The sequence below is a fragment of the Apus apus genome, chromosome 21 (assembly GCF_020740795.1).
Source record: "Apus apus isolate bApuApu2 chromosome 21, bApuApu2.pri.cur, whole genome shotgun sequence".
Lineage (NCBI taxonomy): Eukaryota > Metazoa > Chordata > Aves > Apodiformes > Apodidae > Apus > Apus apus.
Genome location: NC_067302.1, coordinates 3,745,114 through 3,810,548, shown reverse-complemented (window position 1 = coordinate 3,810,548; position 65,435 = coordinate 3,745,114). Strand labels below are relative to the sequence as shown.

Here is a 65,435-nt window from a genome sequence, read left to right as displayed (position 1 = left end):
TGGCCCTGTTTCCAGGCTGGTCACTGAGGGAACTCTTGATGTTTTGGCCCTGCCAGTGAGCAAGACATTTTGCAGCAAGGCCACAGCTTAGAATGACTCTCCTTTTAATGGGGAAGAAAAAAACATGCAGCATTTTGTGACTTCCATCATGAGATGCTGGCTGGCAGGGCTAGAGCTGGAAGATTTGGGAACCTTGGCTCTCCAGGATCATGTCCTGTCTGGAGGAGACCAAAAGGCAAGAGGAAAGTGTGTGAATCACTGTGGATCACACCCTTCCCAGGGGGAGTTTTGAGCTGGTGCTGGTCTCTGGTGGCCTCACCTTGTGCTCTCTGGGTGTCTGGCCAGCAGATGAGGGCAGGACTGTCCCCAGCTCCTCAGGAACCATTCCCATCAGCCTGGGCTCACCCGTGAGCATTGCTCCAGGCCTGCAGAGCCACAGGAGAGCCAAGCTGGGTCCTCACTGACACTGGAGCACGTGCAGGGGAGTCACAGACCTTGGTAGCAATACTTGAATCGTCTCCTTAAAAAGCTGCTGGATATTTTTGCACAATTTGTAGATTTGTTGTTGTGTCTTTTCTTCTCCGTAGGACTGTTTCTCTTCAGTGCAGGTAGAGTTTGGGAGCAGCAGGGCAGAGGGTGGCAGGGCTGTGTCCCAGCCTGCCTGCTGAGCTGTCCCTGCCCCAGACACACGTTCTCCAACCTTGGAGCAGCACGTTCCTGGGGACAGCCTGTCTGTCCCCACCGAGCTGTGCACAGTGAGTGGCCACCCCAGCCCACACCCAGCTCCAGGGCATGGCAGAGACACAGGTTTCCCCCCAGCCCTGCATTTCTGGCTGGTTGCACAGAGATCTCAGTGTTTGTTTGCTGTGGCCACCAGCTCTACCTTCTCCTCCACGAGGAGCCAAGGTGAGAACGTGGTGGTGCCAGCTCAGTCTCTACCAGGTGGGGCTTCACCATCCTGGGAAGCTCCTGGTGCTGCTCTGTGGCCACCAAGGCCCCACAGCTTCAGGGACCAGGTGCTTTAGCATGTGTTGCAGCCAGAGAGGTCACCCTGCCCTTCCCTCCCTGCTTCTCCTGCAGGGATGTCCCCAGTGGGACTTGTCCCTGCCATGGAGGAGCCTAAAGCTGTGCAGAGAGGTGCTGGGGGGCAGGGAGCAGTGTTGGGGGTGTTATCAGGGGCCAAACTCCTTCCTGTTTTTATTTAAACTGGTTTCCTTTGTTACTCAACATAATAAAATTATATTTTTAAAGAGTTAATTGCTTGGATTATTATTTTATTCCTTGAAGACAGAAGAAGGCAGGTGTCTCAGAGTTTAACAGGTGGCAGTTGGGCTCTTTTATGAACTCCTACACCCTCCTGCAGGGTGGGGCTGTGAGGGGTGCTGGGCAGCACTGGTGCTGCTGTGGCTCTTGCTGGAGCAAAGGGATTTTCTGTCCCATGTCTCCAGGCTGGGCAGGATCTCACCCACTCCCTGGTCCCCTTCCCACAGGAGCCATCACCTTTCATCCATCACCTGAGCATCCTTTCCCCACCCACCTCCCGTGGTCCAGGGCTGGACCTGGGCTAAGTTTGTGGTTTCTCTGATGGGCAGGGAGCTCAGTTATCCATGAGCTCCCATCTCTGCTGAGTCTTCATGTCCTTAACTCTGCTCCCCTTGCACCTGGAACCCGTGGTTCCCTCTGTCCAACCCAGCCCTCTCCAGCAGATGTTGAGGTGTGTAACCTCTGGTGTCTTCTCCAGGAGGATGCCTGCCAGGACTTTGCCATTTCCTGCACAGCCTGATGGGATTTGTCCCCTCCTTGGACCTTAGCCCTGCTCTCTGAGGGGAAGCTGGTAAGGAAGCACTTTCTTCTCCCTCTCATCCACTTGAGCAACCCATCTCACCTCCACTGCATGAGCAGCTCTGCCCATGGAGCCCATCATCACCCTCCAGTTGTCTGGACATCCATGTGTCCCGTCCATCCCACGGGGGCAGCCAGCCCTGGGATGTGGCAGAGGGGTTGCCCACAGCCTTGCTGAGAAGAAAAGGATGGTTTCCTCCAGTTTTTTTACTGGAGTCTGGTCCAAAGTGGAGCCACCTGGGCTGTGTGTGCCTGATGATGCTTGGAAAAGAGCGTGGCTGAGGGTTCATGAAAACTGGATGTGACACTTCGTGCCACGGTCTGGCAGATGTGGTGGTGTTGGCTCATAAGCTGGACCTGATGATCTCAGAGGTCTTTTCCAGCCTCAGTAATTCTGTGATTCTCTGTGATTCTGGGAGGCACATCAGGGTGGGTTGTGCTCAGTGGAGCTGCCATCAGGCTTGGGGGAAGCCCCCAAGAGATGCAGATTCAGTGTTTGGAGCAGCAGAGTAGGAGCCTGGAATAGATTTCTAATCCAAACCCAAACAGATTTCTCATCTGACCTACTCTGTGGTTTGGGCAATCCCTCCCCTTCCTCCCTCTCTGCCTGTTTTCCTCTTGGTCACACCAGATTCCTTCTCCAACCTGTCTAAAGTTTCTTGCAAAGCCCATTGCACCCAGGGGGGCTGTGGAGCTGCCCCTCACCCTCCCTGCAACACCCCACAAGCTCCTGCTTCCTCCAGCCGTGGTGACAGAGATGGAGGAAGGTTCCCAGCACTTTTCCCCCATCCGGAACCATCTCCCCACCAAACCTGGGTGCTCGGCTGTGCTCCCTGCTTCTCACTCCTGGATTCCTGGCAATAACCTTCTCTCTCTCTCTCTCTTTCCTCCCTCTCCTCTCCCTCCCACCGGGTGGATCCAGTGTCGGGAGCCCTGGCAGCCCCTGCTGGGGCACCCTGGGGGGATCCAAGCCCCCCGAGGGCACCACCCACGGCTCCAGCCATCACCACCACCAGTGCCTCCTCTCCCAGGACCAGCTCCTGCTCCTCCCTCCCAGCCGGAGAGAGGGAGAGAAGCAGCCGTGCCAGCAGGAAAAGCTTTTCCCGGCCGCTGCGGGAGGCGGGATGTTGATCCCGCGGGTTCCCAGCCCAAAGCCATAGCTCCATCCCCCCCGGGGGCAATAACCGGGGCTCCTGCTGCCTCGTCCCGGTCCGCAGCAGCCCCATCCCGGGGAGGTGTCCCCCCATCCCGGGGGAGGTGTCCCCCCATCCCAGGGGAGGTGTCCCCATCCCGGGGGCGGTGTCCCCATCCCGGGGAGGTGTCCCCCCATCCCGGGGGAGGTGTCCCCCCATCCCGGAGGAGGTGTCCCCCCATCCCGGGGAGGTGTCCCCATCCCGGGGGCGGTGTCCCCATCCCGGGGAGGTGTCCCCCCATCCCGGGGGAGGTGTCCCCCCATCCCGGGGGAGGTGTCCCCATCCCGGGGGAGGTGTCCCCATCCCGGGGGAGGTGTCCCCATCCCGGGGAGGTGTCTCCCCATCCCGGGGGAGGTGTCCCCATCCCGGGGGCGGTGTCCCCATCCCGGGGGCGGTGTCCCCATCCCGGGGAGGTGTCCCCCCATCCCAGGGGAGGTGTCCCCCATCCCGGGGGAGGTGTCCCCATCCCGGGGGACGTGTCTCCCCTCCCGCCGGTGCCCCGCTCCAGCGGCTTGTGCAACGGGCAGGTTCCCAGCCCAGCCCCTGCCGTCCCGCACCAGCCCCGCAACCAGCCCCGCTCCCCGCCCCTCCCTGCGGCGCAGGACCCTGCGGAGGGGAGTGGGTGCTGCTCAGAGCTGAGCCTTGCACACCCACCCCCCCCAGCTCCCCCTTTTCCTCCCCAGTCTCAGCGTGGCTCTGGTTTCAGGGGCCCCGCAGCACCTGGAGGCTCCAGCGCCGGGTCCTGCCAGCCGGGTCTGTGCCCCCCCCCCCCCCTCCAGCCCAGTAGGTTTCACCATCTATTTATGCCTTTGACTTTTGTAACGAATTAAAAGTTTCTCCTATTTACTCTACGCCAGCGTCTGGCTGCTCTGCCCGTGGAGGGAGCTCGTGCCCGGGCACGCCGGAGCTGCGGGAGCTGCGCTGGGAGCTCCCCAAAACCCCAGCCCTGGCACTGGCCGTGGCTTGGAGGGGAATTTCAGCCTCCCGTGGCTCTGCCCCCCTCCCTGTACAGTGTTGGGGGGAGAACACACGAGCCTTGGTGCTGGGGAAGGAGCCACGAGCAGTGCCCGTGGGACCCCTGGTAACAGTCACACCCCCCCCCGAAAGCCCCCAGAGCTCCGGGCAATGTCTCAGGAACCCCAGAGACAGCTGGGCTGGAGGGGTGAGGGTGGGGGGGCTGGGACCATCCTTCCAGGGCTGCAGCGTGCCAGGGCTCCAGCATTCCCATTCACAGGAAGGGCCTCCTGCTCCTCTGCCTCCTGCCTGCCAGGATGGAGCCCACGCCTGCCTGCACCATCCCAGCCCAGCTTGTGGGGACAGGCAGCAACCCCCAGGACTGGTAATTCTCTTTCTTGGGGCTGGTCTCCCTCTCTCCGGGGCTGGTCTCTGTCTCTCTCCAGGCCCCGTGCACCTTCTGGGGCTCCTCTTCATCACCCAGGACACCCCCCCCCAGGTGCTCCACAGGGCGATGCTGCAGCTGAGCTCGCTCACAGGGATCTGAGACTCTTCACCAATTTTTCACTAAACCGGTAGAACGGAATGTTTCCTCAGCCTCCCCTCAGCCCATTGCAGCCAGAATTTGGCAGCAGCTCGGCCCCCCTTTGGCAGGAGCTGCTGGCAGATCCCTCAGCTGAGCCTGAGCCCTGGCACAGCCCAGCTGAGCTTCCCATGGGGGTCTAGGGGGTCCCATGGGGGTCTTGGGGGTCCCATGAGGGTCTGGGGGGTCCCATCGGGGTCTAGGGGGTCCCATGGGGGCCGAGGTTCCCCCCTTGGGGTCACTCTGAGAGCAGAGCTGACAAGGAGGGATCAAACAGCCCCAAAGCAGCTGGGCTGGCCCAGGTTTTGAAGCCAGGCTGGTGACAAGAGCTTCACCAGGGCTGGGGGGCTGCAGACCCCCCCGTGCTGACCCCCCCCGGAGAACTTTTGTGAACTGCAGCCTGATTCCCACTGGGAATTGGTCCCTTCTATTTTTTGCAAAGGCAGGAGGTGGGTTTGAGAGTGCTGGGGACATGGGGCTCCCAGCCCCTCTGTGGGGGCTTCTGTGCCTGGTTGAAGCTTGTAGAAGCCCCCTCAGGGGTCTCTGTCCCCTCCCTGCACCGTTTCTGCTGGGCAGAGGGTGGGAGATGGGCGGTGGTGTCCCCGGTTCCTTTGGGAAGTGCCTTTTCCCGACTCAGCAGGGTGTGATCTGGATCCTGCCCCTCCAGGGAAGGAGCTTGAACCGTCAGCAGGTGCAGCACGTGGTGAGGTTGGTGCTGAGGGGGGGGGGGACATGGAGGGGCTGGATGTGAACCCCTCACCGGGCAGGGGGACCCCAGACCCACCAGCAGCTTGGCTGGGAGGGGGTGAAGAAGCCCCCCCTGCCCCATCCCAGCAGGGTGGGGAGGGAGAGGTGTGGCGAGGGGGGAGTTGTTTCTTGGGCTGCACGTGGTTGGGAAAAACATCATCAAATCCTAGAAGACCAGGTTGGAAGGGACCTCAAGGATCAGCTGCTCCAACCATCCCGGGTGACAGCAGAGATTCAACGAGGGGACCCAGCTTTAAACCGCGACACACAGCCCCCCTGTTCCCCCCCCCCCCCATTTCCCTTGGGAGGCTGCACATTATCCAAGGGGTCTTCCTCCCCCCCCCAGCACCCTCCATCTCCCCATTCCCGGGGTGGGGATGGACACACCAGCTGATCCCAAAGTTGCTGGCACCTGGAGCTGGGGTGAGTAAAGCAACGAGTCACCACGATACGTAGTTTAAAAATCCAAAACCCCCCCCCCAAAAGAAAAAAAAAGAACCTAAACCCCCCCACAACCCCTCTCAGCCTTGGCCGGGTGCCCGCCCCGCCCCGCACGGCTCCCGCACGGCAGATAAGGCCGTTCCGGGCCGGGCCAGGGACTCGCCAACCCGACGTGTGGGGACAAGTCGGAGCAGATCGAGAGTGAAACTGTTTCTGCAACACCAAGCGCTGATCCTAATCGGGGCGGCGCGGCCCCCCCCGCGGCCCCGCAGCCCGGGTTCGGTCCTTACACACACAAACCCGACGTGAAACCGGCCCCGAATCCTTCTTGTGACTTTGGGGGGGATGAGTCAAGTCCCCAGGGAGCTGCTGGGATGGGGGGGAGGGGGAAGAGAGATGGGGGGACCCTGAGGTCAGCAGGGTGGACTGGGGGGGGGGTGTCCCGGTACCGGAGGGGGGTTTTTTTTGGGGGGTGGTTCCCGGTACTGGAGGTGCTGGTTGTTTTTTTTTTTGGGGGGTGTTCCCGTTTCGGGGGGGTTCAGGCTGGTCCCATCACGCGGCAGCTCAAAGGCTTTGGGGCGGTGTCCCCCGTCCCCCCCCCCCGGGCTGCTGAGCCTCTCGCTGCCTCAGTTTCCCCACCTGTGGGAATAAATACCTGCCCGTCAAGCCCTCGCAATTAAGAGCGGAGTTAATCACCATATAAAAACGACAGTGATATGATTTTTTTTTTTTTTCTGGGGGGGGAAACCACTTTTACAACCAGACACACCCCGTGCCCCATTTCTCTCCGGGGGGGGGGATGAATGACGGTCGGGAAGACCCAAATCCTGCTGTGTGCCTGTGTCCCCCCCACCCCAAGAAATGCTGACCCACTGGTTCTAGCAGTGGGGTGGGGGGTCCCCTAAATCCCCGGGATGGGTGGTGGCTTCGGGGACCCCCCCCCCGGGGTACCCGTGGGTGCTGCAGCGAGCACCAAACCCCCCCGCCCTGGGGGGGCTCTGGGATGGGGTTGGGGGGTGGTTCGTGGGGCAGGGCGTTGGCTGCCCCCCCATACACACACCCCCCCCCTTCACCCCTTCCCCAGCACCCATGGGTGAGGATGATTCACGGCAATTTTCCTTTTAAGGCTGGGCTGGGCAGGGGAGGAAGCAGAGGAGGAGGAGGAGGGTGAGGAGGACACTCCTTCGGCCTCGCTGGCTCCTCCCGCTCTCGCTCGAGGCTCCGACGCTCCAGCCAAAAACGAATCCCGGCGGCGGGACCGGCAGAGGCTCCGACGGCTCCGAAGGCTCCTCTCCCGAGCTCTGCCCTGCGCCCCGCGCTCCCGACCATGGCAAGAAACCACCAAGTGCAGAAGGCCAAGCTGGCCGAGCAGGCCGAGCGCTACGAGGACATGGCAGACTTCATGAAGGCGGTGGTGGAGCACGGGGAGGAGTTGTCCAACGAGGAGCGCAACCTCCTCTCGGTGGCCTACAAGAACGTGGTGGGTTGCCAGCGCTCGGCCTGGAGGGTCATCTCCAGCATCGAGCACAAAACTGAAGAGGGGGATGACAAGGCCCAGCTGGTGAACGAGTATCGGGAGAAGGTGGAAAAGGAGCTGAACAGCGTCTGCAACAACGTCCTGAACCTGCTGGAAACGCACCTCATCCACAGGGCGAGTGACCCTGAGAGCAAGGTCTTCTACCTGAAGATGCAAGGCGACTATTTCCGATACCTGGCCGAGGTGGCCACTGGGGACAGTCGCAAGACGGCGATCGAAAGTGCCCAGAAAGCCTACCAAGAGGCCATGGACATCAGCAAAAAGGAGATGCAGCCCACGAACCCCATCCGCCTGGGGCTGGCCCTCAACTTCTCCGTCTTCCACTACGAGATCGCCAACGCCCCCGAGCAGGCCATCTCCCTGGCCAAGACCACCTTCGACGAGGCCATGGGGGACCTGCACACGCTCAGCGAAGACTCCTACAAGGACAGCACCCTCATCATGCAGCTGCTCAGGGACAACCTGACGCTATGGACAGCCGAGTGCGCCGGAGAAGATGGTGGAGAGGCCGGTGAAGAGCCCAAGAACTGAGTGGCCTCCCCGGCGGAGACGGGGACTCCCCACCCCCCCCCCTCCAGTCCCTTCAGCATCTCTTCACGGTTTAATTTTTTTGGGGTTGTTGTTTGTTGGTTTTTTTGGGGGGTTGTTTGTTTTTTTTTTTTGGGGGGGGGTTGGAAAATGTCTTGGCTCCCCCCCCCCCGTGGCTCCCCCAGCCTGGATGGCAGCAGCAGGGCTGGGTGGGGGGCTTGTGTGTTGAGGTGTTTGCTGGGCAGCTTTGGCTTGGCCCCCCCAGTTCCCTCTCCCCGTCCTCTGCTCTGGGGACGGGGAAAGCAGGGAGGGAAGGGGTGTGTGTGGGGGGGGTGGCTCCATCCCAGAGGGCTGCCAGCCCCCCACTATTTAACATTTGGGGGCAGGGGAGCACGTCCCAGCTCCAACCCCCCCTGGGGCTGTGACGGGAGGAAGTGACGGGCTGGGATGAAGGGTTTGGGGGTGGGGGATCTGGGCAGACCCCCCCATCCCGAGGAGGGGGTGTCACCTGTTGCCAAAGCCTCTGTGCTCTCCAATAAACCATCTCCTGCACTCCTGCCTCTGCTCTGCCTCGTCTCTCCCCCGCGCACGTGTCCGGGCAGCTCCTGCTGCCGCCGGGCACCCTCTTCCCCTCCCGCCCCAGAATCTGCTGCACCGGTTCGGCTGCTCCCAATCCCACCCCCCCCCCCCGATCCGTCATGGGAGGGGAGGGAAGGGGGGTGTGGGGAGGGGTCTCAGGGTGCTCAGGGAGCCCCGGGGAAGGGTTTGCTGGGTGGCTTCTGGCTCGGATTTTGGCAGCTGTGGTGGGGATGTGGTGACTTCCAGCTCCCTGGGGTCCCCACGCCAGCAGCGGGGTGTCCCCTTTGCTGCAAACCCACAGTGCCCCCCAAAACCCCCTCCCCAGGGGACCCTAGGTCAACCCCCCCCCCCCCACCTTCCCAAGCTGTCCTCCGTGTCCAAGGTGGGGCTGGTTCCCCTCCAGCAGCTTTGGAGCGACATGGGGACCAACCCTGGGATGTCACCGGGGTGGGGATGTCCCCAGGGGAGGTCCTGGACGTGTTGGGATGGGAGAAAAGCTCAGCACTTCTGGCCCTGGCTCCTGGCCACAGCAAAGGGTGCAGCTCACCCAGCACGGGTTTCCCTCCCCACCCTCCTCACCAACACCCCCCCCCCCCCCCCCACCACCACCTCCCGCCACCAGCACGAGTTTCGACATGAAAAAAATAATTACAATAAAATACAGTCATGGCACCCTGGGCTATGAGCTCATCAGATCAAGCAGGGCTGGGCAGGAGCCTTTGATGGGAACGCCGGGATGCCGGGAGGAAACGCGCCGTGACTCAGGCCGCGCCGCCCCGGCTCGGCGGGGTCCCCACTGGGGGACACTGGGGACACGCCAACCCCTGAGCCTCCCAGCCCCCGGGTTGGGGGGGTGCCAGGAGCTCCCTGGGCTCTGGGGAATACATGAGGCACGGCTGGGAAAGCAACACCCCTTGACGCAGGGAGCAGCGGGTGCCCGGGCTGGCCTGGGGTGTGAGGAGGTTTGTGAGGTCTCGGCCGTGGGAAACTCGGGGTTGGCTTGTTGGGGGGGGGGGGGGTTTGGGCTGCACCACCCGGGACCTGTTCCCTTGGGGTGGGACAGCAGCAGAGCTGGGCGCAGAGCCCAGGGGATCAACCCACCCTGCCAGCCCCCTCTCCAGCCCCAGCACAGCACCTTCTTGGAGCCAAGAGGCAACCGAGGTGGGGGGGGGCTGGTCCTCTCCGTGGCCCCGGCAGGTTGTAATTTGCTCAGCAGGTCCCAGCTGAGCTGGGGGGGGCCCCCGGCAGTGTCGGGGAGCCCCAGTCAGTCCCTGGGGGGAGGCCAGTGAGGGGGCCCTGACGCTCGGTCTCCACCCGGCCCCGGGTGCCTCCAGCCTGGGAACCTGCCCCAGACCCTGTAATTAACCAAACCAGGTCTGGGCAACGTGAAAAACGAGCCCAGGGCTTTCACTGGCCCTTGACCCCATGGGCTGGGGACACCAGCAGCCCGGGCTGGTTAAACTGGGATGTGTGTGTTGAGGGGGGGGAGGGGGGCAGTGAGCAGGTGGGGTGTTCTGGTGACCAGGGAAAGGGTAACCAGGAGTGGGTGTCCTCTCCTGTCAGTTTTTAGGGTGGGGTGACTAAAGGATGAGGGGGCTCCTACCAACTTTCCCAGGAGTTACTGATTTGCCCACCCCTCAAATGGCCGGGCTGGGCAGGAGGACTTTGCTCCCCAGCATCCCAGCTGGTCCAGCAGCTTTTGGGGGATGGAAGCCCCTGTCACACACACACACACACACCCCTCCATAGGGTTTAGGCTACTAAAACAGGTCTGTGGGGCAAGCAGGGGCTACTGCCCGTGGCCACGCTGCCTGCAAAAGGCTCAGCCAGCCCTGAGTGGGGCTGGGGGGGGAGCTGCAGGACCCACAGCCTGGTTTGTCCCTTGTCCCCAGCTCTCATGGCCTCTGTGCTGGGGGAGCTGGCCACCTGCAGGGCCAGCTGAGGCTGTGGTGACACCCAAGGGAGACAGCACTGGGTGGGTGTCACCCCAGGCAGGCACCGAGGTGAGCCAGGCTTGCCCTGGGTGGCTCTTTTTAGGTTTTTTTTTTTTGGATTTTAGGAGAGGATTTTCATTCCAAACCCCCCCGCCCACATGGAGCAACTCACAGCCCTGTCCTGGAGCCAGCAGCCCCCAGCCTGTCCTGGGACAGACACCGGGGGGGGGGGTCACACTGGCCCCACCCTCTGGATTTGATCCCATCTCTTCCATCCCGCAGCCCTGGTGAAGGAGGGGACACAGCAAACCCCAGCTTGGTGGATGCACCCAAACCCCTCCAAGCTCAAAAACCCAAGGTCTCACAGGAGGTCAGGGTGGGCTCAGCCTCTCCCAGCACCAGTTTTGGAGGGGCTGGGGCAGGTAGGACCAGCTCAGCAGAAAGCCTGCCCCCTCTCCCCAGGGACGTGCCTCATTTGGGGTGACTAATCCTGGCCCCTGGCCCTGGCTGATTGCTCAACGGGAGTGACAGGAGCCAAAGTGTCACCTCCCTCAGCCCCAGGAGCCTTGGAGGGGCCGTCCCCTCCCAGCGTGGGGACAAGTGGCTGCAGGAGCAGGATGGATTTCACACCCAGGCTCCCCGGTCATCCCTGCTCACTGCAGAGCCCTTTCCTGCTTCCCCCCTTGACCAGGAGCAGGGAATATCATCCCCACTGAGCTGCAGGTCCCAGTTCAGCCCCTGCTTCCCAAGTCCCAGCTGGGAAGAGCTCCCTGGGGTGAAAAGGTGGCACTTTTCAGGCTGTGGCTCTTTCAGCAGCTCTATTGCTTGGACACAGCAGAGGTTCCCTCAGCTCAGAGGTTTCCATCTTCTCCAGCAAGGCTGGGGCTGCAGATCCTGCCTGGATATTAAAATAAAAATTAAAAAACCCCAAACAGCCACAAGAGCTTTGATGGCTCTTGCATAACTCCAGCTTGACCTGACAAAATCCTTTAAAGCCACCAAATCTCTCAAAGCCATGAAAAAAACCCACCATAAAAGTCACTCTTTCATTTTCTTTCTTCCTGTGACCAGGTCTGCCCCCTCTTCACAGCAACCACAGGGCTCGAAGACAAGCCCACAAGGCCAGGATGGAGCTCCAGTTATGGGTCCATCAGCTTCCAGCCCCAGAGAACACTGGACTGTGTGGTCACCAGGTTCCAGCCAGGAATACCCAGGGGAAGTCCTTGGGGTCTGGGGAAAAGAACTTGGGCCTTGGGAGCAGAGAGGAATTTTGACTCTGAAGTGTCAGGAGAGTCTTTTTCATGGCAAACTGAGCTGCTCAAAGCCCAAGAGTGTGTCTGTGTGTGTGTGTGTGTGTCTGTCTGTGTGTCTGTCTGTGTGTCCATGTCTCCTCACCCTCCTTTCTCACCCCCCCAGCTCCTCCTTGTCTCCAAATCCCAGCCACAAAACCAGGAGATGCAGGAAAACTCAGTTTTGATCCCCCCTGCAAGACCCTCCCCACCCTCTCACCCAGCTGCCCCCCCCGGGCTGGTGGTCAGGAACTGCTCAGGAGCAGCCCCAGAGCTGGCTGGTTTTGTGCAAGGTCTTGGGCAAGAGGAGCTGCTGAGTCTGCAGTCGGGGCTGGGAGCCAGGATCCGAGCTGAGCCACCTGCCCGAGGGTGCTCAGGGTGGACTCTGTGCTTTCACCACCCTGATGTCCCCAAGCTGCTGTGGTGGCACCTGAGGCTGGGAGCTGCTGACGACGCCACCAGGAGCCGCGGCGGGTGAGCGGGAACGATGGAATCCCAGAATCCCAGACTGGTTTGGGTTGGAAGGGACCTCAAAGCCCATCCAGTCCCAACCCCCTGCATGGGCAGGGACACCTCCCACCAGCCCAGGTTGCTCCAAGCCCCATCCAACCTGCCCTTCAACACTGCCAGGGCTGGGGCAGCCACAGCTTCCCTGGGCAACCCGTTCCCAGGTCTCCTTCCCCTCACACATTCCTTCCCCACCCATGGAGCATGCAGGGATCCTGGGTGCTGGGCTGTGTGGAGGCTGCCAGAGGTGCTGAGCTCCACCAGTCTGGACAGACACCAAATCCTAGAACTTCTCCCCCTTTTCTCAGGACTCCTCTTTTTTTGCAGGTGACATCTCCACCCTGGTCTGACCTGTGCAGGATTTTTGCGGGTGGGAGCCAGAAAGGAGGGGAAACCCCCGAGATCTGGGTTCTGGAGAAACCACTGGGAGTGAGCAAACCTGGAAAAGGAAGGAGACTGAGGGCAGGGAGCTGCTGGGAAAGGCAGGACACGCCGAGAACGTGCTCCAGCTGAGTCACACCGGCCCTTTCTGCAGCCAATGCCGCCAAAAAAGCCGAGCTTGCAAGTTTGCTGTCAGCGTCCGGCCCCCGGAGAGGGGCAGGGGGAGTGACCTGCTCCCCCTCTCCCTCCCTCTCCTTCCTTTCCTCCCTCCAGCCAAGGCTTTGTCTGCTCAGGAAGATCAGAGAGGACCGGGATCTCGGCGCTTTCCTGCCAAGCACCCAGCTGGGACGCTCCCACCAGAGGCTCTTCACCCCGGGGCTCTGCAGCTCTCTCGGGTTTTATTTATTCAGGCTCAGCAAACGCCCAAGATGAAAGGCAGCCAGGGCAGCGTTTTATTAAGAAAGAGGCCATCATTATTTAAAAAAAAAAAAAAAAAATAACCAACCCCCAAAAAAAACACACAACACAAAACCAAAACAAAACCAACCACCTTTCTGTCCTCCCCGGGACAGAGGAGAAACTGCTCAGCCTGGATGGAGCACGAGGTCCAGGAGGACTCATCCTCAAGCAGTAAATCCAGACCTTGTGGCTCAACTCTGGCTGCACCAGCAGCTCCAGCTGATTTTTTTTGTCTGGCCCAGGCTTGGTCATGATGGGGAGGAGGAGACTTGGCAAAGCTCAGTGTTCCCTTCTCTTGACTCCCCCTTTGTGCCTCCACCTGGCAAAATCTCGGTCATTCCTAAGGGAAGAGCTGGCTCAGCCTGTACCCAACCATCACCTTCCTGCTCAAAGGGTCAAATCCTTCTGGAAAGGGAGCCCAGCACCCAGCCCTGGGAAGGCTTTCACTTGGGTCTGAGTCACGGGAATGCAGAGGTCCCTTCAGCTCCTGGCAGGAAAAGCAGAGGTGTGAAACCAGGGAGCAGCTGTGCCGGGATGGGTGTGTCACAGATCCATGGCTTCTTCTTCCAGGGCTTTGTCCTGGGATTGCACATACTTCTCCTGCACTGCCAGGGTGCTGATAAGGCAGTAATTAAGGAAAACAAGGGGCTGGGCTCCCAACACTCCCTTCTGCAAGGAGCTGGTAACCTTCTCAGTGAGGAACCTGCCCCACATTAGCCCTGAGGTGGGCAGAAGAGGCAGTGCTGGCAGCAGCACAGACCAGCCCAGTTATTCCTGGCTCGGGCTGATCCCAGACCTGACAAGAACAGGAGAATCCATTGTATGGTTGGGATGAGGTGGAAGGAACCAGCCCAAGGAAGTGTGAGAGAGAGGGAAAAGATCTCCAGAGATTCCTCCCACCCTTCACAGGATCCATTAGCAACCAAAGGTGGTGGCTTCTGGTGTGGCCAAGTGGTTGCTGAGGCCAGGGCTGAGCCCCAGCAACTCGGGACACGTGTGGCACCTGCACACTGCCAGCCCCTCCTCCAGGGCAGGAGAGACCAGAACTCCAGAGGAGTGGAGAAGGATACGAAGTGAAGTGGAAATCAGCTCCCACTGCTGCAGACATCAGAGCTTCCAGGCTCCTGTGCTCCTGGTCTCCAAAGGAGTAACCGTTGGCTTTGTCCACTGCTTGCACCACCTGCCTCATGCTCTGCTTATCCTGGGGGGAGGAAGGTGACACACTGGGAATCTGGGCCTCTAGTCTCATTATTTTATGCTCCTGAATTTAACAAGGTTTTTTAGGTAGGACTTTACCCAGAATCTGAAATGCAGGCACAGAAGAGCTGGATGAAGGGAGAGTCTTAATCCTCCACCCCAGGAGAGGAGGCCCAGGTGGCCCCAAGCTCATCTTTGGCTGCCACAGATCATTGACAAGTCTGGGTGTGTCCCACCACCCTCCTCCATCCCCAGCCTCTTCCCAGCTCAGGTTTCCAGCCCTCATGGCTCTGAGCAGACACAACCCAGCTGCTGCCAAGGGTGCTGACCACAAAGCCAGCACCCCCTGCTCCTCACCTGGACGTTGAGGGGGACGAAGGACACCAAGCTGTAATCCTGGATCACCTCCACCAGCTTCTCATTGAGGCGGCGGAAGTTCCTGAAGAAGGGATCTGAAGCCAGATGGTCGACCAAGTAGGAGAGGTCCAGGACCTCTGTGTAATAATCCAGGTTGAAAGCTGCAGGGAAACACCAAGAAACTCTGAAGGCAACAGTGAAGAACCCTCCTCATAGAATTCCAGACTGGTTTGGGTTGGAAGGGACCTTAGAGACCATCCAGTCCCACCCCCTGCATGGGCAGGGACACCTCCCACCAGCCCAGGCTGCTCCAAGCCCCATCCAACCTGCCCTTCAACACTGCCAGGGATGGGGCAGCCACAGCTTCCCTGGGCAACCTGGGCCAGGCTCTCACCACCCTCACAACCAAGAGTTTCCTCCTCATGTCCAACCTCCATCTCCCCTCTGCCAGTTTTAATCCATCCCCCTTGTCCTCTCCCTCCCTGCCCTTGTCCCAAGCCCCTCCCCAGCTTTCCTGGAGCCCCTTCAGGCCCTGGAAGGTGCTCTAAGGTCTCCCTGGAGCCTTCTCTTTTCCAGGCTGAAAAGCTCCCCAACCATCTCCCAGCAACACCAAGCCCAACTCCTGGTGTCTCTCCCCAAGGGCTCTCACCCAGTTTGCCATATTGCTCGATCAGGTCCATCTTGGAGAGGACATTGACATGAGGCAGCTCCACGTGCAGCATGGTGGACAGGGAGGTGCAGAGGACAGAGATGAACTTGCCCGGGTCGGTGCAATAGTGAGAATCCACCAGGTGCACAGCAGCCAGCTGGGAGCAGAGGGACAAGGGACAGCAGGAGGTCAGGCCTGCCAGGAGTCCACCCACTTCCTTTTAAGACAGTCTGAGAAGTGGCTGTAGGACAATCTGCACAGACCTGAGTGCCACCACAGGGACTACCAGGTGGGGAAAGTGACCCCCTACCTCCTGCATCTAAAAAAGCCTTTTATACTAGTAGGCACATATATATAAGTCATGGACTGGTTTGGGTTGGAAGGACCTTAAAGATCATCCAGTCCCACCCCCTGCATGGGCAGGGACACCTCCCACCAGCCCAGGTTGCTCCAAGCCCCATCCAACCTGCCCTTCAACACTGCCAGGGATGGGGCAGCCACAGCTTCCCTGGGCAACCTGGGCCAGGCTCTCACCACCCTCACACCCAAGAATTTCCTCCTCATATCCAACCTCAATCTCCTTCTCTTCTCCAGGCTGAACACCCCAACTCTCCCAGCCTGTCTCCAGAGCAGAGCTGCTCCAGCCCTTGGATCATCTCTGTGGCTCCTCTGGACTCTCTCCAGCAGCTCCATGTCCTTCCTGTGTTGGGGGCTCCAGAGCTGGACACAGCTCTCCAGGGGGTCTCCCCAGAGCAGAGCAGAGGGGACAATCCCCTCCCTGGCCCTGCTGCCCACGCTGCTGGGGATGCAGCCCAGGACACGGGTGGGTTCTGGTTCCAGCACTTGGTGCTGGGTCATGTTGAGCCTCTAACCCCACTGCACTAAATTCCTTGAAGAAGCCAAACCCTCCAAGCATAAAAAGGAGGCAAAAATTCTCCTCCTTCCCTGCCAAAGCCACTTCACACAAAAGCCCCAACAGGTCAGTGAAGAAGACAATCACTAGTGCCACAATCCAAAGCTCTGGTGCTGCTTCTGAGCCCCTTGCACAAGCAGGTGGGGCAGCCAGGGGGTGGTCCCAGCTCCTTCAAACCTACCCTGAAATTCCACTTGGCCAACTGAGCAAAGACATTCTTCAGGGCATCGTGGTGGGTGTAGAGTTCCACCTGCCCCGGGCAGTCAAACAAGTAGTAGTGACCCCGGGAGGTGGCCAGCTTCTCCTGCAGCCAGTCAAAGTTGGCCTCCAGGTACTCCATGCAGTAGATCAACCCCCCGTTGGGCCCCAATTTCAAGTCCTCCATCACATCTGGGAGGGTGATGAGCTCAGCAATGTCCAGGGAGCACTGGTAGGGCAGGGAATCATTGGCAGGGTCCAGGTTCACCACTGTCACCTTGCGCCCAATCCTGCCCAGGAATTCCTGCATCCCGTGGCAATAGGTGGTCTTCCCAGATCCTGGAGGTCCAATGACCACCTGGCCAAAGGCCAGTGAGCTCCCCTTGCTGCTCTCAGACATGGTGGCTCATTTCCTTCTCCTTCTGTCAACAGAGGAAGGAAAAGCTCCCACTGAGCATTTTGTTGGCATTTATAGGATTTCCATCAGCTGGAATTCACACCCAGGGAGAGGGGGGAGAAGGGCAAGTGCTGCTTCCCATCACTCCATGCAGAGGTGAGCCCTGTCCCAGGCTGGATGTTCACCACTCACCCCCCAGCTGGTGATGCCATGGCTGAAACCAGGATCTGTGAGAACCAGCTCCCTGCTCCTGCCAAGTTCTACCCCAGCTGGGTCCTTCCCAACATGGCAGTCCCCACACATTCCCTCTCTCACCCCAGCACACCCCCATGTCCTCCCCTCCATTTCTCCACACCCCCATGTCCCTCTTCTCCTCCACACCCCCTCTCCATCCCACCTTCCCCCAACCCCTCCCTTCCCCCCAGACCAGCCCCCTCTCCCACACCCTCCTTCCCTCACCCCATATCCCTTCTCCCCCAAGTCCTGCACCTCCTGTGCCTCCTCATCCTCCTGCACCCCCCCTTCCCATGTCCCCTCTTCTTCTATCCCCCCTCTTCGCCACACCCCCCCTTAACCCCACGCCCCCTCTGCTCCCCCACATCCTCCTGTGTCCCCCTTTCCCCCACGTCCCCCTTTCCTCTCCCGTGCCTGCTCTTTCCCTAAATCACCTTCTCCCTACATCCCCCCTTCCCCCATTCCCTCCATGTCCCCCCCCCCCCTCAAAGCCCCTCCCTCTTCCCCCCCCCCCCCCCCGCACCCCCACACTCCCCCTTGCCCCCCATGTCCCTTATTCCCCCCATGACCCTTTCCCTGCACCCCCCCTTCCCGCCCCCACACCTCCCGTTCCCCCACGCCCCCCTACACCCCCTCCTGCCCCCCCAGCCCCCCTCAGAGCCCCCTCCCCGCCCCCGTTCAGGCCTCCCCCCGTTACCGGCGTCCGCAGCCTCCGGGCTCCGGTGGAGGCCGCAGGCCCCAAACAGCGAGTTCTGGGCTAGAGGAACCAGCCGCCGCCACAGCGCCCCCTAGCGGCTCGGAGGATCCCACCGCTCCTTCCGAGCCGGGACCCGGACTCGGGGTCAGGGTCGCGGGTTCGAGTCCCGGCCCCGGCCCTTGTGCCCCCAGCAAAGCCCAGTGTGGGGTGGTGGGTCAGGAGAGAGACGTTACCAGGGCAGGGACCCAAAAACTGGAGCCAGGGCCCCAAACTGGACTCAGTTTTCCAGACGTGGCCTCACCACAGCCTGGGTCCTGCCTCTACTTGTCCTTCCCTGGGTCTCAGGCAGCTTTTTTTTGTTTCAGACTTGGTGGAAGTATCAGCTTCAAACCACCAGTCACAAATGCAACACCCTTCACCATTCCCTGAGTGGTTGTGGTTGGAAGGAACCTCTGGAGATCATCCAGTCCTGCTAGAGCAGGATCCCCTAGAGCAGATCCCACAGGAACGTGTCCAGGTGGGTTTGGAACATCCCCAGGGATTGAGGCTCCACAGCCTCCCTGGGCAGCCTGTCCCAGGGCTCTGGTACCCTCAAAATAAATTCCTTGTGTTCAGCTTGACCCTCCTGTGCTCCAGTTTGTCTCACTGCCCCTTGTCCTGTCACTGGGCACCCCTGAGAAGAGACTGGTCCCATCCTCCTGACACCCCCTGTAGATATTGATCAGCACTGACAGAAAGGAGAAGGGGTGATGGGCACAAGTTGCTCCTGAGGAGATTCCAATTGGACACAAGAGGTACATTTTTCACCATGAGGACAGTCAAACAGTGGAATCATCTCCCAAGGGCAGGGGTGGATTCCCCCACATCAGACAGTTTTAAGTCTCAGCTGGACAGGGTGCTGGGCCACCTCAGATCAACTAGAGTAGTACCTAGAGAGGCTGGACATGATCCTTGAGGTCCCTTCCAACCTGCCATTCTAGGATTGAGATCCCCCCTAAGTCTTCTCCTCTCCAGGCTGAACAGCCCCTGTTCTCCCAGCCTCTCCTCACAGATGCTCCAGTTCCCTCAGCACCTCTGGACTCTCTCCAGTAGTTCCTTGTCCTTCATGAACCAGTGAGCCCAAAACTGGACTGTTTTCCAGACGTGGCCTCACCAGGACCTATTTCCCCCCATTTCAATCTCTCGATCACGGATAAAAACACACCCCACAGAGGCTTTTTGTTACAAATCTCTTTTCCTTCCAAAAATAAATATCTGCACCTTGCTCCAAACCTGAAACCAGGAGCCAGCCTGTGTTTTCCAGGAGCAGAACCCCCTTGGGGACAAGTTTCAGTGTGACTGGGCACTGGAGCTCTGCAGAGCTCCCCGGGAGGCCCGGACAAAGGCCACATCCTGCCTGTGCTTGATGGCCGTGGGTGGCTGGCGTCTGAGCAGCTGGTCCCCACTGTCCTTGGGGTCAGGGTCATCATAGATGGTGGAGATGAGGATGGGACCATCCCGACGGGGCTTCTTCACCTTGCTGAAAGTTGGGAGTTTCTCCCCGTGGTACCTGGAGGGAAGGAGGGAACGTTTGGTTTGACTCCGGTGAAGGCGTCAGGTTTCCAGGTGCTTCCCAGCTCGTTTCCTTCACATGCCATCAGGATTCTTGTCCCATTCCTGGCTGAGAAATGGCTCTAGAAAAGAAGGTGAGAGCCTGGCCCAGGTTGCCCAGGGAAGCTGTGGCTGCCCCATCCCTGGCAGTGTTGAAGGGCAGGTTGGATGGGGCTTGGAGCAGCCTGGGCTGGTGGGAGGTGTCCCTGCCCATGCAGGGGGTGGGACTGGATGATCTTTAAGGTCCCTTCCAATCCAAACCACTCCATGATTCCCAGTCCTCAGACTGAACCACAGCACTACAAAAAGCCTTCTGAAATCCCACAGAGAAAGTTGGGGTGAGGTGCACAGCTCCTTGGGCTTTCCCCAGCAGAATTCCATAGCAGAGGAGACCCTCAATGCTCCAGCTCTCCTTGTTTGTGTGCTGGGTGAACCTGCAAGTGTCCAACTCTACCACCACAACCTTCCTTAAGGAGAGCTGGAGGGTTGGGAAGAGCAGTGTGTCCAGCTCTGGACTGCTGTAGCCATGTCACCCACTGCACAGAGAAAGGCAGATCCCTGGGACACCTTGACTGCTTCCCACTCTGCTCCTTTTGTGGCCACTCCACCACCCCAGAGAGCCCAGGCAGGAGCTTTCAACCAGGGCTGGCAGGGCAGGGATGGTTACTCACCCCAGGCCCCTCTTGCATCTGGGGTTCTGTCCCTCATTGTCCAGAGCTTCAGTCATTCCAGAGTTGCTGCTCCCCAGTCCCAGCCCCTCCATCCAGCCCTGCTGCTCCAGCACCTTCCTGCCAAAACCCTGGGAGAGTGGGGGGGGGAAAAACCATCACAGAGCTGGAAAAAGACCATCCTCATCTTCCCAGAGCCTTCCTCCCCCCAACCCACACCCTCTGAGTATCACCACAGCCTTCCCCTTCACCCAGATGTGTACAGCTCTGGAGCCCCCAGGAGAGGAAAGACATGGAGCTGTTGGAAAGGATCCAGAGGCTACGGAGATGATGGGAGGGCTGGAGCAGCTCTGCTCTGGAGACAGGCTGGGAGAGTTGGGGTGTTCAGCCTGGAGAAGGCTCCAGGGAGACCTTAGAGCACCTTCCAGTGCCTGAAGGGGCTCCAGGAAAGCTGGGGAGGGACTTGGGACAAGGCCAGGGAGGGAGAGGACAAGGGGGATGGATTAAAACTGGCAGAGGGGAGATGGAGGTTGGACATGAGGAGGAAATTCTTGGGTGTGAGGGTGGTGAGAGCCTGGCCCAGGTTGCCCAGGGAAGCTGTGGCTGCCCCATCCCTGGCAGTGTTGAAGGGCAGGTTGGATGGGGCTTGGAGCAGCCTGGGCTGGTGGGAGGTGTCCCTGCCCATGCAGGGGGTTGGGACTGGATGATCCTTAAGGTCCCTTCCAACATAAGCCACCCCATGATTCCCTGATCCCTCCCAGCTCTCACCTTGGTGTGTCTCTCAAAGCCTCCGACCTGCGGCCCCGGAGCGGATCCGTCCTCCAGCCCGTCCCGGAGCCTCCGTTCCAGCCACATCTGGACTGAATCCCGAGCATCCTTATCACCTCCATCTAGGGAAAAAAAAAAACACCAAAACCACCCCAAGAGTCAGAGCAGCACAGCTCAGGAAAGTCATTTCCCCCAGAGCACCAAGCAACGAGGAGGCAGAACCTGTTCCTTTTGGCACCTCTCTCTGCCAGACAAGAAAAACGTTGTTTCAAGTTTGCTGAAGCTTTCAAAGATGAGGGAGCCAAAGAGTTCCCCACTGCAGGAATTCTGCAGGCTCAGAACTTCTCAACCTCCCTGGTTTTCTGAAGGGGTTCAGCTCAGATACCTTTGTCATAGTAGATGCTCATGTCCACATCCCAGTCATCTGCTGTCTGCTCATCGAAGTCTGCCAAGAGAAGGGAAGAGTTTGGTGATGGTTCTGAAATCTGACCCAGAAGAGCTGTTTGTGGTGCCCCAGTTCCCTTGTTCCTCTGACAAAGTGGGAAGGAAAAGGTATTGGGAGACTCCTCAAACCCCTTGACTTCCACAACAGCCTGCCAGTAAGACCAGGTAGGATGAATCCCTGCAGTTTTGTGGTGGAAGGTTTAAAAAGTGTATTCCTGCTGAGTGGAATTGGGTGGGGTTCCAGTTGATTGACCTGCAGGGCTGGGCCCCCCAGGGGGGATAAGTTGTGGCTCAGTGACACAAATCCCACCCGCAGGGGCTCCAGGAAAGCTGGGGAGGGACCTGGGACAAGGGCAGGGAGGGAGAGGACAAGGGGGATGGATTAAAACTGGCAGAGGGGAGATTGAGGTTGGACATGAGGAGGGAATTCTTGGGTGTGAGGGTGGTGAGACCCTGGCCCATGCAGGGGGGTGGGACTGGATGATCTTTAAAGGTCCTTCAACCCAAACCAGTCTATAATTACCTCCATTCTCCTCCTGCCAGTACTGGGCATCTGTGTAGAAGACAAGGCCAGATCCTCCCTTCTCCCACTTGAGCTCAATCTCCTCCTCAAACAGACGTTCCTCCACCCTCTCCTGCTTGGTCACATCCTCGTGCAGAGCCTCGTGGCGCTCCCACTCCTCACAGGTGTCATTGTCCTGCAAAAGAGGTGGGGAAAGGTGGGCAACAACAGCCCCCTCCCCACTGCCCTCACCTTCCCAGCCCATCTCAACACCCTCCTGACCAAACAGCTCCGTCAACAAGCTCCTGGGGAGAGACTTTAGGACAAGAGGAAACTGCATCAAGTTGCCCAGGGGAGGTTGAGGTGGGATCTTGGGAACAATTTCTTGATGGAAAGGGTTGTCAGGGCCTGGAACAGCCCAGGGCAGGTGGAGTCCCCATACCTGGAGGGGTTTCAGAGCCCTGTAGATGTGGTGCTGAGAGACATGAGGCAGGGGTGGCCTTGGCAGGGCTGGGGGAAGGGTTGGAACAGATGGTCTTAAAGGGCTTTTCCAACCAAGGAATTATATGACCCTGTGGCTTTGGACAAGGGCAGGGAGTGAGAGGAAAAGGGGGATGGATTAAAACTGGCAGAGGGGAGATGGAGGTTGGACATGAGGAGGAAATTCTTGGGTGTGAGGGTGGGGAGACCCTGGCCCAGGTTGCCCAGGGAAGCTGTGGCTGCCCCATCCCTGGCAGTGTTGAAGGGCAGGTTGGATGGGGCTTGGAGCAACCTGGGCTGGTGGGAGGTGTCCCTGCCCATGCAGGGGGTTGGATCTAGATGATCTTTAAGGTCCCTTCCAACCCAAACCATTCCATGAGTCCACAATTCCACAGCAGAGCTGTCCCAACCTGCTGCTTTCAGGCACTGGCACGACCAGAGCTGATGACCTCATTCTCCTGACTCATTCCATCTACCAGACTCAGCAGTGGTGAAAAAAAGACACCACATCACACCCACTTGACAGCAACTTCCAGCAGGGATTCAGAGAGGCAGGGATGCCCATTTAAGGAGCAGGTGTTGGACCTCAAGTCAGCACTAGGAACAAATGAATTCCACTCCAGCTGATCCCTAACCAGATGGTGTCAGTTCCAGCAGCTCTGGCACAGGCAGGGATCAGCCTGACAGCTCCACTGCTGCTGGGGCTGAGGAAAGTGATTCTCTGAGGGAAATATTAACCATGGAAGAGCCAAAAAAAAAAATGACTGGAGAAGCAGGAAACACCCTGGGAGAAAGGGCTGGAGGAGCCTGTTTAGTCTGGAGAAGAAAAGACTGATTAAAAAGTTGGGAAAGGAGGGAACAAAGTGTTCCCTGTGTCTGGTGTTGCCAGGAGAACCTAATGGGATGAAATTGCAGCAGAGATTTGGCAGCTGAGTTAATTCTCGTTTGGAAAAGAAAGGGAATGAATGATTTGCCTGAGGCAAGAGCTGCTGTAATGACAGGGAAGAGGCCAGACAAGTGCCTGGAGCTGGGGGACAGAGAGAGTCCCCAGAGAGCCAGTCCAGCCCAGTTTTCCAGAAGTCTTTGTCACAAAAGCCACTTGTCTTGGAATAACCAACTTCAATCACAGGAGCATTCCAGGGCAACCATTTGTACAGCTCCTCCACGGCTCATTCCCAGTACAAGGTGCTCCTGGGACACTCTGCCATGGATTGGTCCTGCTCCTTGGGACCCAGCCCTCTGGGCTCAACCCCAACAACCACCTTGATCTAGAGCCCAGTTTTAGGGGTGCTGATGCCCCCACTCTTTGTGCACCAAGACATGAAAACCTGTGTTTTAACACCAATTTTAGGCAAGTGGTTCATACAATTTGATTCAAAGATTAAAAATGAGCTTTGAGAGAGCTGCATCAGTCCTCCCAGCTTGGTGGCTGTAATCATGGGATGGTTTGGGTTGGAAGGGACCTTAAAGATCATCCAGTCCCAACCCCCTGCATGGGCAGGGACACCTCCCACCAGCCCAGGCTGCTCCAAGCCCCATCCAACCTGCCCTTCAACACTGCCAGGGATGGGGCAGCCACAGCTTCCCTGGGCAACCTGGGCCAGGCTCTCACCACCCTCACAGCAAAGAATTCCCTCCTCATCTCCAACCTCCATCTCCCTCTGTCAGTTTTAATCCATCCCCCCTTGTCCTCTCCCTCCCTGCCCTTGTCCCAAGTCCCTCCCCAGCTTTCCAAGGTTCAACCTCAGATGGTGCAGAAAAATCCACTTACGTCCTCCGAGTGTGACTCCTCTTCCTCCTTCTCCTGCTCCTCCTCATCTTCATCAGCACTGGCTGGGTGAGTCACTGCTGATCCTGCCACAGGTTCCTCTCCCTCTGTGATCTCATCCCCTGCAGCTGTGTAAACTCTTTCTTCTTCTCTCACTGTCTCAGTGTCCTGGTATTCAAAAGGCACGTTCCCGTACCTGCGGGATGAGCCAGTCTTTGGAAAATCCAGCTGCAATTTCTTGATGACCCAGGGGGGCAGCCTGCAGGCCCTGATCAGCTCCAGGAAAACCTTCAGGGGGGTGCCAACATTCCCATATGGCATGAAGGAAGGGGGGTTGAACTCGGGCAGATGCCTGAAGTCTGCTCCTGCCACGGGTTCTCCTGCAGCCACCCCGTGTGTCCCACTGTAGGGAAAGGTCTCTGTGCCTGGAGATGGAAAGGTTGAAAATAATGGATTGGGCTGGTTGGAAAAGAGCTTGAGGATCATCCAGTCCAACCCTTCCCTCAGCCCTGCCCAGGCCACCCCTGCCCCGTGTCCCTCAGCACCATCTCCAGGGCTTGGGAACCCCTCCAGGGATGGGGACTCCACCTGCCCTGGGCTGTTCCAGGGCCTGACGACCCTTTCCAGGAAGAAATTCTTCCCAATGTCCAACCTAAACCTCCCCTGGCGCAACTTGAGGCTGTTTCCTCCTGTTCTAGCCCTTGTTCCTGGGGAGCAGAGCCCGACCCCCCTGGCTCCAACCTCCCCTCAGGCAGCTGCAGAGCCAGCAGGTCTCCCCTCACCTCCTGGTCTCCAGGCTGGACACCCCCAGCTCCCTCAGCTGCTCCTGCTCAGACTGGTGCTCCAGCCCCTTCCCCAGCTCCATCATCCTTCTCAGGACACACCCCAGCCCCTCAATGTCTCTTTTCTGACCCAAAACTGACCCCAGGATTTGAGGCGTCCCCTCTGCTCAGTGGAACACGCTCCATGGCAGAGGGGCGAGTCTGGGGCCCCCCGGGCAGGAGGAGCACCCCCAAAACTGCCTCTTCTTCCCTCACAACGGATTTGAGGCATTAAGGAAAACTCTCTAAGGAACGACAACCACCCGGTGCCCTCAGACCGGCTTCTCAGCGCCGCGCTCCGGTGCCGAACGGCTCCTCCCAACCCTTCCCAGCCCGTGAGGAGAGGCCCGTCCCGCTTCCCCCGGCGCCCGCTCCTACCTGTCCCGGGGCCGAGGCGGACCCTGCGGATGAAGCAGCGGCCGGGCAGCCAGGCCCCGCCGGGCCCGACCCACCGCTTCCCCGAGTAGGCGCGGAGGAGGCGGCGGGCGCGGCCGGGCCGCACGGCCACCAGGCAGCAGCAGGTGCGCGGCGCCGCGGCCTCGGCCGGCGGGCGCTCGGGGCGGTGGCGGTAGTGGAAGCAGAGGAAGCCGCCGGTCTCTAGGAACTGGCTGAAGTAGGCGCGGAGCTGGGCGGAGCGCAGCGCGGCCGGGATGCCGCTCACCAGGCAGTAGCGAGCGGGGCCGCCCGCCCCGGGCGCCGCCATCTTAGCCCCGGCTGGGCGGCGCGGCGGGATGACGGCAGGGGGCGCGCGGCGCGGCAGCGCCCCCCGGCGGAGCGGGGGAGGCAGGGCGAGCGGGGGAGGCAGGGCGGGCGGGGGGGGCACGGGGGGGCACAGGGGGACACGGGGGGGCGGGGAGACATGGGGGGGAAGGGACTCGGGGGGGCACGGGGGGGGCAGAGACACGGGGGGGCACGGGGGGGCGGGGACAGGGACGGGGGGGACATGGGGGCCACGGGGGGAAGGGACTCGGGGGGGCAGAGACACGGGGGGGCACGGGGGGACACGGGGGGGGCGGGGACAGGGACGGGGGGGACATGGGGGGGAAGGGACACGGGGGGGGCACGGGGGGACAGGGGGACACGGGGGGCCAGGGACAGGGACGGGGGGACATGGGGGGGCACGGGGGGACACGGGGGGGGCAGGGACAGGGGGGGCACAAGGGGGCACGGGGGGGGGGCGGGGACACGGGGGGACACGGGGGGGGGTCATGGGGGGGCAGGAACACGGGGGGGAAGGGACACGGGGGGGGCACGGGGGGGCCGACACTGGGGGGGCACGGGCCTGGGGGGACAGGGACACGGGGAGGAAGGGACACGGGGGGGAAGGAAGGGACATGGAGGGACACGGGGGAGGCAGAAACACGGGGGGACACAGGGGGGGGTCATGGGGGGGCAGGGACACGGGGGGACATGGGCCTGGGGGGCAGGGACATGGGGGGACAGGGACACGGGGGAACACGGGCCGGGGGGTTTCTCAGGCCACGGGGGGGAGGTCACAGTCTCCAGGGCTGTCTGGACCCCAAGGTGGCACCACAGGCCCTTGGGGGTCCCCAGGCCACAGGGGGGGTCACAAGCACTGGGGACAACGAGGCCCTGGTGGGAGTCATGGCCCCTGAGGGGGGTCACAGGCTTTGGGGGTGGCCGGACCCCGGAGGGGGGTCACAGGCTTTGGGGCTCCCCAGGCCATGGGGTGTCACAGTCCCCCAGGGTGGCTGGACCCCAGGGGGACATCACAGATCTTGGGGGTATCGGGGGGGGGAAAACCAGGGCCCAGGGGGGGTCAGAGGTGCTGGGGGTGTCAACCCTGCCTGACGGGTGGGGGGTCACACCGGGGTGTCCCCCCTGAGCCCAAGGGTCCCCGGTGGGGGCTGCGGGGGGTGTCCCCTGTGACTCAGCCTGGGCCAGTGCCCGGGAATCACCCGGTGACTCAGGCTGCTCCCTCCTCCTGGCAAAAAGAGCTGAGATCACCTGGGAGGATCCCCTGGTGGGGAGGGAGGGGGGACACACGGATCCCACGGGGGACAGGGGTGGCTTCACCCCCCGCCTCGGCTGGGGCGGGCACAGAGAACTGCTCCCAGGGAACGGGAGGAGATGGCCTCAGGGAGGTTGAGGTGGGATCTTGGGAGCAATTTCTTCCTGGAAAGGGTTGTCAGGGCCTGGGAACAGCCCAGGGGAGGGGGAGTCCCCATCCCTGGAGGGGTTTCCCAGCTTGGAGATGGTGCTGAGGGACATGGGGCAGTGGGGACTGGGCAGGGCTGGGGGAAGGGTTGGACTTGATGGTCCTAAAGGGCTTTTCCAACCCAAACGATTCCCTGATGTTATGATTCTAAGGTGAAAGGGTCTTTCCTGCCCCTGAGGGTCCAGAGGAGCCTGAGCACCCACCTCAGCATCACCCCCGGGCCCTTGGGCAAGGATCAAACACCTGGAAAAAGGTGGAGCACGTGGACTTCTCCCTGCTGGGTGCACTGGGAGGGGGGGGGGGGGTTGGTTGTTCCACAGGGCTGCCACAACAACTCCCCCTGGCACTGACCCACGTAGATTTTCATGGAAAACCCCTTTTTATTTGAGCACCCTTTCCACACGGGGCCCCTCTGCCCGTTTTTCTAACCCCTCCAAAGTTTTCCCACCACCTGGCAAAACCTCACCCACCACCTTCCAAAACAGCAAACACATTTTATTAAAAAAAAATAATTTACTGCCTCTTTATATACAAACTGCAAGAATGTTCAACCTACAAAATACTGCCATTTCACTCCTTGCAGAAGCAGGAGGAGGAAAGAGGGAGATTTCCAGGCAGGAATCCAGCTCTGACTCCAGGGAGGGACATTTGGAAGGACAAGGGGTGGGGGGGGTCACTTCTTGTTGCACAAACAAGGTGAGGCCCCAACCTGGTGATGTGTGAGGGGTTTAGGGGCTCTTGAGTGAGCTCTGGGAGCAGTTCTTTTGGATTTCATGGAGTTACAGGGAAAAGAATCTAAGGAAAGGCAGGAGGGGTAAATCTGCACCCCCTGGAAGATTCAATCCTCTGGCTTTTTCCCCTGAGGAAAGATCCTACATGGATGTTTCTGAGATTTCAGGGACAAGAGGCAGAGCAAGAGCTCAGCCAGACCTAATTCCATCGTGTCTGTGCTTGGGAAGTGATCCTGCTGCCACTTGGTGTGCCTGAACACTCTGGGATCCAGCTGGTGTTGAGGACAAGCCTCGTGCCCTGGAGTTAACAGCAAAATGCAGGGAGATTTCAATGGGATCACTGAGGGAAAAGCAGGAGCAGGCTCTGACCTGACCTGCTCTGGGGGCTGTTTGTAGGTGGCTGAGCTGCTCCTGCTGCCAACAGGGAATCATGGAATCCCAGACTGGTTTGGCTGGGAAAGGACCTTAAAGATCATCCAGTCCAACCCCCTGCATGGGCAGGGACACCTCCCACCAGCCCAGGCTGCTCCAAGCCCCATCCAACCTGCCCTTCAACACTGCCAGGGATGGGGCAGCCACAGCTTCCCTGGGCAACCTGGGCCAGGCTCTCACCACCCTCACACCCAAGAATTCCTCCCTAACATCCTATCTAAATCTCCCCTCTCCCAGTTGGAAACCATCTCCCTTCATCCTATCCCTGTACAATGGAAGGAGCAGGAGCTGCTGGAAAGCATCTGGAACCGGAGCCATCTCTCCATCCATCCATGTGTCTTCTAGCCTCAGTCCTACCAGTTCCCTGCAGAGTCCAGAGCTCTTCCCTGGCGAAATCCCTACTCCTGGATCCCCCCTGCTGTGTGGGGATCACCCACGGGTGTGGGAGCAGGGGCTCAGCATGCCAGGGGTGCTGCTGGAGCCAGCTGCCCACCACTCATCTCACACAGCATCTCTGCCATCAGCTCCAGGATGTCGGCGTTCCCGATGACGGGGCGGAAGAAGAGATCCGTGATCAGGGGGGGAGGGATGGATTTCAGGGTGGAAGAGATCAGTAAAATTCGGGCAAAACGACCCTGGTCCTCGGGGTGAAGGGGCTGTAGGACCTCCCGGAGAGCTCGCTGGGCTTCCTGCTGCAGGCTCTGGATGTAGAGGGAAGCTCTCAGCCCGGGAACGTCTGCTCGGGGAGAGGAGGAAAAATCCAGTGAGGAAGGAGGCTGGAAACCAGCCCCCCCAGGATCCTCCCATTCCCACCATTCCCTGTTTCCCAGAAGGGATCATTGAGGCCACGCTGAGTTGCAGGCAGAGCCCCCGAGAGGTGGCTACTCCAGGGTTGCCATTTGACGGGGGGAAAAGTAATGAACAGGGAAACCCCCCCAGTGCTAATTCGATCCCCGGGTCCTTTGCTGGCTGCGGGGCTGGCGAGGGTCCCTGCTTTGGCACTTGTCACCCCCTGGCCCCACGGGCTTGGTGAGGGCTGGTGCTGAGGAGAAGGGAACCAGCTCTGCTCCACACCTAGGCCTGGGTGGGCTCTGCATGGGTGGGGTGTGGGGTGGGATGGTCACGAGTGGGGTGAGCTCTCCTCTGTGGGGTGGGATGGTCATGAGTGGGGTGAGCTCTCCTCTGTGGGGTGGGATGGGCATGAGTGGGGTGAGCTCTCCTCTGTGGGGAGGGTTGGGATGGTCATGAGTGGGGTGAGCTCTCCTCTGTGGGGAGGGTTGGGATGGTCATGGGTCAGCTGAGCCCCCCACTGCCGGAGTGGGGTGGTCGTGAGTGGGGCAGGATGGTGACGAACGGGGTGAGGTCTCCCGTGTGGGGCGGATGCCCACGGGTGTGGGGTGAGCTCTCCCAGAGCCAGGCACTCACCGGGATTGAAGAGGATGGCTCCCTTCAGGTAGGCATATTCCTTCGGGCTCAGGTCCAGGCTCCAGAAGGTGTTGAGGCAGCACTGCAGCCTCTGCACAGCAGCCAGGGTGGGCTGTGTCCTCTCAGGCTCCTGCCCTTGGCTTTGACCATCCAGCAGGATCTTCTTCAGCATGCTGGGAGCCGGGACCTCCATCACCTCGAAGGTCACCACCTCCTGGACCAACCCCAGGAGGAAAAGCGGCACCCAGCAACTCTCCAGCAGCAGGAACTGATCCTCTCTCGGCAGCAGGTGGTAAGAAGGGAGGTTTTTCATGAAGCTGAGGGTCTTGACCAGGACGTTGGAGGCTGCTTGGCAGGTGAGGCGGGGGTTGCGGAGACGGACGGTGCGGGGCTGGTGGCACAGGCAGCGCTGCTGGGCCGGGCTGGGGCTCTGCTGCAGCTTCTGGCTGAGCAGGCTGTAGAGGATGGCAGGAGATTTGTCCTCCCCGCGGCACCTGCACCGCTCACACTCCACCTCCCCCCCCCTGCCGCTCATGGCTGAGCTGCTGGGTCCCCGGGAAAACGGAGGAGAAAGCCCCACCAGCTCAGCTCTCCCTCACTTCAGCTGGGAGAGAGCTGGAAAAACCCTTGGTGCTCCCAACCCAGAGCTGCTCCAACCTGCTCTTATAAGGCTGGGTCACCAGAGAAACACCCCTCCACAGCCTTGACCGTTTGGTGATTAAAGAAAAACACACCTCCCGGGCGTCCCCGGGTCCAGCTTTTCGGGTGCTGGGTTTTTTTTTTTTCCCCCTGCCCTCCCAGTCCCTCCCCCCCAACTTGGTTTTCTCAATGGAGGGGTTGGGCCTTATCACAATTACCCCGCCAGGATAAACAGAGTCATTAACCCAGCCTGTACCATGGCACCAAGGCCCCAGGTGCAGGAGGTTCACACACACGTCTGGGCTCCACATCCCCACGGCCTTGGGAAGAGCAACCTGGAAATGGTTTTATCAGAGGCTTGTTTGCCTGACCTTGCTGGGGGGAGACGGGTGGTGTTGTGGTCGAGGGAGGGAAGCCCAGCGAGTCAACAGGCTCTTGGGGGTCAATCCCAGGGAGGGACTGGTGGTTTCGAGCCCTGCGAGGAAACGTGGGGCAGGGGAAGGGTGAATTCTCAGGTTTTCAGCTTAGAAGCGTGGATTGGGTTGGTTGGAAAAGAGCTTGGGGATCATCCAGTCCAACCCTTCCCCCAGCCCTGCCCAGGCCACCCCTGCCCCGTGTCCCTCAGCACCATCTCCAGGGCTTGGGAACCCCTCCAGGGATGGGGACTCCCCCCTGGGCAGCCTGGCCCAGTGCTTCACCACTCCTTCAGTGAAGAAATTTTTCCCAATGTCCAACCTAAACCTCCCCTGGTGCAACTTGAGGCTGTTTCCTCGTGTTCTATCCCTTGTTCCTGGGGAGCAGAGCCCGACCCCCCTGGCTCCAACCTCCCCTCAGGCAGCTGCAGAGCCAGCAGGTCTCCCCTCACCTCCTGGTCTCCAGGCTGGACACCCCCAGCTCCCTCAGCCGCTCCTGCTCAGACTGATGCTCCAGCCCCTTCCCCAGCTCCATCACCCTTCTCAGGACACACCCCAGCCCCTCAGTGTCTCTATTCTGACCCAAAACTCACCCCAGGCTGAGCCTTCTAGAATATTGTGCCCAGTTCTGGGCCCCACAGCTCCAGAAGGGCAGGGAACTGCTGGAAAGAGCCCAGGGCAGAGCCACAAAGATGATGGAGGGAGTGGAACATCTCCCTGATGGGGAAGGGCTGAGGGAGCTGGGGCTCTTGAGCTTGGAGGAGACTGAGGGGTGACCCCATCAGTGTTCACAAATATGTTCAGGGCAGTGTCAGGAGGACAGAGCCAGGCTTTGTTCAGTGATGTCCAGTGACAGGACAAGGGGCAATGGGTGCAAACTGGAGCACAGGAGGTTCCATGGGAATATCAGGAAGAACTTCTTCACTGTGAGGGTGGCAGAGCCCTGGGACAAGCTGCCCAGGGAGGCTGTGGAGTCTCCTCTGGAGACTTTCCCACCCCAGATGGACACGTCCCTGTGTGCCGTGCTCTGGGTGACCTGCCTGGCAGGGGGGCCGGGCTGGGTGATGTTTCTAGCTCCCTTCCAACCCCTCAGGTCCTGGGATGCTGGGATTTCAGGATGGAACATCTGGGATGCTGGGAGTGGAACATCTCCCTGATGAGGAAAGGCTGAGGGAGCTGGGGGTGTTGAGCTTGGAGGAGACTGAGGGGCGACCTCATCAGTGTTTACAAATACGTTAAGGGGGAGTGTCAGGAAGATGGAGTTAAGCTTTTTTCAGTGATGACCAGTGACAGGACAAGGGGTAATGGGTGCAAACTGGAGCAGAGGAGGTTCAATGTGAATGTCAGGAAACATTTTTTTACTGTGAGAGTGACAGAGCCCTGGGCCAGGCTGCCCAGAGAGGCTGTGGAGGCTCCTTCTCTGCAGACATTCCAACCCCCCTGGACACGTTCCTGTGTGATGTGCTCGGGGTGACCCTGCCCTGGCAGGGGGGCTGGGCTGGGTGGTCTTTCCAGGTCCCTCCCAACCCCTGGGATTCTATGATTGATTCTGGGATCCTGGGATCCTGAAAGGCCCAACCCCGCCGTCACCATGGCAACCGCGCCCCGCGCCTGGCGTCCCGCCCCCCCTCCGGCCGATTGACTGCGGCGGCGACCAATCAGCGAAGAGAGCGGCGCGGAGCCGCGCTGGGATTGGCTGGCGGAGCGAGAGGGAAGCGAGCTCGCGCTTTCCGGCGGCGCCGCTTCCGGCTCCGGTTGGCGGGGTGCGAGGGGCCCGGGGCGGCCGGCGCGGCGGGGCGGGATGGGGCTGAGCGCGGAGGAGGCGGCGGAGCAGGAGGATCGCTTCGACGGCATGTTGCTCGCCATGGCCCAGCAGCACCAGGGCGGCGTGCGCGAGGTAGCGCCGCCGGGCCCCGGGGCGGCGGGATGGGGCGGCGGGAGCTTTTCCCGTATTCCCGAGGGGCGGGAGTGTTGGGGGAGGGGGGGGGGGAGTAGGAGGGGGTGTCGGTGCTTGGGAGGAGCGAGTGGAGGTGACCCCGTTATCCCGGGGCTGGGCGGGGCGCGGGAGGCACGTGTTCCGCTCCCTCCCCCCCCCCCCCGCGGCGCTAATGGCGCAGGAGGACGCGCTAATTAATCAGTGTGGTGTTAATTGGGGGCTGAGGAGCTCCGTGCCCTTGCACCCGGTTCCCATGCGCTCGGTGGGGGTTTGGGGTGGGGAAAGGGGGGGATGGGTCCATCCGGCCCGTTATTCCCGGCACAACCAACCCGGGAAGGGTCCCCTGGGAGCTGCCAGGGTTGGACCCGGCTGTGGAGCGTGGAAATAAAAACATCTTTGTCTGTTTCTACGTCCCTGCTGCCCCAAATTCCTGCCTCCAGACCTGAGAGGAAGCTGCTTCTAAACCCCTTCTGAAAACTGGGAATGCAGGAGCTGGATCTCCACAAAATCCATTGGATATTTGCTCAGGGAGTCAGGCACGGGGCTGAGTTCAGCCTGATCCTGGCACAGGGAGCACCAAGAATAAAAACTGCTCAAGAAACATGAGGTGGCTTGGAGGGATCTGGTCTCATGACTCTTCTTTTTTCCCCCCTTTCCTCCCCTTTTCCCACCCCTTTCCCTGTTTTCTCCCCAGCTGGTGAACACCTTCTTTAGCTTCCTGAGGAGGAAAACTGATTTTTTCACTGGTGGAGAAGATGGAGTAGCAGAAAAGGTAAAAAAACCCAACAACCTAAATCCTCAAGCATTGATGTCTTGTAACTCCCATGCCAGCCAGGCCTGTGCCAGGAATTCCCTGCCTGGACATCTCAGAGCATGAGGGGGCACCTGGGGACCTGCAGCCCCTGGTGCTGCTGGAATTAGTCACTGAAATGTATGTGGGGCTTGTTTGATGATACTGATGGAATTAATAGAATCATGGGATGGTTTGGGTTGGAGGGACCTTAAAGGTCATATAGATCCAACCCCTGCATGGGCAGGGACACCTCCCACCAGCCCAGGCTGCTCCAAGCCCCATCCAACCTGCCCTTCAACACTGCCAGGGATGGGGCAGCCACAGCTTCCCTGGGCAACCTGGGCCAGGCTCTCACCACCCTCACACCCAAGAATTCCCTCCTCATGTCCAACCTCCATCTCCCCTCTGCCAGTTTTAATCCATCCCCCTTGTCCTCTCCCTCCCTGCCCTTGTCCCAAGTCCCTCCCCAGCTTCCCTGGAGCCCCTTCAGGCCCTGGAAGGTGCTCTAAGGTCTCCCTGGAGCCTTCTCTTCTCCAGGCTGAACACCCCAACTGTCTCATCCACTCAAACAAGGCACTAACAAGCTGCCCCTGCCTGAGGTGAAGCTCCTGCTGCCACCAAGGTTTTTTTGGCCACTCTCTGGCCAAAGGCTTGTTTGGAAAGCAAACCTGCCAGCCCTGGTGACTGAACGGTGACAGACACCAGGGGGTGATAACCCCGGGTTACCTTGTTTGCTCACCTCAGAAAAAGCACAAAGTCTACATCCCTCCACATGCTGCACCTTCCTCTTGGGGCTGTGGTGTCTCTCCAGCTGAGGGGGCCACCCTGGGGGTCTGGGTGGGCAGCCTGAACATCTCCTGTCCTTCAGGAGTTCCTCACCCAGCTGGAGAGCTGAAAAACTGAATGGTTTCCCAGTCAGGAAATGGGAAGCAGGGTGTTTAAACAGCAGCTGAAGGTTTTCTGGCTTCTACTCACCAGTACAGCAGCTGGTCCCCTTCCTGGATCCTGGAATTCCACTGGCAAAGCAGGTGTTGGGTGTCTCAGGGCAGGTGTTCAGTGCCACCACAGCAGGTCTGTCAAGTGGCAAAGCTGGAGGCAGGGAGGGATGGGACAGGGTGGATTCAGAGGGAGCCAAAGGAAGCCTGGGTCAGTTTTCTTAGGACTAGAGAGACAATTCCCCAAATTCCTAGGGTGAAACCCTGGGCAGCACTTCAGAGACAAGCACTGGTTGGGGCTTTTGGAGCTCCTGGCAACTTCTGGGAGCAATTCCAGAGAAAATCCCTGTCTGTTCCTGTCAGAAGTGTTGGTTTCCTTCAGTGGTGTCTGTTCAAATGCTTGAGGGCCTGAAAAAGGGCTCAGAGCAGAGCCTGGAACAGCAGAGGAGCCACAGGAGAAGTGGAGGAAGCTGCTTCCACACCCTGCTCACCCTGTGGCATCAGGAGATGGGAGAGGGTGGGAAAGGCCACTTTTTGGGATGTAGAACAAGGGGAGTGTGGTGGTACCTGGAGAGAGGGGGTTGTGGGGTCTGGAAGGGAGGCTGGAAGAGACAGCTTGGATCCTGTGTCCTGGGAGACACCAGGCTCACCTTGTGTCAATAAATCTTGAAAACAAAGCAGAAATACCTGATGGTCACAAAACACAAAGTGTGGACTCTTTGAGTTGCTCTGGAAAGGTCCTTCCATACATTTCCCATAAACCAGCCCCCCAAATCCCCAGCTGGAACCCTCTCCACTCCCAATTCCTTTCCCCAGGTTCTGTCTCCACAGTCTCTGGAGCAGACTCCAGTTCTCATACGTGCTGCCCTGCACAGTGTCCCTGAGTTATCACCCCCGGGGCTGTGGCTCTGGCTCCCTGCCTGTGTACTCAGCTTCCCCTTTGCATCAGAGACCTTGGGAATTTGCTTCCCAGAGTCCCAACACCATGAGGATTTGCAGGGAGGTTGGAAGATTTACTGGGTCCAGGTCTGGAGCCCCCAAAATAAAGACATGGAGCTCCTGGAGAGAGGCCAGAGGAGGCCACAGAGATGATCCAAGGACTGGAGCAGCTCTGCTCTGGAGACAGGCTGGGAGAGTTGGGGTGTTCAGCCTGGAGAAGAGAAGGCTCCAGGGAGACCTTAGAGCACCTTCCAGGGCCTGAAGGGGCTCCAGGAAAGCTGGGGAGGGACTTGGGACAAGGGCAGGGAGGGAGAGGACAAGGGGGATGGATTAAAACTGGCAGAGGGGAGATGGAGGTTGGACATGAGGAGGGAATTCTTGAGTGTGAGGGTGGTGAGAGCCTGGCCCAGGCTGCCCAGGGAAGCTGTGGCTGCCCCATCCCTGGCAGTGTTGAAGGGCAGGTTGGATGGGGCTTGGAGCAGCCTGGGCTGGTGGGAGGTGTCCCTGCCCATGCAGGGGGTTGGGACTAGATGATCTTTAAGGTCCCTTCCAACCCAAACCATCCCATGATTCTATGACTCTAAGATTTATGTAGGAACTTGCCCCCCAGTGTAAAAACAATGAGCTTTTCAAACATTTCTCCTCCAAATCTTGACATTGAATCCCTTGGGAAAAGGTCAGAAGAAAGTAAAAAACCTTGGATCCAGTGGCTCCCTTCTCCCAGCTGTCCTGCAGGGCTGGAGTAGCTGTCAAACAGCTGGCTTGGGGGGTTGCTCATCCTGCTGGAACTGCACAACAAACAGAGAACCTTTCTTTTCCTGTTCTCTCCCTGGAAATAACACTCCCAGTGTAAGGAAGAACTAGGAAGGGCCACACTGAAATATTTTAAGTTCTCCTCCATAAAGTTTCAATCAATGGGTGGAAAAATCACCTCTGTCCAACCAACACATCTTCTTGTGCTCCTCAGCAGTGACTGGGCTTGGTTTGGGTTTGAAATGGATTTGGTTTAACCCCTTTTGGTGCTTCCAGCTGATCACAGATACCTTCAACCATCACAACAAGCTGGCTCAGAAGGAGAGGAAGGAGAAGAAGGCTCGTCAGGAGGCAGAGAAGAGGGAAAAGGCTGAGAGAGCTGCCAAACTTGCCAAGGAAAAGCAGGAAGCAAATGAGCCCAGGATTAAGGAGCTCACAGATGAGGAAGCTGAGAGGCTGCAACTGGAAATCGAGCAGGTGAGAGTGGTTTCTGGTGCCTGCAGGACCATCTGCTGGTCTCCTGGAGCAGTGAGGGGTGAAAGGGGCTGAGATGTCTCCCTGGGGGGTCACCAGGCTGGGGTGCTTCAAGATCCAGTTTCCAGAATGGTTGGATTTTCTGATGGTAGCAACAGCATTTCTGATGGCAGCAACCCCCTCTGCTGCAGCCCTCAAGGTGTGAGGACCCAGGGATCTTCTTCCCCTTGGCAGTAGCTCTTCCCTGGAATCCTAAGGGCTCAAAATTCCTGGTCAGTTTCCCAAGTCCTGCTTTTTCTTTCATAGAAACATTTTATGGAATGATTTGGGTTGGAAGGGACCTTAAAGATCATCCAGCCCCAACCCCCTGCATGGGCAGGGACACCTCCCACCAGCCCAGGTTGCTCCAAGCCCCATCCAACCTGCCCTTCAACACTGCCAGGGATGGGGCAGCCACAGCTTCCCTGGGCAACCTGGGCCAGGCTCTCACCACCCTCACACCCAAGAATTTCCTCCTCATGAGGCCACCTAGTGTCACCTCAGCCAGTAACACCAAGTGCCACCACCTGCCTGAGCAAGTTCCTTCTCTTTTTCAGCAGAAGAAGGAGGTACAAGGACAAGTGAACAACAGCCCAGGGAAACCCTCAGAGGATGGAGGGGAATCTCCAGATTCTAACCAACAGGTAAAGCTCATTTAGGGGCTTCATTTTAGGAAAATCAAGTTTTGAACAACCATGAGAACTCGGTGGGAATGTGAAAGAGTGTCCAGGCTGGTTATCCTTAAGAAAACACAAATCCCAAAGGTTTTCATGTGGATTTTTAAAGCTTTTTTCCTTGTAATGATGATTTAACAGAAACATCTTTTCATTTTAGGTCTAAATTGCTGTACATCTCAAATACATGCAGCTGAAATTCTTATTAAAAATTGATGATAATAATAGTAATGCTATAAAATAGTAATGATACAAAATAATAATGATATAAAATAATAATGATATAAACCAATGATATAAGTGAAAGATAAATGGAAACTTGACAAGCTTCTTTCCTTACCCTTTGAATTGGTTCCTAGGAAACAGATGATGAAGAGGAAGATGAGAAGGACAAAGGAAAACTTAGACCCAACTCTGGCAATGGAGCTGACCTTCCAAATTACAGATGGACACAGACTCTTTCAGAACTGGATGTAAGTTTTGCCAGGATCTGAGGAATCTGTGCTGGGAATAAGAGCAGGGGTGGTAGGAACAGTGGAGCTGATCCCTTGGATCTCAGTTCCCTGTGAGATGTTGTATTTAACAGTGGGATTCCAGGAGCTGGGAGAGAGCTTGGTAATTAAATACAGTTTATAGAGTCATGGGATGGTTTGGGTTGGAAAGGACCTTAAAGATCATCCAGTCCCAACCCCCCTGCATGGGCAGGGACACCTCCCACCAGCCCAGGCTGCTCCAAGCCCCATCCAACCTGCCCTTCAACACTGCCAGGGATGGGGCAGCCACAGCCTCCCTGGGCAACCTGGGCCAGGCTCTCACCACCCTCACACACAAGAATTTCCTCCTCATCTCCAGCCTCCATCTCCCCTCTGCCAGTTTTCATCCATCCCCCCTTGTCCTCTCCCTCCCTGCCCTTGTCCCAAGTCCCTCCCCAGCTTTCCTGGAGCCCCTTCAGGCCCTGGAAGGTGCTCTAAGGTCTCCCTGGAGCCTTCTCTTCTCCAGGCTGAACAAACCCTGGTGCAACCAAGGCAGAAGGTGTTAAACCAGCAGCTCAGGAGAGTAAGGAGAGGTTCATCTCCTCAGTTCTTCTCTTTCTTCTCTAGCTGGCCATCCCTTTCAAGGTGAACTTCAGGTTGAAGGGGAAGGACATGGTGGTGGACATCCAGAGACGGCGCCTCAAGGTTGGCCTGAAGGGCCACTCTCCTGTCATTGATGGGGAGCTTTTCAATGAAGTGAAGGTGGAGGAGAGTTCCTGGCTGATTGAGGATGGGAAAACAGTCACTGTGCACCTGGAGAAGGTAAAGGAATCAAGGAAGAGTCAGGCTTGTCTGTCTCCTGCTGGAACCAGAGTCTGGGAGATCCTCTGGGAAGTCCTCTGGGCTTTGGCAGCTGGGACAGAACCACTGTGCTTATCCTTGGGACAACATCCATGATGTTATCCAGGATAACTTGATGCTCCTCTGGGATATCCAATCCATTGCTCAGCAGTTCAGGAAAAGCTGGAAAGAAATCAGTCATTTCCAAGCTGTTCCTTAATGGAATGATGCCACGTTTTGACAGGAGAATCCAGGGATAGACCTTGTTGTTGCTTGTGTCTCTACTGGGCTTCTCCAGGTGATTTGTTTGTAATCCCATTTATGTCATGCCAGTCCTGACAGCTGATGCTCCCAGATTTCCCAGCTGTGGAATTTCAGGCTCTAGAAGATGGTTAGGAATGCAAGTTGTACTCTTGATCCAGGCTTAGACTTTACTGATGTTTAGGAAAAGTGTCCAAGTTTGATTCCAGCAGCTTTTTTCCTGGCCCTGAGACATAAAATTCCCAGGATAAGCCCAGGAAAGAAAGAAAAATCTATTTTGCTTCTTCATCCCTCCAGATCAACAAGATGGAATGGTGGAACAAACTGGTCTCCACAGACCCAGAAATCAACACCAAGAAAATTAATCCAGAGAACTCCAAGGTAAGAACATCTCTCTGGAATGGAACCTTCCCTTAAAATGTTCTCAATGTCTCTGTTCTACCAGTGTAAAACCAATACTGGGAGTACTGGTGGGTGTGGAGTCATGGAATGGTTTGGGTTGGAAGGAACTTAAGATCATCTAGTCCCAACCCCCCTGCATGGGCAGGGACACCTCCCACCAGCCCAGGCTGCTCCAAGCCCCATCCAACCTGCCCTTCAACACTGCCAGGGATGGGGCAGCCACAGCTTCTCTGGGCAACCTGGGCCAGGGTCCTGCCTTTGATCCAAGCCCTTCCTTTCAGTTGTCAGACCTGGACAGTGAGACCCGTAGCATGGTGGAGAAGATGATGTATGATCAGCGGCAAAAATCCATGGGCCTGCCCACCTCTGATGAGCAGAAGAAGCAAGACATCTTGAAAAAGTGTGTAAACCTCCTTAATTTGTGGGTATTTGTCCTCCTGAGCCCCTCCCCTCTTCTTGGATGTGAATATGTGACCAGAAACAGGTTGGCCTTCAGTCATAGAACAGTTTGGGTGGGAAGGGAGCTTAAAGATCATCCAGTCCCAACCCCCTGCATGGGCAGGGACACCTCCCACCAGCCCAGGCTGCTCCAAGCCCCATCCAACCTGCCCTTCAACACTGCCAGGGATGGGGCAGCCACAGCTTCCCTGGGCAACCTGGGCCAGGCTCTCACCACCCTCACACCCAAGAATTTCCTCCTCGTGTCCAACCTCCATCTCCCCTCTGCCAGTTTTAATCCATCCCCCTTGTCCTCTCCCTCCCTGCCCTTGTCCCAAGCCCCTCCCCAGCTTTCCTGGAGCCCCTTCAGGCCCTGGAAGCTGCTCTAAGGTCTCCAAGTCCTGTGCTCACATCTACAGACTCACTGAATTGCTGGCCAAACACCAGCCTGTGGGGGTGCATAGTGGGGAGAACAACCTACCTCTGGAATGGTCTTAATCTGCTGGTTTCAAGTCCAAAAAGCACGTTTGGGACTGGAGGTCCCATCTCTGCTGAACTTTAACACGGTCTTGATTGTCTTCTAATCTCCCGGTAGCGCCGGTCGCCGTCCCTCCCTCCACACCTGCCCCAGGCAGCAGGTCCCAGCAGATTGTGCCTTTATGCCTTTATTGCCCTGTTTGGTAGGAGAGCACCTGGGCAGGGAAATGACTCAGGAGCTTCCAAGGCCATTTGGGAAGGTGTGGAGGCAATTCTGTGTCACATAGCTTCTGCAGCTGGGAGTTATCTTGGGTTTGGAAGGATTTAGTCTGGCAGGGCTGGGTCCTTCTCTTCTTTGGCTTATCTGGAGCAGCAGGAGCTTCAGTCTGGTCAGGTCTGGTGAAGGGTTCAACTGTTGAGAGACCAGAGCTCCTTGGTTCCACTGAGCTAGGAGAATGAGGGATAGTCCTTGTCTCCTGCAAAGGCCTCCTTGGCAAGGTCACTCATTCATAGAATCCTGAAATGGTTTGGGTTGGAAGGGACCTTGAAGATGATCCAGTCCCATCCCCCTGCATGGGCAGGGACACCTCCCACCAGCCCAGGTTGCTCCAAGCCCCATCCAACCTGCCTTTCAACACTGCCAGGGATGGGGCAGCCACAGCTTCCCTTGGCAACCTGGGCCAGGCTCTCACCACCCTCACACCCAAGAATTTCCTCCTCATGTCCAACCTCCATCTCCCCTCTGCCAGTTTTAATCCATCCCCCTTGTCCTCTCCCTCCCTGCCCTTGTCCCAAGTCCCTCCCCAGCTTTCCTGGAGCCCCTTCAGGCACTGGATCAGGTTGCACTTGGGGCTGAAACCATTTTCTCTGCTCACATCCTTCCTGAGTTCCCAGTGCCTGAGCACTGGAGAGATCCCCCAACATCTCCAGGAACACTGAAGGTCACAGGTTTGAGTTTAGATCTTAATCTGCCCTCAGGATCTCCCCTCTGCCCCAGTGTCACTGCTACGTGTCTGCCCCAGAGGGAACGGTTACAGGGTGTGTGGCTGGTAATTAACAGCTCCCATGTGGCTGGGCTGCCTGACCTTGATGGCTGGGAGGGTTCTTGATAGCCCTGACCTGAGGAAAAAGGGTTTGTGGTGTGGGGAGTGTGTCCTCAAATGAACCCTCTTGCAGAGGCTCTGGGGAGGGAGCCAACTTCTCATGGCATCACGGGAGGGCAGGATGGAAGGGACCTCATGGATCATCTGGTCCAACATTTCTAAGTGCTAACACAGTTTCACTGAGGGGGCCCAGCACCCTGTGCAGCTGAGTCTTAAAACTGGGAATCCACCACTTCCCATGGGAGATTATTCCAATGTCTGGTCTCTTCTTCTGGAGTCCCATGGGAATCTCTCCAGGAGTAACTTGCACCCATTGCCCCCTGTCTTTTCCATGGGACTCCTTGTAAAAAAAACCTGATGGTGGAGAAAGTGGGAATTCCTCCCCCATCCCCAAAACTGAGCTGTTTGGTGGCTCCTGCTGACTCACACCCACCTTCTTGTCCTTGTTTTCCCCACAGGTTCATGGAGCAGCATCCAGAAATGGACTTTTCAAAGGCTAAATTCAACTGAGCCCTCCCCTTTCCCCCCCTCTCCCAGCCAGCCCACGGGATGGGGCAGGATACCTGGTGCTGGATATGTTGGGGTCCCTTCCCTTGGGCCAGGAAACACTTCCAGCATCCCCACCTGAGCTTGCTGCAGGAGCAGCTTCATGGAGTCATCCTCAGTTGTCCTGTGTGGAGCAGAGCAGAAGGCCATGGATTCAGCCTGGATCAGGAACCACCTGCAACACTTCCCAAAGGGCAGTTGGGAGGGAAGGGGGGGTTAGCACAGGGTGTTGGGGCTCCAGGAGCCAGGCTGGAGGGGCCTTGGGACATCCCTAATGGATCCCTTACCTTCATCTCCTGGCTCTTCAGAGCTGCTCATCCACTCTTTGCCATTGCTGTTTGGCAGGAGGTACTCCTGAGTTTTTCACTCCCTTCCCTTTGGCTTTCCTGGGAAAACAAGGGCCAGTTTATGTCATTAAAAAAATTCTCCTTTGGCCTCTTTGGGAGTCTTAAAAAAAAAACCCACTCAAACCAAACCAGCTGTTGCAGTGGAGAGAGACTCTGCTCCTGCTTTCTGCTGCTTCCATTCAGGAACAGACTGAACCCTCAAGGGAAACCTCCCATCCTGCATGGAGAGGTTGCCCTGGAGAGCCTGGGCAAGGGAGAGGATGTGGGATGGGGTGGTTGTTTTTTTTTTGGGGTGGGGGGGATGTTGTTGCTGGGAGTGTGTGTCCTTCCTGCCTCTTTCCCAAGGGCCTCTCTCCCTCTTGGTTCCTGGTGGCTCCACCTCTGCATGGCCCCCCTGTGTGTGAAACCTGCAGCTCAACATAAAGGCAAAAGAGTGGCACAAGCCCAGCTGGAAGGTGTGGTTTCTCCTGCAGAAATGATCCAAACTGGGCTGGGAGCAGGGAGGGGGCAGCACCTGCAAAGGAGAGTGATGGGGAGGTTGGGGTGAGGCTACCTGGGGATCATGATCCCAACCTGGAGAGCTGTGTCCAGCTCTGGAGTCCCCAGCATAAGGACATGGAGCTCCTGGAGAGAGTCCAGAGGAGGCCACGGAGATGGTCCAAGGCTGGAGCAGCTCTGCTCTGGAGACAGGCTGGGAGAGCTGGGGTGTTCAGCCTGGAGAAGAGAAGGCTCCAGGGAGACCTTAGAGCACCTTCCAGTGCCTGAAGGGGCTCCAGGAAAGCTGGGGAGGGGCTTGGGACAAGGGCAGGGAGGGAGAGGACAAGGGGGGTGGATGAAAACTGGCAGAGGGGAGATGGAGGTTGGAGATGAGGAGGAAATTCTTGGGTGTGAGGGTGGTGAGAGCCTGGCCCAGGTTGCCCAGGGAAGCTGTGGCTGCCCCATCCCTGGCAGTGTTGAAGGGCAGGTTGGATGGGGCTTGGAGCAGCCTGGGCTGGTGGGAGGTGTCCCTGCCCATGCAGGGGGTTGGGGCTGGATGATCCTTGAGCTCCCTTCCAACCCAAACCAGTCTGGGATATGATACAAATACCTCTGGAGCTCCCTGCTGGGGATGGACATTGGCTCCCCAGCTCAGGAGATGCAGCTGGAGCTCCGTGTCTCCCTCAGGACAAACTCCAGGCCCAGCTCAGACACCCTGGGATGACCAGGGCTCGTTGCTCCCAGCTCCACTCAGCAGCGCGTGACGGGCCCGGGGCAGCCACCCTTGCCCCTCCTCAGCTTTATGACAGGCTAACGAGTGTCCCAGCAGCCCGGGCTCCTCGTCCCTCCTTTTCAGGCTACCCCAGATCTCTGCTGTGCTGGTTCTTGCCTCTGCCACCCTGGAATGTTTCCACCTCCTACCCGAGCAAATGGGCACAAACGGCTGGAAAACCTGCCCGGGCAAAGTCCAGCCTGGCCCTGCACCTGGCCTGGGTGTCAAGGGCTCTTTGAGTCATAGGACCAGGCTTGTATTTAGTGTCCCAGTTTTATAAGGTCTTGGGGTCAAAAACCAGCACCCAGCCAGGTGAGCACTTACCTTGTGGGTGAGCAAGGACCTGGGTCTGGGCTGGATCCTCCAGGCTCTTCATCTCAGCTCAACTGACAACGTGTCTGTTCTGGGGGGTGTGAGGAGCTTCACCCTGTTCTCAGCTGTGAGTGGGACTGAAAGAGGGGAGATGGAGGTTGGACATGAGGAAGGAATCCTTGGGTGTGAGGGTGGTGAGAGCCTGGCCCAGGTTGCCCAGGGAAGCTGTGGCTGCCCCATCCCTGGCAGTGTTGAAGGGCAGGTTGGATGGGGCTTGGAGCAACCTGGGCTGGTGGGAGGTGTCCCTGCCCATGCAGGGGGTTGGGACTGGATGATCTTTTAGGTCCCTTCCAACCCAAACCAGCCTGGGACTCATCGCAGGAGGCAGGTTGGGCAGCAGCCGGGAGAAGCCAGAGCTGAGCTGGAGGCAGGAACCCCGGGGGAAGCTGGGGCAGATTTTGTGGGGACTGAAGCAGTGAGACTTTGCCCTCCAGGCAGGGGCAGGGGCAGGGGCAGGGGCAGGGGCAGGGGCAGGGGCAGGGGCAGGGGCAGGGCAGGCAGCCCTGGGGAGGGGGCTGTGGCTGCAGCCCAGGACCCCCGGCAGGTGAAGGCCCAGGGGGATGTTTGTGGCCGCAGCTGATCCCAGCGCAGCCCCTGGACTCCGACCCCAGCGGAACAGAAGGTGTTTTTGCTGGTGGCCTTGTCCTCTGCAAACACCCACCTGCCTCTGACTCCGTCCTGGCCAAACACCAGCAGCCCTTTTGCTTCCAAACAAACACTTTCCCCCAGAATAAACCGTGCCGAGGCAGGACAGATCTGGTCGGACCAGCTGAAGTAGCTTCAAGTGTGGATCCTCAGCTTGGTCTGAGTTACCAGAGACCACAGATCACGACCCCGTCCTTGTGACCACAGCAGGGAAGCCCCAGACACCACAGGGGACACTGGGAACCAAATCCTACCAATACATCCTGGTCTTGACTCCCAGCAGCCCATGGAGGGCTGTGCTGGAGGGTGGCAGGGCATGGATCCCAGAATTCCAGACTGCCTTGGGTTGAAAGGGACCTTCAAGATCATCTCAGTCGATCCCCCCTTGTCCTCTCCCTCCCTGCCCTTGTCCCAAGTCCCTCCCCAGCTTTCCTGGAGCCCCTTCAGGCCCTGGAAGGTGCTCTAAGGTCTCCCTGGAGCCTTCTCTTCTCCAGGCTGAACACCCCAACTCTCCCAGCCTGTCTCCAGAGCAGAGCTGCTCCAGCCCCTGGATCATCTCCGTGGCTCCTCTGGCCTCTCTCCAGCAGCTCCATGTCCCTTCCCACGCCGCTCTTGTCACCCGCAGGAGCCGTTTCGGTGCTGCCACCCCCTGGAGCCGCGGCTGCCGCACAGCCCGGGGCTCCCTCCCTGCCGCTTCCCTTCCCACCTCCTTGGAAAGCAGAACCTGAAGCCATCCAAGCTCCACGAAGGCTTTTCCAGATGTTAAAAGTTTCCCCTCGGTCTGTTGGGGTTGTTGTTTTTTTTTCCTCCCCCCAGCTCTTGGCTCAGCTCTCCCGCAGGAATGTTGCAGCTCAGAGCTTGGGAAGCAGCCCAGGCTGTGCTGGGAAGAGCAAGGAAACAGCAAAACCCCACAGAGGGAAACTGAGGCACGGGGCACCTCATGCTACCTCTTACTTGGTGGGGAGGCCACAGCTCCTCTGTTGCTGCTCAGGACCAGGCTGCAAAAGAATTAGGGTCAATTCATCCACTTTCCACACCAGAGTGAATGAAATCACTCAGTAGCTCAGGGTGTGGGTGGGGAAGATGAATTGACCAGCAGTTCTGGGTGTTCCAGCCCAGAATGAGTGTTGAGGGAGGCCCAACCTCTTCCAGGAAAAACATTTGAGAAATGTAGAAGGAAGGACAGAAAACTATGGCCCAGACTTGCAGGAGGAACCAGCAGGGCAGCTCAGGAGCAGGTGGGGACAGTGGAGATGAGTGGCACAGCCATGTCACAGCACGCTTGGCCAGCAGCCTTTGCTCCTGAGGAACCAACTGGCTGGTTCATGGGTTCCAAGAATAAAACCCAGCCCCTCTGGAGACCCCTTCCCAGCTGAGACAAGGTGACATTTACCTGTTCATGGCTTTCAAATCCTTCCAGGGAACACATCTCCTCCTACACGCCCAGTAGCTGCTGCCCAAGGGTGGCTGGGCAGGTTGAATTCCATCTTCTCTGAGCAAAACTGGGAGAGACCAGGCAGGGGAGCACAGAGAGGAGGAGTCAGGCCTGGGCTCAGTCTTCTGCCAACAATCACTGGTCCTTCACGGACCAAACTGAGGGCAAAAGGAATGGTTAGTGCCAACCCTCCAGCCTCTTACCTGGGATTGAGAGTTGGTCCTGTGGAAAATCCCACCCACCAGCCCAACCCCTGCTGTCCTCTGCCCAGGGAGCCTGAGGGAAGGGCAGGGAATGGAGCCCTGCAGGTCATCTCCTGAGGGTTTGTAGGGACATCAGTGCAAAGCTCTTCCTTCCAGGCAGAGGGACCAAGGCAGGTTCCCACCTCCAGCAGATCCCACCAGGGACAGCAGCCCCTCCAGGGCAATTCCTGCAGGAGGGAAGAGCTGGAAATTCTCCCTCCCAGGACTGAATTTTTTTCAGATCTCTGTTCCAGCATCATCCCTCCACACTTCCCTGCATCCCACATTCCCCACAGGCTCCTTCATCTGGGGCCCCAGTTGTTCAGTTCTTGGAACAACATCCCTGGGCACAGCCAAGAGCTGCCAAATGGCTGAACATCCCTCTGTCCATCTGCTGCTGGGAGAGCAGGGACCAGCCCCCCTGGGCAACCCTCCTGGCCTAGGCTCCTTTTGCTGAGGGATCAGAGAATGGGGGGGTTGGAAAGGACCTCTGGAGATCATCCAGTCCTACCCCTGCCAGAGCAGGATCCCCCGGAGCAGATCCCACAGGAACATGATCAGTCTGGAATGTCTCCAGGGATGGAGACTCCACAGCCTCCCTGGGCAGCCTGGCCCAGGGCTCTGGTACCTTCACAGTCAACAAGTCTTTTCTCATATTCAGGTTCAACCCCCTGTGCTCCAGTTTGTCCCACTGCCCCTTGTCCTGTCACTGGACACCCCTGAGCAGAGTCTGGCCCATCCTCCTGCCACCCCCTGGAGATATTGACCAGCACTGACCAGACCCCCCCTCAGCCTCCTCCTCTCCAGCCCCAGCTCTCCCAGCCTCTCCTCACAGGGCAGATCTGGGTGCTCTCCCTGCCCTGATGCCAGCAGGAATGGGACAGACACAGCTGAGGCAAAGAGCACATCTTCTGCTTTATAAAAAAAAAAACAAAAACAAAAAGACCAAATCAGATGTTTTAGGTCAAGGAGTACAAAAGAATCCCATAAGACACCACAGGTGCACCAGCTCCAGGGACCATCAGGTTGCCAGTCTTCCTTTTAGTCAGTTTCTGGGGTTTTTCAGGTTGTTGGGGGGTCTTTTTTTGCAAGCTGAATCCACACACATTCACTCTTGGCACACAGACCAAATGTGAAACAGACCTTGTCCCACCTGTCCCAACCATGGGCAGCTCCTCCCAAGTCCATCCTCACCCCTGGTCTCCAAAATGTCAACGTGTCCCAAGCTCAGTGCACAGGTTTTAAGTCAACTTGTCCAAATCCAGAGGCACAAATCCATCCAGAAGCAGGAATCCCAACAGATCCATCAATCCAGGTGGCAGTTGGAAGGAGGTGAACCAAACACAGCTCCTCCAGGAGTCCCAGGCTGCCCTTCCTTCAAGTCTTCTCCTTGGACAAACAGGGTGGTGTTTGGGTTTTTTTTAATTCACAAACAGCTTTAAAAACACAAAGCAGGGAGGGGAAGGCAAATCTCTCCCTTTCTTCTCAAAACTCTCTCCCTCTCAAGGTGTGGTCTCAAATCATGTCCATGCTCTATGCCCTGAAAGGTGAGAAGTTCACACCACCAGGCACCAAAAGGGACCTGAACTGTAGATTTCAAAGGGCTTTGGCCAGTGAATTGAGCCTGAGGAATGAAATCCTTTCCCCCCTAACCCAAACCTTATGAAAAGTAACCCCAGGCTATGGAATAAAGGCACATTTTGGGTCAACTGAGGCACATTTCAGGTCAATTCAGATCAACTGAGGCACTTTTCAGGTCAATTGAGGAACATTTCAGGTCAATTCAGACCAACTGAGGGAAGCTTCAGGTCAATTCAAGCCCCTTTCAGGTCAATTCAGATCAACTGAGGCCCATTTCAGGTCAGTTGAGGCACATTTCAAGTACACTTTCAGGTCAATTTAGGCACATTTTAGGTCAATCTAGGCAGAATTCAGGTCAATTCAGATCAACCCAGGGACGTTTCAGGTCAATTTAGGCACAATTCAGGTAAATTGAGGCACTTTCAGCCCAACTGAGGCACAAAAACATGGTCCACAGGAAAGCCCAGGGCCTGTTTTGGTTACTTTGTCCCCAAAAAGCAGTGGGTGCTGGTTCTATGGCTGGTAAATTCAAGCAAGCTTTTCCTATCCCCATCCAAGGGCACCCGAATGTATAAGCAAGTGCCTCAGCTTCACGTGTTGACTTTGTGATAAACAACCAAGTGGCAACACCAGCAAGATCCAGCTTCCTCCTGCTGCCACCTGCAGCCCTCAAGGTCACCTGCCACCCTGTGGCCTTGGGGAAGCCATCCCACTTCTGCTTCCCACTGGATGCTGGAGAGGAGCCAAGGGAAGGAGAAGGCACCGCAGGGAAAGGCAGGTTCCTCACAGACCTTCTGGAGACACTTGTCTGGGAACAAGGCACTTGTGAGGGATTTTCTTACTATAAAAACATAAGAATTAACTAATCGTGTCCCTCACCTGCCCCAGCCTCCTGGCCCAGCTGTCAGTGTGATGGGGAAAGGCAGAGGGCTTGGCAGGGGTGTGAGGACCAAGCTGTCACACCAGGTGGCCGTTGCTGACATCTCCAGTGCCACTGGCAGCACCTCATGCCAGTCCCCACAGCCTGTCCCTGCCAAGCTGGCCCCTCTGGTCTGCTCAGCCACCCAGGCACCCACCACTGCAGCTGGCACTGGCCCAGGAGACAGGCCAGGAGGCCAAAGATGAACCCAACCACGTTCCCTGAACCTTCTCCTTCCAAGGCAGCACCAGGAAGGGGCAGCAGGAAGAAGGCAGAGCTGGTCCTGAAACCCGAGGGGACAGGACTTGTATTGTGGGGACTGATCCAGCCACTTGACCTAGAGATTTGGGTCTCTGGGAAGAAGGCACCATCCAGCTGTTCCCCACCCAGATGAAGTTCTGGGATGGCAGGAAGCAAGACCTGATCCTCAGAGCAGGAAAGGGCTGAGGCTGGGGAGGCTAAAAGTGAAGTCTGGAAATCCCAGAGGCACAAGTTATCTGATACTTCCTTGTCCATCTTCTCCTCCCTGGGCACACCTCCCAAGTTCATTACCTCCACACTTCACTTCCTTGATGTTCTATATTGTCCAAAAAGCAAACCCAACAACCCCCAGACCTACAATATCATCCAGTGAAATTCAGACAGCAGGAAAAATTTGACTTCAACAAAGGATCAGGGTGGACTCGGAGGGGAGGGTGTGGGGAAAAAAAAAGGGGCAGAGGACACTCTGGAATGGAAAGGGGAGGGATGGGAGTGCAGCAAAGCCTTGGGGTGCCTGCCTGCTGCCTGGGTCCTTTTCCTCAGCAATAGACCCGGAGCAGAGGTGCCCCAGAGGAGTCAGTCTCTGTGTCTTGGAAAGAGGAATCTCTGCTGGTTGGAGAGCCTTGGAGAGGAAAGAGAAGAGATGGTGACATTAGAGAAGGTGACAGGGAGCAGCTGAGAGCCTGGCAGCCAGGCAAGCAGCTGCCACAAAAGGCTTTGTGTATCATGAGGGAGGAGAAAGCCACACAAAGCCCACGGGCAGGGAACAACCCTGCCTGTCTTGTGGCCATCTTCTAGGCCAGACCTGTTATTACACAGGAGAGGACTTGTCTTTTAGCCCTGGGCTGCTCTTTGGAGTGGAGCAGGATCAGAGCTCAGGGGACAGCCCAGAACTCTCTCCCCTTCCCTTTTGCACAGTTCCTTTTGTTTCCAGTGTCACCCAGGGGTGAGTTTAGCTGGTCCCACCTCAAATACAGCCCCAGAGGGGTCTGGGGCCAAGCACCATGCATGGACAGACCACCCCATGCTTGGCTTTCACTCCTCTCCAGGAGGACCCACCAACCCTTCTGAGCTCCCTTCACCCCTGAAGCTCAAGAGAGCTACACCCTGTGGGGGAGTTGAGGAGCAGGGCTCAGCTCAGCCTTTGAGGAGGTTGGAAACAGAAGGTGGAGGTAAGAGGAGAGGTTCAGGGTGTCCTCCTCACTCCTGGGATGCCCCTGAGGGTCAGGCCCCCAGGCTGGTGCGTTACCTGCGCTGCTGTGTCGCCTCATGTTCCGGGCCATCACATCTGCTGAGGTTTCTTCTGATATTTGCACGGCCAGATCTGGAATGAACACCCAAGAGGGGCTGAGACAGGACAGGGTGGGCCCCAGACAGGAAAGGGTGGGCAGATGTGACCCAAGAGTGAAGATCCTGGTCAGGGGTCTCCAACAGACCCCACCCTCAGGTCACAGGGGAGGCAGAGTCAGATTCCTCAGAGCTCATCCACCCTTGTCTGGGTAATCAGCTTTTGAGTCCCAAAAGCAGCAGCTTTTGAGAGCAGCAGCCCCACTGCTGGGAAGCACAACAGCCACCTGGTTTCCTCTGGTACTTCCAGAAGCTGGGGAGGGACTTGGGACAAGGGCAGGGAGAGAGAGGACAAGGGGGATGGATGAAAACTGGCAGAGGGGAGATGGAGGTTGGACATGAGGAGGAAATTCTTGGGTGTGAGGGTGGTGAGAGCCTGGCCCAGGTTGCCCAGGGAAGCTGTGGCTGCCCCATCCCTGGCAGTGTTGAAGGGCAGGTTGGATGGGGCTTGGAGCAGCCTGGGCTGGTGGGAGGTGTCCCTGCCCATGCAGGGGGTTGGAACCTGATGATCTTTAAGGTCCCTTCCCACCCAAACCAACCTGGGGTTCTATGTTATGTCCCTTTCCCCCACACTCAGCTTTTCAAAGTCTTTCTCCAACAAACTCTTACAACCTGTCCTGCAGGTCAGTCACTTCAGGCTGCTCCAGACAAGGAGAGGAGCAGCCACCATGAGGCCCCTCCACGGTGGCCACAGCCCTTCCTTCCACTTGGCAGGGATATTCCCTGGCTGCTCCTCAGCCCAGGGTGCAGAGGGAGCCTCAGCTCTGCTCTGTCACAGCAGTCCAAGGGCAGAGAGGGCTGGTGGAACACAGGAGGGAGGCAGCTCAGTGAGTGACCATGCTCTGGCACAAGCCAGCCCGTCTGGTCATACCAGTTGTGTTTGACTCATGGTGTTTCTGCCTAGCTTGGAGGTGAGGAGGGAAACCAGTCACTGCAGCAGGAGAAGCCCTCCCATTGCTCAGCAGAAACTTCACTGACAGGGACTGATGCTATCAAGGAAGCCACGACACAGGGAGTGGGGAGAAGCTGAGGCCTCCAGGAACGAGGAAGGGCCTCCAGTCCCAGCTCCCAGGGGAATGCAGGATCCTTCTGGCTGGAAAACACTTTTAAGATCATCAAGTCCAGCCATAACCCAGCCCTACCAACCATTAACCAACTCTGCCAAGTCCAGTGCCCTCAGCACCACATCTACCCAGCTTTTAACCACCTCCAGGGATGGGGACTCAACCACCTCCCTGGGCAGCCTGGGCCAGTGTTTAATTACCCTTTCAGTGAAGAAATTATTCCCAAGATCCAACCTAAACCTCCCCTGGCAGAGCTTGAGGCCATTCCCTCTCATCCTACCACTTCTTCCTTGGGAGAAGAGACCCCTTTTTGGCTCCAGCCTCCTCCCAGGCAGCTGCAGAAAGGAGGTCTCCTCTCAGCCTCCTCTTCTCCAGGAGGAACACCCCAAAAACCCAGCCTGAAGACAGACACTGGCTTTCAACCCTGCTCCCTTGCTGCACCTCCATGATTTTGAGAAAACCACCCTCTCCCACCGAGCTGGGACACCAAGGAACCCCCACGTACCATCCTGGCTGATCACCATGGACTCCAGCATGGTTTCATTGCCACTGTCTGGTGCATGGCCTCTGCTGGATTTCTCCTCGTGGCTCTGGCTGGCTGGGATGGAGATGTGGGGCCTGACTCTGCTTTTCCTGGTGCTGATCCTTATGATGCCTCGGACCAGCCTGCACTCAGCATCCTGCTCATCCAGGTTGTAGTCCTGAGTTATGCTATTGATGAGGTCCGAGATCTTGTTGGTCTTCTCCAAGAAGACAGTGTCTGAGGTGCACTTGGCCAGCTCATCGATCTGGTGGACGCTGAAAAGCTCCGTCAGCTTCTTGAAGATCAGGACATCAATCTCCCTGCTGGACATGGAGCCATTCAGCTCACTGATATCCAGGTCAGATTCATGGAAGGAATAATACTCCTCAGAACTTCGATGGCTGCTGGGGAGTGGTGGCTTTTCCATGCTGTTCCTGAAGGGCAGCTCTTTCCAGCAGGGATCCGAATCCAGGTGGTGGCTGGGTCTCCTGTTCTGATAGACAGGAATGCCCTTCAGCTTCACGTCGGGGTAACTGAAACTGCTGCCCATGCTGGATTTTTTGATCTGGTTCCCATTCTTCTCAGCTGGGGAGACGTTGGTGGGGCTGCTGGGCAACCTCCCGTTGTAATCCCCGCTCTTCCCGTCGTCGGTGGAGGTCTCAGCAGGCCCCGGGTAGGGGATGCAGACACTGCAGTCCTGGAAGCAGCCCCCACAGGTCACTATACAACAGAAAACAGCCTTATAGGTGTTCCAGGCTTGTGAGAGAGAGGAGCAGCAGAAGCTCTGGTCGGGGGGAGCCTCTGCTGTGCCAGAAATGAAGGTGATGGTCTCCGCCTCCCGCCCGTTGGAGTCCTTCAGGTCGGCTTTGCGGCCCTTCCTGTCCCGCTGGGCTCTGCTGCGGCCCTGCCTGCCCTCAGGGCTGGAGCCACTCAGCACCTCCAAGCTGACATCAGGCTCCTTGGGTGGCCTGCTCCTCAGGGGGACAGCCTCCTGGGGGGCCAGGGGCAGCTGGCGGTGGCTGCTGAGGTCGCGGGGCAGCCCAGCCCTCCGGCCCAGCATGGCTCAGGCACCTGCGGAACGAGAAGGTCTGGGGTCAAGGAACCACGTGGGGGTTGGCAGGGACCTCTGGAGATCATCCAGTCCAAGCTCCCTGCTAGTGCAGGGCCCCAGGGAGCAGATCCCACAGGAACATGTTCCAGGTGGCTTTGGAATGTCTCCGGGGATGGAGACTCCAGAGCCTCCCTGTCCCAGGGCTCTGCCGCCCTCAGAGTGAAGCAGTTTTCCCTCAAGGTCAGATGGAACTTCCCAGGTTCCAGTTTGTGCTCATTGCCCTTGGTCCTATTGCTGACAAGAGTCTGACTCCGTCCTCCCTGCACCCTCCTGGAGGTATTTATAGGCATTTAACAAGGTCTCCCCTCAGTCTACTCCTCCCCAGACTAAACAGTCCCAGCTCTTTCAGCCTTCCCTCCTGAGATGCTCCAATCTCCCAGCCATCCTCGTTGCCCTCCTTGGACTCTCTCCAGCAGTTCCCAGTCCCTCTTGAACTGGGGAGCCCAGAACTGAACACACAGTATTCCAGGTGTGGCCTCACCAGGGCAGAATCACAGAATTCCTTTGGTTGGAAAAGACCTTCAAGATCATGGGAGTCCAACCATAACCCAACTCTACCATTAACCAATCCTACCAAGTCCAGAGCTAACCCATGTCCCTCAGCACCACATCTATGGGGTTTTCAACCCCCCCCCCCAGGGATGGGGATCCAACCACCTCACTGTGCCAGTGCTGAAGCACCCTTCCAGTGAAGAAACTGTTCCCAACATCCAATCTAAACCTCCCCTTGGCAACTTGAGGCCGTTCCCTCTTGTCCTGCCACTTGTAGCTTCACTGAACAGACCAATCCCAACTGTTGGAGGACTCACCACCAGCCTCACCTCAGCTACTGACCAACAGGGAGGGCCCAAACCTTCAAATCCAGCAATTCCCTAATTCAACCTTTCCATGATTTGAAATGATTCCATTATTTGAGATATTTCACAATATATTAGAACCACTGAAAGGTTAAGATTGGAGAGGACCTTAAAGACCATCAGGTTCCAACCCTGAGCAGGGACACCCCCCATTAGAATAGATTAGAATATCTAATACATATATAAATACTCCTGTTCTCACTTGTTAGGGCTCCCCAACTGCTGCTTCCTTGTGGTGGGTGCTTGAATCAGAAGAGAAAGGCTTTAAAAGGACTATTTTTAGCCTGGAACCTTTAGAAGATCTTCCTCTGGAAGCCAAAGCTTCCTCCAGAGCAAGCAAGGAGCAGCACAGCCCTGGGTGGAACCAACTCCAAAGGGAAAGGATCTTCTTTTAGACAACTTCCCCTTTGTCTGGCATTCCTGAGGGTTAAGCTGCTCCCTGACAACCTTTATCCCTTGCAAAACACACCAGTTGGAGCTGCCAAACCATCCATCACTCTGCACAAGCTGCCAGTGCAGCCTCCAGATGATGCGTTGTCATTGAAATGCAGAGGATTTAGCAACTGACACTGATGGGTTTTTGCTCAGGCTGGGGCACCTTGAAGCTTTTCCAAGGGAAATCCCTGGCTTGATCTGGATTAAAGAGCCTGTCAAGAGATCTAAATCACTCCTCCTGGGAGCAACACCTTCCCAGGGCCCTACAGGGATCAGCAACACCTTCCCAGAGCCCTACAGGGATCAGCAACACCTTCCCAGGGCCCTACAGGGATCAGCAACACCTTCCCAGGGCCCTACAGGGATCAGCAACACCTTCCCAGGGCCCTACAGGGATCAGCAACACCTTCCCAGGGCCCTACAGGGATCAGCAACACCTTCCCAGGGCCCTACAGGGATCAGCAACACCTTCCCAGGGCCCTACAGGGATCAGCAACACCTTCCCAGGGCCCTACAGGGATCAGCAACACCTTCCCAGGGCCCTACAGGGATCAGCAACACCTTCCCAGGGCCCTACAGGGATCAGCAACACCTTCCCAGGGCCCTACAGGGATCAGCAACACCTTCCCAGGGCCCTACAGGGATCAGCAACACCTTCCCAGGGCCCTACAGGGATCAGCAACACCTTCCCAGGGCCCTACAGGGATCAGCAACACCTTCCCAGGGCCCTACAGGGATCAGCAACACCTTCCCAGGGCCCTACAGGGATCAGCAACACCTTCCCAGGGCCCTACAGGGATCAGCAACACCTTCCCAGGGCCCTACAGGGATCAGCAACACCTTCCCAGAGCCCTACAGGGATCAGCAACACCTTCCCAGGGCCCTACAGGGATCAGCAACACCTTCCCAGGGCCCTACAGGGATCAGCAACACCTTCCCAGGGCCCTACAGGGATCAGCAACACCTTCCCAGGGCCCTACAGGATCAGCAACACCTTCCCAGGGCCCTACAGGATCAGCAACACCTTCCCAGAGCCCTACAGGGATCAGCAACACCTTCCCAGGGCCCTACAGGGATCAGCAACACCTTCTAAGAGCCCTACAGGATCAGCAACACCTTCCCAGAGCCCTACAGGGATCAGCAACACCTTCCCAGAGCCCTACAGGGATCAGCAACACCTTCTAAGAGCCCTACAGGATCAGCAACACCTTCCCAGAGCCCTACAGGGATCAGCAACACCTTCCCAGGGCCCTACAGGGATCAGCAACACCTTCTAAGAACCCTACAGGGATCAGCAACACCTTCCCAGGGCCCTAAAGGGATCAGCAACACCTTCCCAGAGCCCTAAGACAGGAACTGTACAAGTGATTTCCTCATTCCCACTGTACCAACCATCTGCACAAGGGAATAAACTGGTTTTACACACACCTCACATTTTAGCTCCCCCAGAATCCAAGAGTCTGGCACATGGAATTCTCTGGTAGGACTGGATGCTCTTCAAGCTCTTTTCCAACCAGAAGGATCCTGAGATTCCCTGGAATCTCCCCATGAAGAGGGAAGCTGGGCACTGGGAGGAATGTCAGGTCAGGACTGTCAGTCTCTGCTTCTCTTGCTGCTCCTTTCACCCCAGACTATGGTGGTCCCCTAAATTGTCCCTGGGTTCTAAGCTTCTTGCCTAACACTAATTAAATCCTAATTACCCTAATGAATAAGCACTGAGAGCTCAGCCACAGCCTCAGGGTTTCAGACTGACCCTTTTCTATAGGGCACATCAAGCATGAATAAATAAACCTGTCCCACCCCCTTTTTTACCCTTTTTAAAAAAATAAATGGATATGTTGCCCCCACAAAGAACCAGGAATTGACTGAAAACACCCCCTGGGCACTGGCAGCAGTGAATCCTGGAACCCTGGGTGATCCCTGTGCACATTCCTGGCTGGAATGGTAAATATTAAAGCCCCAGATGCTCCAGTTTCAGGGCTGAGCAGGCAGAGCTCCCTGGGCTCAGCATCAGGGGAGAGGTGGGAAAGGTTTCCACTTCAGGGAGGGATGGGGGAAAAAAAGAGGTTTTTGGTTTTCTCAGCTGCATCATTTTTGTACCATGGTTCAAGATTTAAAAAGAAACCAAAAATAAAAAGCAAACCCCCTGGTTGAGCTGCTGCCAGCACAGAAATGCTCCCTGGGAGGCTTCCCTGAGGCCTGGGGTAGGGATCCAACAGGTGCACTGCAGGGTGACAAGCATTTCTGGAACAGTAGCTGCTAATCTGAGTCCAGGCTGGGTGGAGAATGGATCAAAAACAGCCTGAGGAGAAGGACTTGGGGGTGATGGTGGATGAGAAGCTCAACATGACCCAGCACCGTGTGCTGGAGCCCAGAAACTGCCCGTGTCCTGGGCTGCATCCCCAGCAGCGTGGGCAGCAGGGCCAGGGAGGGGATTGTCCCCTCTGCTCTGCTCTGGGGAGACCCCCTGGAGAGCTGTGTCCAGCTCTGGAGCCCCCAACACAGGAAGGACATGGAGCTGCTGGAGAGAGTCCAGAGGAGCCACAGAGATGATCCAAGGGCTGGAGCAGCTCTGCTCTGGAGACAGGCTGGGAGAGTTGGGGTGTTGAGTCTGGAGAAGAGAAGGCTCCAGGGAGACCTTAGAGCACCTTCCAGTGCCTGAAGGGGCTCCAGGAAAGCTGGGGAGGGACTTGGGACAAGGGCAGGGAGGGAGAGGACAAGGGGGGATGGATTAAAACTGGAAGAGGGAGATGGAGGTTGGAGATGAGGAGGAAATTCTTGGGTGTGAGGGTGGTGAGAGCCTGGCCCAGGTTGCCCAGGGAAGCTGTGGCTGCCCCATCCCTGGCAGTGTTGAAGGGCAGGTTGGATGGGGCTTGGAGCAGCCTGGGCTGGTGGGAGGTGTCCCCTGCCCATGCAGGGGGTGGGACTGGATGATCTTGAAGGTCCCTTCCAACACAAACCAGCCTGGGATTAGCTCAGTTCAGAGATTAAATCCAACACTGCACAACCACCCCCCAGCTCCCCCCTCTTCCCATCATGGCTTGAATTTCTGTGACCACTGAACCACAGGGCTGAGGACATTCCTCCCCCCCAGAAGAAAACCTGCCATAACATACCACAGCCATTAACCAAATCTGGGAATATAATCCAGAGCCAATTGATACTCACAAGGTCACTGGGAGTGTTCTCTGTTCTCACACAGGCACTGTCTGGGATTAGAGAAGATCCTTCTCCAGAACTTCAGCATCTGCTTCCCAAGAGTGAGGAGGGATTCCCAGTCGCCGTGTCTGTTACCCAGGGTCTAAGATCTTCATGGTTCAGAGGACAGGATTTCCTTGGGAAGTTTTAAAAAAGCTGGTGGTGAGAGCCTGGCCCAGGTTGCCCAGGGAAGCTGTGGCTGCCCCATCCCTGGCAGTGTTGAAGGGCAGGTTGGATGGGGCTTGGAGCAGCCTGGGCTGGTGGGAGGTGTCCCTGCCCATGCAGGGGGTTGGATCCTTAAGGTCCCTTCCCACCTAAACCAGCCTGAGATTCTAAATTAAGCTGTGGAACTACTTAACTAAGCTGTAACCATCCTGCCCACCGTGGTTAGAAGCTGGAGAAGCCAAAGCATGAAGTGAAAAAATGGCCCTAAATTCAGGATTTACACACAGATCCACCTTCTCTTAAATAACTGGAAGCAGCAATAACTGTGAAGTCTTCTCAGCAGCTTTGCCAGGAGCCAAAAGATGCTCCCTAAAGTTCCTGGAATTCTCCTGTCTGTTCCACAGGCAGTGATAGAGACCCTGGCCCAGAGAAACGGGCATCTAGGCTCTTCCCTCTGCTCCCCCCTCCCCTCTTCTCCCACCTACCTGGGACAGAAACGCCCTGGCCAAGGAGCTGCCTCTCCCCAAACGCTGCCCTGCCCCCCTGGCCCCAAATCCCCCCCTCCTTCAACCCCCTGACAAGGAGGTGCAGGAAATAAAACGTCCCCTTTTCTCCTGGCAAACAAGCGCTGCCGGGGGGTGGGGAGACCCCCCTGGGCAGAGACCCCTCCCGGTGCCCCCGGACGGGCCCCAGACGGTGGGTTTGGGGGGCAGAGAAGCCCCCAAATCGGGTTTCGAGCGGGGCCGCTGACCCGGTCCGGCCTTTCCCTGCCCCCCCTGCTTAGTTTTTCAGCCCTGGAAAGCCGAGCGGACCCCAAGGAGACACGAACCCCCCTCCCCGGGATAGCTCCGACACCAACACCCCCCCTCCCAATCCCGGGGAAAAGCCCCGGAGCAGCGGGAGGGGACAAACCGGGTGGGACAGCGCGGGGGGGGGGGGGGGGGGGGAACGGGACGGTCCCTCCGCTCCGGGGTGTGCGGGGAGGGAGAAGCCGGGTTGGGCGGGGTGGGGGGCGGCACCCGGGACCCCGCAGTCTCGGGGGACACGGCGGGGATCCCCGGTGCGGCGGGGGCAGCCCCCGCCTCCCCCCTCCCTCCCGTCCTGCCCCCGGCCCGGCCGCGGCCTCCTGCTGCCCCGGGCCCGGCCCGGGCGGCCCCGCCGGGGGAAGCGCCGGGGGGCGGCGGGGGCTGCCGGGGGTCGGGGCGGGGGTCGGGGGGTCGCTCGGGCCCGGCTCCCCCTCCCCCCCCCGCTCCTTCCCCCCCCCCCGCCCCCGGTACCTGCAGCCCCGGCCGCACCGGCCCCGCCTCACCTGGGCCAGGTGAGCCACGTGACCCGGCCCGACGGGCCGCCGCGAGGGACACGCGAGCGCGGAACGCGAAGCAGCCCCGGCCCGGGGTCCCGATTCCCCCCCCCCCCCCCCCCCCCCCGGGAATCCGGATCCTCTGTCTTAACGCATCCAGGGTCCTCGTCCTCACGGGGCTGTGCTCCCCGCTGTCCCCGCCTCCCAGGGTCCTCATCCCTAAGGATCCTTCTGGCTGAGGAGCCATCCCTGTGGATTCGGGTCACTCGGGATCCCCGCCCCAAGGGATCCCCGTCCCCCAGGATCCTTACCCGGAGGTTCTCCGGCCCCAAGGGTCTCGCTTCCCAAAGGTTCCACTTCCCAAGGGTCCCTGTCCCCAACGTTTCCCCCTTCCTAAGGCTTCCCATCCCTGAGGATCCCCATCCCTGAGGATCCCTGTCCCTAAGGATCCCTGTCCCTAAGGAGCCCTGCCCCAAATGATCCTCACTTCCAAGGATCCCTGCCCCTAAGGATCCCCATCCCTGAGGATCCCTGTCCCTAAGGAGCCCTGCCCCAAATGATCCTGACTTCCAAGGATCCCTGCCCCTAAGGATCCCCATCCCTCTGGATCCAGGTCACTGAGGATCCCTGCCCCAAGGGGTTCCTGTCCCCAAGGGGTCCCCACCCCAAGGATCACTCTGATCTGCCCCGTTCCTTGTCATTTTAACCCCCTGCAGACAAACCCCCAGTGCCAGGGAGGACCCCCCGGCCCAGGGGTGTAAAGTGGCAGCGTGGGGGGGCCACGTGTGTCCCCTGGGGTCCCATGGGACCTGCACCCTGAACAGATCACCTCACTTGCACCCCCCAGGTGCTGCCTGTGGGTCTGGACGCCTTGCCCTGGAGCCGGGAGCCCGTCCACCCCAGCTGAACCTCCACCCAGGCCATGCCCAAGCACTTTGACACCCCTAAAGACTTTGGCTGCCCCTCTTTGCCCCCAGCCCTGCTCTCCTGCTTGGTGCTGCTGCAGAGAGACCTTCGTGGGCAACAGTGTCATCCATCCCTTCTCTTCCTGGGAGCCCAAGTCCCACAGGGGACACTGGTGGCCCTGGGGAACGTGTGCTGTGGGGATGCCTGGTGCTCCTTGGACCCTGGGGCTGCCACTTGGTGACTCAGTGGTTCTCTCCAAAGAGCCAGGGATTCACTGTCGGGGGGTCAGATCCTTCCCTGAAGGTCTGGTGGGGCTGCAGGGCAGGAGCCTGGAGCTCCCTGCACCAAGGAGGCTGCACCAGCTGGTTCCCAAGAGGAAAGAGGAGAGGGATCAATGCAAAGGATGGTGTGTGTGCCAAGCAGCTCATTCCTTCTCTAAAGGGCACGAAGACTGTGCTTATTTATGCAAGCCTCTGGCACAGGGACATCATACTTCACTACAGACAGTGCCATTTCCCCAGACAGGCTTTCTTTGGTCTGTCCCTCCAAGCACCACCTGGAAAAGTGTCACCTCATCTCCTTCTCTTCCAGGTGCCTTGAGCACAGATCCTGGTCATGAAGCCTCTCCTGAGCCTGGCACTGCCAGGATGAGCTGGGCAGAGTGGGGTGACCCCCCGAGCCCAGCCCTGCTCTGCTGGATGCCCCTCAGCTCCAGCATTTTCCCTCTGTCCCATCACCTCCCCGCTGAGCTGCCACCATCAGCCAGGGCTCCAGTCCCAAACTGCCAGAGCCCCTGGCTCTGGGATGGAATCCTGGGGCTTAAACCTGAAATCCTGATGGAGAATTCCTTCCCTTAAACTGGGCCAGGATGAGAAAGCACTGCCTGGGTCCCACCCCTGCCCTGGTAACTGGGACACCTGGGAAAAAACCTGCAGAGAGGCTGGGAGAGATGGCACTAATATTAATTATTCACTGCTTATCATGAGGCTCCACTTTTCTGGACCACATCCCAACGTGGGGCTTTAAAGAGGTTGGAGATAAGAGGCCAGCCCCCAGCTCCATCCTACTCTGGGATATAGCACCAGCATCCCCAGGGAATACCAGGTACTGGGATGCAACTGTGGAGCTCCATCCTGGTGGTGGGTGCCTCAGTGTGTGGCTGGGGAGGGTCACTGCTGAGGAAGGGGGGAAAATGCTCTCAGAATGGGCTTTTGCATCCAAGAGGTTTATTCCAAGTGCTAGTGCCAGGAAGGGACACCTCCCACCAGCCCAGGCTGCTCCAAGCCCCATCCAACCTGCCCTTCAACACTGCCAGGGATGGGGCAGCCACAGCTTCCCTGGGCAACCTGGGCCAGGCTCTCACCACCCTCACACCCAAGAATTCCCTCCTCATCTCCAACCTCCATCTCCCCTCTGCCAGTTTCAATCCCTCCCCCTTGTCCTCTCCCTCCCTGCCCTTGTCCCAAGCCCCTCCCCAGCTTTCCTGGAGCCCCTTCAGGCACTGAAAGCTGCTCTAAGGTCTCCCTGGAGCCTTCTCTTCTCCAGGCTGAACACCCCAGCTCTCCCAGCCTGTCTCCAGAGCAGAGCTGCTCCAGCCCTTGGATCATCTCCATGTGCTCTCTGGACTCTCTCCAGGAGCTCCACATCCTTCTTATGTTGGGGCTCCAGAGCTGGACACAGCTCTCCAGGGGGTCTCCCCAGAGCAGAGCAGAGGGGACAATCCCCTCCCTGGCCCTGCTGCCCACGCTGCTGTTTCTGAGGGCAGCATTCCCATCGGATACACCAAGCCAGCTCAGCCTGGCTTTCCTCTTTCCTGCAGCCTGTAGTGCAGCCTGCAGAGCTGCAGCCCACGGGCTGCCCGTGTCTGTGCCAGGGGAGCTGGTGGAGGGGCCGAAGGGCTGAGGGGGCAGGGGGGCTGTGACGCTGCAGCCTCCGCTCCGGCTGCTCTGCCAAGAGCAGGGACAGGAAGGAAAAGCACATTTGCCCTGCTAAGGTGAGGAAACTGCCACCAACCCACGTGGGGTGGGGGTGACACCCACCGCAGGCCTGGACGTGGCTCTGTCTGGAACAGCTTGAAGCTGGTTTGGGTTTGATTTTTGGCTGCAGCTTTTGTTCCTGGCTGAGCACGGGATGAGACCCGGGCACCCTGCTCCTGTCATCCCTGTGATCCTCTCTCCTATTCGGCTGCCAAACACAGCCAGAATTCACCCCTCCCGGCTGCTGAGAGTCACAGCCCAGCAGAAAGGACCCAAAACAACCCAAACCAGGTCCCTGTGGGGGGAGGAAGGTGGGAGCAGCCCCCTCCCCGTGACACCTCAGCCCACTCCCGGCTCAATTCACATCTCCTGAAACGCTGGTGAGGTTGGCAGTGACCCTGCTGTGACAGTCGTGCAGCCAAGGACACGCTGTCCTGGGGCCACATCCCCTGTGTCCCAAGGCTGGGACACCCCAACCACAGCCCCCGCATCCCCCCCCAGCGCCACGAGCTGCAGGCACGAAACCAGCCCTCCCAGACCCATCCCAGTTCAGCCTTTCCCCCAGCCCTTCCCAGTAAATCTCCCCAGTCCCCTTTCCCAATAATCCCTCCAAAAGCCTTTCCCAGTAACCCTGCCAGTCCAGCCTTTCCCAGTGGCCCCCCCAGTAACCCTCCCAGCCTTTCCCAGTGACCCCCATCTCCCCATTTCCCAGCGACCCCCCCCCCTCCACCACGGGAGGACAGTTTCCCAGTGCCATGAACCATGAAGGCCGCTGGACGGTGCTGTTCCGAGCCGTACCGAGCCGGGGCCGGGCCGGTGTCCGTACCGGTACCGGTGCTGTTCCGAGCCGTACCGAGCCAGGGCCGGGCCGGTGTCTGTACCGGTACCGGTGCTGTTCCGAGCCGTACCGAGCCGGGGCCGGGCCGGTGTCCGTACCGGTACCGGTGCTGTTCCGAGCCGTACCGAGCCGGGGCCGTGCTGGTGCCGGTACCGGGGCCGTTTTGGTGCCGGTACCGGGGCCGTGTTGTACCGAGCCTGGGACGATGGCAGTGCCGGTTCCGGTGCCGTACCGAGCCGGGGCCGTGTCGGTTCCAGTACCGGTGCCGTCACGGGCCATAACCGAGCATCCCCACCAGGGCTGGACCGGATCCGGGGCCGTGTCGGTTCCAGTACCGGTGCCGTACCGAGCCGTACCGAGCCCTGGGCTGTGTCGGTGCCAGTACCGGTGCCGTGCCGTACTGAGGCCGGTACCGAGCCTGGACCCCACATCGGTGCCGGCACCGGTGCCTGTGCCGGGCCATCCCCAGCCCGAGCATCCCCCCCGGGCTGTGCCGTGCCGGTCCGGTCCGGACCCCGTCCCCCCCTCCCTGTGCCGGTGCCGGAGCCGCCCCCGAGCGGGGGGCCGAGCCGCTGGGCTCCAGCACCGCCCCCGGGCTATATATCCCCCCGCGGCTCCGACCCGCTCCCGCTCCCGTTCCCATGGCGGCAGCAGCAGCATCATCCTCCTCCTCCTCCTCCTCCTCAGCGCCGGACCGGGCAGCGGGCGGGCACCAGCGCCCGGACAGCGGCGGCCCCGGCAGCAGCGAGAGCAGCAGCGGCAGCAGCAGCAGCAGCAGCCCCGGCCCGGTGGAGCTGGCAGCGGCCCGGCGGCGGCTGGTGGCGGCTGAAGGGCGGCGGAGGGCGGCGGCGGAGCTGGAGGGCCGGGTCCGGCAGGTGCACTGCGCCCTGCGGCACGCCGAGCTCCGCCTGGCCGCCCGCGCCGAGGCCCTGGGCCGGCTGGGGGCCGGGGTGGCTCAGGCTCAGCTCTCCCTGGCCGCCCAGAGCCAGCGGCTGCAGAAGGGGCTGCTCCGCCGCCGCCCCCGCCCCCGGCCCGCAGCCCTCCTGGCCGCTGCCCGCGCCCTTCGCAGCTGCGTTCCCTGGGCTCCCCCCCGCTCCCGACCCTCCCCCGCAACGGCCGCCGCGGCCCGGCGCCTGCCCGCAGCCCCCCGCGGCACCGCATAGGGCAGGGGGGCTGCGGGGGGGAAGGGGGGGGGGGGGGGCGAGGCCGGGGCTGGGGTCCTGTAAGGGGTCCCGGGGGGTGCTGGTGGGTCGGGACCTTAGAGGGTTTGGGGGATCCTGCAGGGTCTGGGGGAGTCTGGGGGGGGGACGGGACTCAGCAGGGTCTGGGGGCTCAAAGAGGGTCCCAGGGAGGCGGATGGGTTGGGGTGCCGCAGGGTTTTGGGGATCCCGCGGGGTAGGGGGACTCAGCGAGGTCTGAGGTCCATGGATGAGTTGGGACCCTGCAGGGTCTGCAGGACCCTGTGTAGTGGGGGGACTCAGCAGGGCCTGGGGTCCCAGAGAGGGTCGTGGGGAGGCTGATGGGTCAGGACCCTGCAGGGTTTGGGGGACCCTATTGGGTGAGGGGACTCAGCAGGCTCTGGGGTCCTTGAGAGGGTCCTGGGGAGGGTGGTGGGTTGGGGCCCTGCAGCTTTCTCCTGGGCCCCCAAACCCTGCAGGGTCTGGGGGATTCTATGGGGGGGACACGACTCAGCAGGATCTAGGGTCCCTGAGGGGGACCTGGAGAGACTGATGGGTCGGGACCCTGCAGGACTGGGTGATACACTTGGGGTCTGGGGTGTTTGGGGTTCCTTAGGGGACGCTGTGGGACTGGGGCACTCCATGGGACCCAGCAGGCTCTGGAGACCTTAGAGTGTCCTGAAGAATCTGGGGGGGGTGGGGGGGTGGGTGTCCCTGGGAGACCCTGGGGGTTTAGAGTGCTTGAGGGACCCTGCAGGGTCCAGGGGGGAGCAGTGAGGTGGCAGAGATGGGGGGCTGGGAGGGGGAGGCAGTGAGGTTGGGGGACCCTGCAGGGTCTGGGGTCCCTGGAGGACCTTGCCAGGTCTGGGGGTGTTTATAGGGGACTGCTGGCAGCACCCCCAGCTCAGTCTGGCATCACATGCCCCCACCCCCCCCGTCCTCTGGGAAGGGTCCCCGAGCCCCGGGGCCAGCAGGACGCCGGTGGGACCCTGCATCAAACTGGGACAGCCTCCAAGTGCCCCAATGGGGGATCTAGGAGTCTCGGGGACACCCCATTGCCACCGTCTGGGACAGTGACCTCGGCTCCGGCCCGTGCACCCCGCGGGGACAAGAGAGCAGGAGAGGACGGGTCCTGGCGATGGCACCGGCACCGTCTGCCTCCCACCAGGCAGGATTCTGGGGACTGCTTTGACGTCTGACCAGGCGAGTGACACTTGAAACCTCCCCCTGCTTCCAGCCACAGCCCTTGGGCACCCCCAGTGTCACCTGCAGCAGAGCCTGGAGCGGGGAGAAGGCACCAGGAGCCCAGAGCTGGGCTCAGGATGAACCATCCCCCGCGGTCCCCATCGCTGCCCCACCAGCCCTGAGCCGGCCTCGGGATGGAAAGTTGGGAACCGGAGAGCATCATTCCCGTCGGGAATTGCAGCCCCAGGGTGGGGTCTCGCTTTGTGCATCAAGCTTCGCCGTGGCTTTCCCTGGAGGCTGCATGAATCCCTCCCTCCTGCTGGAAAAACCATCGCTCAACCCCCCCACCCCCCCCCCTTATTTCTGGATTCATTTTGATTTTTAAAGGAAGAAAGAAAAAAAAAACCTACTTGATTTGGGCTGAGGAAGGTGGGGGGGGGGGAGGGGAATTTTACTGACTCATGAATGTACTTTGGTGTGAGACAGCAGGTCTGTGTGCAGCCCTTGCTTCTTGCCTCTGCGCAGGCTCCTGCCTGCCCTGTGCTGCCTGCCCTGCCCTGGGCACTGCCCTGCACTGCCCACCCACCCCCCACCCCCCCCCAAACCTCCCCTCGCCAGGGCACAAGCAGAATTAAACTTTGATATATTTTATTCACCCCACGTCTCATCCGTAGGTGCTGGCTGAAATCCCCACTGAGGGGCTGATGAGGATGGGGATTAAGCAAATAAGCCCTGGTAACGG

At 58.7% G+C, this 65,435-nt stretch overlaps 8 protein-coding genes across 21 annotated transcripts in view; 4 read left to right on the top strand and 4 right to left on the bottom strand.

The window, feature by feature from the left end:
• ZDHHC18 (zinc finger DHHC-type palmitoyltransferase 18) overlaps positions 1 to 3,080 on the top strand; it is a 14,611-nt gene extending 11,531 nt beyond the window's left edge. For 2 of the 4 annotated variants that reach the window (XR_007891394.1, XR_007891393.1), the window contains exons 9-10: positions 1,742 to 1,834; positions 2,765 to 3,080. Coding sequence is in view for 1 of the 4 variants with exons in the window: in XM_051637873.1 (XP_051493833.1) it covers positions 1,742 to 1,783 (42 nt within the window). In the remaining 3 variants the exon portion in view is untranslated. Of the gene's footprint in view, positions 1,258 to 1,741; positions 1,921 to 2,764 lie in introns of those variants that run through there. The other 2 variants (XM_051637873.1, XM_051637874.1) reach the window with 2 other exon arrangements.
• PIGV (phosphatidylinositol glycan anchor biosynthesis class V) overlaps positions 1 to 14,834 on the top strand; it is a 32,386-nt gene extending 17,552 nt beyond the window's left edge. For all 7 annotated transcript variants that reach the window (XM_051637822.1, XM_051637826.1, XM_051637824.1 and 4 more), the window contains one exon: positions 14,775 to 14,834. The gene's annotated coding sequence lies outside the window, so the exon portion shown is untranslated. The remainder of the gene's footprint in view (positions 1 to 14,774) is intronic.
• On the top strand, positions 6,893 to 7,852 carry SFN (stratifin). The gene has a single exon (XM_051637915.1). The coding sequence runs from the start codon at positions 7,088 to 7,090 to the stop codon at positions 7,826 to 7,828; it is 741 nt and encodes a 246-aa protein (XP_051493875.1). The 5' UTR covers positions 6,893 to 7,087; the 3' UTR covers positions 7,829 to 7,852.
• On the bottom strand, positions 12,945 to 17,674 carry GPN2 (GPN-loop GTPase 2). Of its 3 annotated transcripts, XM_051637871.1 has the most exons (6): positions 17,617 to 17,674; positions 16,272 to 16,710; positions 15,178 to 15,334; positions 14,529 to 14,689; positions 14,045 to 14,175; positions 12,945 to 13,590 (listed from the first exon to the last, which is right to left on the bottom strand). In XM_051637871.1, the coding sequence occupies exons 2-6, from the start codon at positions 16,686 to 16,688 to the stop codon at positions 13,518 to 13,520; spliced, it is 939 nt and encodes a 312-aa protein (XP_051493831.1). In that variant the 5' UTR covers positions 16,689 to 16,710; positions 17,617 to 17,674; the 3' UTR covers positions 12,945 to 13,517. The 3 variants fall into 3 exon arrangements, with proteins under 3 accessions (XP_051493831.1, XP_051493829.1, XP_051493830.1); XM_051637869.1 differs by lacking the exon at positions 12,945 to 13,590 and having other exon boundaries at positions 14,087 to 14,175; positions 14,529 to 15,334; XM_051637870.1 differs by lacking the exons at positions 12,945 to 13,590; positions 17,617 to 17,674 and adding an exon at positions 16,878 to 17,007 and having other exon boundaries at positions 14,087 to 14,175; positions 14,529 to 15,334.
• Positions 17,675 to 18,439: 765 nt separating this feature from the next.
• On the bottom strand, positions 18,440 to 25,365 carry GPATCH3 (G-patch domain containing 3). The gene is made up of 7 exons (XM_051637841.1): positions 25,036 to 25,365; positions 23,840 to 24,261; positions 21,610 to 21,784; positions 21,028 to 21,087; positions 20,643 to 20,764; positions 19,878 to 20,005; positions 18,440 to 19,165 (listed from the first exon to the last, which is right to left on the bottom strand). Exons 1-7 carry the CDS (start codon positions 25,358 to 25,360, stop codon positions 18,946 to 18,948), a joined length of 1,452 nt encoding a protein of 483 aa, XP_051493801.1. The 5' UTR covers positions 25,361 to 25,365; the 3' UTR covers positions 18,440 to 18,945.
• A 2,688-nt stretch (positions 25,366 to 28,053) lies between these two features.
• NR0B2 (nuclear receptor subfamily 0 group B member 2) lies at positions 28,054 to 30,049 on the bottom strand. Its single transcript, XM_051637907.1, has 2 exons — positions 29,425 to 30,049; positions 28,054 to 28,735 (listed from the first exon to the last, which is right to left on the bottom strand). Exons 1-2 carry the CDS (start codon positions 29,957 to 29,959, stop codon positions 28,455 to 28,457), a joined length of 816 nt encoding a protein of 271 aa, XP_051493867.1. The 5' UTR covers positions 29,960 to 30,049; the 3' UTR covers positions 28,054 to 28,454.
• Positions 30,050 to 32,223: 2,174 nt separating this feature from the next.
• On the top strand, positions 32,224 to 42,348 carry NUDC (nuclear distribution C, dynein complex regulator). 2 transcript variants are annotated; one of them, XM_051637891.1, is made up of 9 exons: positions 32,224 to 32,373; positions 33,107 to 33,184; positions 36,109 to 36,309; positions 36,906 to 36,989; positions 37,379 to 37,492; positions 38,120 to 38,314; positions 38,891 to 38,974; positions 39,277 to 39,395; positions 41,472 to 42,348. In XM_051637891.1, the coding sequence occupies exons 1-9, from the start codon at positions 32,278 to 32,280 to the stop codon at positions 41,521 to 41,523; spliced, it is 1,023 nt and encodes a 340-aa protein (XP_051493851.1). In that variant the 5' UTR covers positions 32,224 to 32,277; the 3' UTR covers positions 41,524 to 42,348. The 2 variants fall into 2 exon arrangements, with proteins under 2 accessions (XP_051493851.1, XP_051493850.1); XM_051637890.1 differs by having other exon boundaries at positions 32,253 to 32,373; positions 36,903 to 36,989.
• Positions 42,349 to 46,740: 4,392 nt separating this feature from the next.
• On the bottom strand, positions 46,741 to 58,620 carry KDF1 (keratinocyte differentiation factor 1). 2 transcript variants are annotated; one of them, XM_051637863.1, is made up of 5 exons: positions 58,588 to 58,620; positions 57,116 to 57,281; positions 51,527 to 52,615; positions 49,860 to 49,934; positions 46,741 to 49,232 (listed from the first exon to the last, which is right to left on the bottom strand). In XM_051637863.1, exons 3-5 carry the CDS (start codon positions 52,602 to 52,604, stop codon positions 49,150 to 49,152), a joined length of 1,236 nt encoding a protein of 411 aa, XP_051493823.1. In that variant the 5' UTR covers positions 52,605 to 52,615; positions 57,116 to 57,281; positions 58,588 to 58,620; the 3' UTR covers positions 46,741 to 49,149. The 2 variants fall into 2 exon arrangements, with proteins under 2 accessions (XP_051493823.1, XP_051493822.1); XM_051637862.1 differs by lacking the exon at positions 58,588 to 58,620 and having other exon boundaries at positions 57,116 to 57,533.
• Between the last annotated feature and the right edge of the window lie 6,815 nt (positions 58,621 to 65,435).

Bases quoted from the DNA above. Each gene is read 5' to 3' on its own strand.
- SFN (XM_051637915.1), top strand. From the start codon at position 7,088: ATGGCAAGAAACCACCAAGTGCAGAAGGCCAAGCTGGCCGAGCAGGCC.
- GPN2 (XM_051637869.1), bottom strand. From the start codon at position 16,688: ATGTCTGAGAGCAGCAAGGGGAGCTCACTGGCCTTTGGCCAGGTGGTC. The intron at 15,335-16,271 runs GTAGGTTTGAAG...CTCTGCTCCCAG, and splicing joins TGGCCAAGTGGAATTTCAGG to CTGGCTGCTGTGCACCTGGT.
- GPATCH3 (XM_051637841.1), bottom strand. From the start codon at position 25,360: ATGGCGGCGCCCGGGGCGGGCGGCCCCGCTCGCTACTGCCTGGTGAGC. The intron at 21,785-23,839 runs GTAAGTGGATTT...CCTCTTTTGCAG, and splicing joins AGGAGTCACACTCGGAGGAC to GACAATGACACCTGTGAGGA. The intron at 20,006-20,642 runs GTGAGAGCTGGG...CCACTCTCCCAG, and splicing joins GCTTTGAGAGACACACCAAG to GGTTTTGGCAGGAAGGTGCT.
- NR0B2 (XM_051637907.1), bottom strand. From the start codon at position 29,959: ATGAGCGGCAGGGGGGGGGAGGTGGAGTGTGAGCGGTGCAGGTGCCGC. The intron at 28,736-29,424 runs GTGAGTGCCTGG...CTCCCCGAGCAG, and splicing joins AGCCATCCTCTTCAATCCCG to ACGTTCCCGGGCTGAGAGCT.
- NUDC (XM_051637890.1), top strand. From the start codon at position 32,278: ATGGGGCTGAGCGCGGAGGAGGCGGCGGAGCAGGAGGATCGCTTCGAC. The intron at 32,374-33,106 runs GTAGCGCCGCCG...TTTTCTCCCCAG, and splicing joins ACCAGGGCGGCGTGCGCGAG to CTGGTGAACACCTTCTTTAG. The intron at 37,493-38,119 runs GTAAGTTTTGCC...TTTCTTCTCTAG, and splicing joins AGACTCTTTCAGAACTGGAT to CTGGCCATCCCTTTCAAGGT.
- KDF1 (XM_051637863.1), bottom strand. From the start codon at position 52,604: ATGCTGGGCCGGAGGGCTGGGCTGCCCCGCGACCTCAGCAGCCACCGC. The intron at 49,935-51,526 runs GTACGTGGGGGT...TGTTCATTCCAG, and splicing joins CATGGTGATCAGCCAGGATG to ATCTGGCCGTGCAAATATCA. The intron at 49,233-49,859 runs GTAACGCACCAG...TTCCTCTCCAAG, and splicing joins GAGGCGACACAGCAGCGCAG to GCTCTCCAACCAGCAGAGAT.